Source organism: Ammospiza caudacuta, chromosome 33, assembly GCF_027887145.1.
Source record: "Ammospiza caudacuta isolate bAmmCau1 chromosome 33, bAmmCau1.pri, whole genome shotgun sequence".
NCBI classification, from domain to species: Eukaryota; Metazoa; Chordata; class Aves; order Passeriformes; family Passerellidae; genus Ammospiza; species Ammospiza caudacuta.
The window spans coordinates 1,388,521-1,456,894 of NC_080625.1; the positions used below are offsets into that span (position 1 = coordinate 1,388,521).

General features: G+C 52.8%; 6 protein-coding genes across 6 annotated transcripts in view; all 6 read left to right on the forward strand.

Annotated features, from left to right (window-relative positions):
• WDR46 (WD repeat domain 46) overlaps positions 1–8,348 on the forward strand; it is a 27,077-nt gene extending 18,729 nt beyond the window's left edge. Inside the window, exons 12-15 of the mRNA XM_058822606.1 lie at positions 891–985; positions 2,040–2,135; positions 5,834–5,935; positions 7,929–8,348. Of these exons, the coding sequence (XP_058678589.1) occupies positions 891–985; positions 2,040–2,135; positions 5,834–5,935; positions 7,929–8,348 (713 nt within the window). The remainder of the gene's footprint in view (positions 1–890; positions 986–2,039; positions 2,136–5,833; positions 5,936–7,928) is intronic.
• A 4,108-nt stretch (positions 8,349–12,456) lies between these two features.
• PFDN6 (prefoldin subunit 6) lies at positions 12,457–18,099 on the forward strand. The gene is made up of 5 exons (XM_058822530.1): positions 12,457–12,707; positions 13,268–13,313; positions 14,755–14,826; positions 16,414–16,538; positions 17,876–18,099. Exons 1-5 carry the CDS (start codon positions 12,457–12,459, stop codon positions 17,973–17,975), a joined length of 594 nt encoding a protein of 197 aa, XP_058678513.1. The 3' UTR covers positions 17,976–18,099.
• A 1,166-nt stretch (positions 18,100–19,265) lies between these two features.
• LOC131570253 (tapasin-like) lies at positions 19,266–31,563 on the forward strand. Its single transcript, XM_058822616.1, has 7 exons — positions 19,266–19,318; positions 21,059–21,244; positions 24,035–24,259; positions 25,171–25,424; positions 27,174–27,303; positions 28,052–28,426; positions 30,491–31,563. Exons 1-7 carry the CDS (start codon positions 19,291–19,293, stop codon positions 30,589–30,591), a joined length of 1,299 nt encoding a protein of 432 aa, XP_058678599.1. The 5' UTR covers positions 19,266–19,290; the 3' UTR covers positions 30,592–31,563.
• A 584-nt stretch (positions 31,564–32,147) lies between these two features.
• On the forward strand, positions 32,148–36,200 carry LOC131570250 (uncharacterized). Its single transcript, XM_058822613.1, has 3 exons — positions 32,148–33,102; positions 34,151–35,104; positions 35,317–36,200. Exons 1-3 carry the CDS (start codon positions 32,812–32,814, stop codon positions 35,539–35,541), a joined length of 1,470 nt encoding a protein of 489 aa, XP_058678596.1. The 5' UTR covers positions 32,148–32,811; the 3' UTR covers positions 35,542–36,200.
• A 10,454-nt stretch (positions 36,201–46,654) lies between these two features.
• LOC131570245 (uncharacterized) lies at positions 46,655–49,922 on the forward strand. The gene is made up of 3 exons (XM_058822607.1): positions 46,655–47,088; positions 47,458–48,429; positions 48,622–49,922. Exons 1-3 carry the CDS (start codon positions 47,074–47,076, stop codon positions 49,483–49,485), a joined length of 1,851 nt encoding a protein of 616 aa, XP_058678590.1. The 5' UTR covers positions 46,655–47,073; the 3' UTR covers positions 49,486–49,922.
• A 6,270-nt stretch (positions 49,923–56,192) lies between these two features.
• LOC131570234 (uncharacterized) lies at positions 56,193–60,568 on the forward strand. Its single transcript, XM_058822592.1, has 4 exons — positions 56,193–56,521; positions 56,757–57,764; positions 58,004–59,005; positions 59,198–60,568. The coding sequence occupies exons 1-4, from the start codon at positions 56,507–56,509 to the stop codon at positions 60,071–60,073; spliced, it is 2,901 nt and encodes a 966-aa protein (XP_058678575.1). The 5' UTR covers positions 56,193–56,506; the 3' UTR covers positions 60,074–60,568.
• Positions 60,569–68,374: the final 7,806 nt, after the last annotated feature.

A 68,374-nucleotide genomic window follows, 5' to 3' on the forward strand; every position in this document is an offset into this window, starting at 1 on the left:
TTTTTGGGGGTTTCGGGTGGGATATTGGGGCTGGGCACGGGTCAGGATTTACCAGCGTGCTTGTGCCAGGTTTGGGAGAAAATCTGGGGATTTTGGGAAAATTTGGGAATTTCGGGAAAAATTCTGGGAATTTTGGGGCGTTTTGGGTGGTTTTTCATGGATTTTTGGGGTGTTTTTAATGGATTTTCTCTGGATTTTTAATGGATTTTTGGGGGCTTTCGGGTGGGATTTGGGGGCTGGGCACGGATCAGGATTCACCAGTGTGCTCGTGCCAGGTGGGGTTTGGGGCAAAATTTGGGGATTTTGGGAAAATTGGGAATTTTGGGGAAAAATTCTGGGAATTGTGGGGCATTTTGGGTGGTTTTTGTGGAATTTTTGGTGGTTTTTTGTGGTTTTTTAATGGATTTTTGGGGGTTTCGGGTGGGATCTGGGGGCTGGGCACGGATCGGGGTTCAGCAGCGTGCTCATGCCAGGTTTGGGGTGAAATTCAGGGATTTTGGGAAAATTGGGAATTTTGGGGAAAAATTCTGGGAATTTTGGGGCGTTGTGGGTGGTTTTTTATGGATTTTTGGGGGTTTAAATGGATTTTTGGGGTCAGGCAGGGGCTGGGGTTCAGCACCATTCTGGTGCCAGGTTTGGGGTGAAATTCAGGGAAATTCGGGAAAATTTGGGAAAAAATTGGGAATTTTGGCATAATTTGGAGAAAATTTGGGGCATTTTGGGTGGATTTTTGGGGTTTTTTAATGGATTTTTGGGGGTTTCGGGTGGGATTTGGGGGCCAGGCACGGGTCGGGGTTCACCAGTGTCCTGGTGCCAGGTGGGGTTTGGGGTGAAATTCGGGGATTTTGGGCAAATTTGGGTGAAACTCTGGGAATTTGGGAAAATTTCAGGCTCTGGGGAGCCGAATTTGGACGCGCTGGAGCAGAACCCGTTCCGCAGCCGCCGCCAGCGCCAGGAGTGGGAGGTGAAGGCGCTGCTGGAAAAGGTAAAATCCCCAAAATTCACCCCAAAATTCCCCAAATTCACCCCAAAATTCACCCCAAAAATCCACCCCAAAATTCCCCCCAAAATTCCCCAAATTCAGCCCAAAATCTGAGAGTTTGGGGAGTGGGAGGTGAAGGCGCTGCTGGAAAAGGTAAAAATCCCCAAAATTCACCCCAAAATTCCCCAAATTCACCCCAAAATTCCCCAAATTCACCCCAAAATCTGAGTTTGGGGGGTGGGAGGTAAAAAATCCCCAAAATTCCCCAAATTCATCCCAAATTCCCAGAGCTGGGGAGTGGGAGGTGAAGGCTCTGCTGGAAAAGGTAAAAAATCCCCAAAATTCCCCAAATTCACCCCAAAATGCCCCAAATTCATCCCAAAATCTGAGAGCTGGGGGGTGGGAGGTGAAGGCGCTGCTGGAAAAGGTAAAAAATCCCAAATTCCACAAAATTCACCCCAAAATTCCCAAATTCAACCCAAAATCGGAGAGCTGGGGAGTGGGAGGTAAAAAACCCCAAAATTCCCCAAATTCACCCCAAAATCTGCGAGTTTGGGGAGGGGGAGGTGAAGGCGCTGCTGGAAAAGGTAAAAAACCCAAATTCCACAAAAATTCACTCCAGAATTCCCCAAATTCACCGCAAAATTCCCAAATTTACCCCAAAATTCCCAAATTCACCCCAAAAACTGCAAGTTTGGGGGGTGGGAGATAAAAAAATCCCCAAAATTCCCCAAATTCACCCCAAAATCTGCGAGTTTGGGGAGGGGGAGGTGAAGGCGCTGCTGGAAAAGGTAAAAAATCCCCAAAATCCCCCAAATCCCCATTGCTTTTCCCAAATCCCCATTTATTTCCCCAAACCCCTTTTTCCCCCCAAATCCCTGCTCCTTTCCCCCACAATTCCCATTTTCCCCCTAAATTCCCATTCTTTCCCAAAATCCCCATTTCTTTCCCCCACAATTCCCATTTTTCTTCCCCAAATCCTTGGATTTTCCCCCCTAATTCCCATTTTTCCCCCCAAATTTCCATTTTTGCCCAAAGTTTGGTTTTTTCCCCCCAGATCCCGGCGGAGCTGCTGACCCCGGAGCCGGCGCTGCTGTCGCGCGTGGACACGGCCGGGCTGGAGCAGAAGCACCAGGAGAGGGTGCAGCGCCTGGTGAGCCCCAAATCCACCCCAAAATTACCCTAAAATCACCCCAAAATCAGCCCCAAAGCCACCCTAAAATCACCCCCAAAATTACCCCAAAATCAGCCCAAAATCACCCCCAAATCCACCCCCAAATCACCCCAAAAACAGCCCCAAATCACCCCGAAATCCACCCTAAAATCAGCCCAAAATCAGCCCCAAATCCACCCTAAAATCAGCCCAAATTTCACCCCAAAATCCACCCCAAAAACAGCCCCAAATCACCCCCAAATCCACCCTAAAATCACCCGCAAAATTACCCCAAAATCAGCCCAAAATCACCCCCAAATCCACCCTAAAATCAGCCCAAAATTACCCCAAAATCAGCCCAAAATCACCCCCAAATCCACCCTAAAATCAGCCCAAATTTCACCCCAAAATCCACCCCAAAATCACCCCAAAACCAGCCCCAAATCACCCCCAAATCCACCCTAAAATCAGCCCAAATTTCACCCCAAAATCCACACCTTGCACCCCAAAATGTACCCCAAAATTACCCCAAAATCAGTCCCAAATTCACCCCAAAATCCCACTTTGCACCCCAAAATCCACCCCAAAATCATCCCAAAACCAGCCCCAAATCACCCCCATATCCACCCTAAAATCAGCTCAAAATCAGCCCAAATTTCACCCCAAAATCCACACATTGCACCCCAAAATCCACCCCAAAATCACCCCCAAATCCACCCTAAAATCAGCCCAAAATCACCCCCAAATCCACCCCAAAATCACCCCCAAATCCACCCCAAAATCAGCCCAAATTTCACCCCAAAATCCACCCCAAATCCACCCTAAAATCAGCCCAAAGTTAGCCCAAATTTTACCCCAAAATTTCCTCCCAAAATTTCCTCCCAGTTTTCCCCATTTCTCTCCCCAAATTCCCCCATTTTCGCTCTATTTTCCCCCAAATTTCCCACCCCCAAAATCCCCATTTTTCCCCATTTCTCCTCTATTTTTCCCAAAATCTCCCTCAAAATCCCCATTTTCCCCGTTTCCCACCCCCAAAATCAACATTTCCCCCATTTCCCCCCAAATTGCCCCCCCAAAAATCCCATTTTCCCCCTTTTCCCAATTTTTCCCCAATTCTTCCCCATTTCCCACCCCCAAAATCCCCATTTATTTCCCTAAAATCTCCATTTTCCCCCCAAAATCCCCATTTTTCCCCATTTTCCCCCCATATTCCACCCCCAAATTCTCCTTTTTTCTCCATTTCCCCCCATTTTTCCCCATTATTTCCCGAATTTTCCCCATTTTTCTCCCCAAAATCCCCAATTTTTCCCAATTTTCCCCATTATTTTCCCGTTTCCTAGGGCTTTGACCCCAATTCCAAACCCAATTTCCCCCCTTATTTCCCAATTTTCCCATTATTTTCCCATTTCCCAGGGTTTTGACCCCAATTCCAAACCCAATTTCCCTCCAATTTCCACCATTATTCCCCCATTTTTCCCCATTTTCCCCATTTTTACCCCCAAAATCCCCAATTTGCCCCAAATTTCCCCATTTTCCCCCATTATTTCCCCATTTTTTCCCATTTCCCAGAGTTTTGACCCCAATTCCAAACCCAATTCCCCCCCATTTTTCCCCATTATTTCCCAAATTTCCCCCATTTTTCCCCAATTTTTCCCAATTTTCCCCATTTTTACCGTTTCCAGGGCTTTGACTCCAATTCCAAACCCAATTTCGCCCATTATTTCCCCATTTTTCCCCCATTTTTCTCCAAATTTTCCCCAAATTTTCCCCCATTATTTTCTCCATTATTTTCCCCTTTCCCAGGGTTTTGACCCCAATTCCAAAGCCAATTTCCCCCATTATTTCCCCAATTTTCCCAATTTTTCTCCCCAAAATCCCCAAATTTTCCCCATTTTCCCCCCAAATCCCCAAATTTTCCCCAATTTTCCCCATTTTTCTCCCCAAAATCCCCAATTTTCCTCATTTTCCCGGGTTTTGACCCCAATTCCAAACCAAATTCCCCCCCATTATTCCCCCATTATTTCCCCGTTTTCCCCCCATTATTTCCCCTTTTTTCCCCATTTGCTCCCCAAAATCCCATTTTTCCTCATTATTTTCCCCGTTTCCTCCCACTTTTCCCCATTATTTACCCATTTCCCCCAAATTTTTCCCATTTCCCCCATTATTTCCCCCATTTTTCCCCATTATTCCCCCATTATTTCCCCAATTTCCCCCATTATTTCCCCATTTTTGCCCCCAAAATCCCCATTTTTTCCCAATTTCCCCCATTTTTTCCCCATTTTTCCCAATTTCCCCATTTTTTCCCATTTCCCAGGGTTTTGACCCCAATTCCAAACCAAATTTTCCCCATTACTTCCCCATTATTTCCCCATTATTTCCCTATTTTTCCCCAAATTTTTCCATTTTTCCCCATTATTTTTCCCCTTTCCCAGGGTTTTGACCCCAATTCCAAACCAAATTTCTCCCCAATTTGCCCCATTATTTCCCCATTATTTTCCCAATTTTCCCCATTTTTCTCCCCAAAATCCCCAAATTTTCCCCATTTTTCCCATTTTTCCCCCCAAAATCCCCAATTTTTCCCAATTTTTCCCCATTATTTCCCCCCAAAATCCCAATTTTCCCCAATTTCCCCATTATTTTCCCGTTTCACAGGGTTTTGACCCCAATTCCAAACCCATTTTCCCCCAATTTCCCCCATTATTTCCCCATTATTCCCCCATTATTTCCCCATTTTTCCCCTTTTTTTTCCCATTTCCCAGGGCTTTGACCTCAGTTCCAAACCCAATTTCCCCCCATTTTTCCCCATTATTTCCCCATTTTCCCCAATTTCCCCATTATTTTCCCATTTCCCAGGGTTTTGACCCCAATTCCAAACCAAATTCGCCCCCATTTTCCCCCATTATTTCCCCATTATTTCCCCATTTTCCCCCATTATTTCCCCATTATTTCCCCATTTTCCCCCCATTATTTCCCCTTTTTTTCCCCATTTTCTCCCCAAAATCCCATTTTTCCCCATTATTTCCCCATTATTTTCCCGTTTCCTCCCATTTTCCCCATTATTTCCCCATTTCCCCCATTATTTCCCCATTTTTCCCCATTTTTCCCCCATTTTCCCCCCAATTTTCCCCATTTTTCTCCCTAAAATCCCCAATTTTCCCCAATTTTCTCCAGTTTTTCCCATTTTTTCCCGTTTCCCAGGGTTTTGACCCCAATTCCAAACCCAATTTCCCCCATTATTGCCCCATTATTCCCCCATTATTTCCCCATTTTTTCCCTTTTTTTTTCCCATTTCCCAGGGCTTTGACCTCAGTTCCAAACCCAATTTCCCCCCATTTTTCCCCATTATTTCCCCATTTTCCCCAATTTTCCCCATTATTTTCCCATTTCCCAGGGTTTTGACCCCAATTCCAAACCAAATTCGCCCCCATTATTTCCCCATTATTTCCCCATTTCCCCCATTATTTCCCCATTTTTCCCCCATTTTTCCCCCCAATTTTCCCCAGTTTTTCCCCTTTTTTCCCGTTTCCCAGGGTTTTGACCCCAATTCCAAACCCAATTTCCCCCATTATTGCCCCATTATTCCCCCATTATTTCCCCATTTTTCCCCCCAATTTTCCCCATTTTTCTTCCTAAAATCCCCAATTTTCCTCATTTTCCCCATTTTTCCCCATTATTTTCCCCATTTTCCCGTTTCCCAGGGTTTTGACCCCACTTCCAAGCCCAAGTTCCGTCCCCGGAGGCGCCACCGGGGTCGGGCCCCGGAGCTGCGGCGGCGGCAGCGGCAGCACGAGGAGACCAGGGTGGGTCTGGGCTGAAATCCGCGGATTTTGGGCAAAATTTGGGGGAATTTTAGTGGGGTTTGGTTGGGATTTTCATTGGGAGCTTTGGGGATTTTTTCGGAATTTTTTAGATTTTTTTTGGGGAATTTTTATTGGAATTTTTTTGGGATTTAATGGGATTTTGTTGGATTTTTTTGGGGATTTTTCATTGATTTTTTGGGGGGATTTTTCATTGATTTTTTGGTGATTTTTTTGTCATTGGATATTTTTGGAGATTTTTTGGTGTTTTTATTGGATTTTTTGATGTTTTTATTGGATTTATTTGGGATTTTTTGGGATTTTAATTGGATTTTTTGGGATTTTTGTTGGAATCTTTTGGGATTTTTTGGGGGATTTTTTGGGATTTTCATTGGATTTTTTGGAGATTTTTGGGGATTTTTGTTGGATTTTTTTTTGAGATTTTTATAGGATTTCTTTGGGATTTTTGGGGATTTTCATTGGATTTTTTTGAGATTTTTTTGGGATTTTTATTGGATTTTTTGGGAATTTTCATTGGAATTTTGGGGGGATTTTTTTGGGACTTTTATTGGACTTTTAGGCATTTTTTGAGATTTTCATTGGATTTATTTGGGATTTTTTGGGATTTTCATTGGATTTTTGGGGCATTTTTATTGGATTTTTCTGGGGTTTTTTGTGATTTGTATTGGAATTTTTTTTGATTTTTTGGAGATTTTTGGGGATTTTTATTTGAATTTTTGGGGGATTTTTGGGGATTTGTCTTGGAATTTTTTTGTGGTTTTTTTGGATTTTTTGGGGATTGTTTGGGATTTTTTTGGAATTTTTGGGGGGTTTTTTGGGATTTTTATTGGGATTTTTGGGGATTTTCATTGGATTTTTTTTGAGATTTAATGGGATTTTTGTTGGATTTTTGGGGATGTTTTTGGAGATTTTTTTTGGATTTTTATTGGAATTTTGGGGGATTTTTATTGGAATTTTTGGAGATTGTTCTGGATTTTCATTGGATTTTTTTTTTTGAGATTTTTTTGGGATTTTTATTGGATTTATTTGGGATTTTTTGGGATTTTTATTGGGATTTTTGGGATTTTTTTAAACAATTTTTGGATTTTTATTGGAATTTTTTGGGGGTTCTTATTGGAATTTTGGGGATTTTTAAAAAGAATTTTGGGGATTTTTACTGGATTTTTAGGGGTATTTTAATTGGGATTTTTGGGATTTTTTTAAAGAATGTTTTGGGATTTTTTGGGGATTTTTTAAAAGAATTTTTTGGATTTTTATTGGAATTTCTTGGGGGATATTTTTTGGGTTTTATTTTCAAGAATTTTTTGGGATTTTTATTAGAATTTTTTTATTTTTTGGGATTTTCAGTGGATTTTTTTGGGATTTTCAGTGGATATTTTTTGGATTTTTATTGGAATTTTTGGGGGATTTTTGGGAGGAATTTTCAAGATTTTGGGGGAATTTTTTGAAAACATTTTTGGGGGGAATTTTGGGATTTTTATGGGAATATTTTGAGAGATTTTTATTAGAATATTTGAGGATTTTTTGGGGATTTTTTGAGTATTCTTCTGAGAATTTTGGGGAGTTTTGGGAATTTTTTGGGGAGTTTTGGGAATTTTTGGGGTTCATTTAGGAACATTATTCAGAATTTTTTGGGAAATTTCTAAGATGTTTTTCAGAATTTTTTCAGAATTTTTGGGGAATTTTTATGGGTTTTTTTTTAATTTTGGGGGATTTTTTGCAGTATTTCTTGGGAAGTTTTTGGGAAGTTTCTTACAGGGATTTTGGGGGAATTTTGTTGGGAATTTTATGGGAAGTTTGGGGAGATTTTTTTTTTTACTTTCAGAAATTTCTTGGGGACATTTTTGGGAGTTTTTTTTTCTTTACTTTTTGGGGATTTTTTTTGAGATTTTTTGGGGAATTTTGGGGTGTGGTTTTTGGGAAATTCCGGGGATTTTTGGGAGGAGTCCCAAATTTTGCATTTTTCCCTCCCCAGGCCCGGATCCGGCAGAGTTTGGAGCAGAAGGAGAAAAACCAGGAAGAACCCCCCAAAAAAAAGAGGAAAAAAGAGGGGAAAACCCCCCAAAAATCTGGGAACAAACTGGGAGAAAACCTCCAAAAATCTGCAAACAAAAAGGGAGAAAACCCCCCAAAAAAGGGGAAAAAATTGGGAGAAAAGCTCCAAAAAGTGGGAGAAAAAACCCCAAAAAATCAGGAAAAAGGGGAAGGAAACGCCCAAAAAATTGAGAAAAAATTGGGGAAAAAAACCCCAAAAATTGGGCAAAAAAATGGGGAAAAAACCAAAATCAAGAGGAAGAGGCAGAAGGGAGGTCCTGGATCAAAATTGGGGGGAAAAGCCCCAAAATTGGGGGGATCCCCCCCAAACAGGGGGGCCCTGGAGCGGTTCCGGAAATAAATTTGGGGGGCGGCGACTTTGGGGTGGCTGCACTCGGATTTGTCCCCAAGTTTGGGGTCCCCAGTGTCCCCTCTCCCCCAGTTTTGGGGTCCCAGCCCCATTTTTGGGGGTCCCCCAAAGTGTCCCCATCTCAAATTTTGGGGTCCCTTCCCCAGTTTTGGGGTCCCATCTCAATTTTTGGGGTCCCCAGATGTCCCCCGCCTCCATTTTGGGGTCTCATCCCAATTTTTGGGGGTCCCCAAGGTGTCCCATCCCCAGTTTTGGGGTCCCCATCCCAATTTTGGGGTCCCAAAGTGTCCCCATCCCGATTTTGGGGTGCAATCCCAATTTTGGGGGTCCCCATCCCCATTTTGGGGTACCAAAATGTCCCCATCCCGATTTTGGGGGTCCCCAAATGTTCCCATCCCAGTTTTGGGGTCCTCTCCCCAATTTTGGGGGTCCCCAATGTCCCCTCCCCCCATTTTTGGGTCCCCAAAATGTCCCCATCACAATTTTGAGGTCCCCAAAGTGTCCCCATTCCATTTTTGGGGTCCCCATCCCAATTTTGGGGTGTCCCCAAAATGTCCCCATCCCAATTTTGGGGTCCCTAAAGTGTCCCAAATTTTGGGGTCCCCAGAATGTCCCCATCCCGATTTTGGGGTCCCCAAAGTGTCCCCATCCCGATTTTGGGGTGTCCCCAGTGTCCCCTCCCCCAGACGAGGTCCCCTCGGTGTCACCGGCGCTGGGACTTTATTGGGGGGGACAGCGGTGTCACACCCGTGTCACGTCCAGGTGACATCCCTGTGACACTTGTGTGCTTGTGTCACACCCAGGTGACAGCGGTGTCACACCCAGTGTCACTGTGCCAGGTCCGGGTGACATCCCTGTCACATCAATGTCCTTGCGTCACACCCAGGTGACATCAGTGTCACTGTGCCAGGTGCAGGTGACATCGGTGATCACACCCGTGTCACACCCGTGTCCTTGTGTCACATCTGGGTGACATCCAGGTGACATCAGTGTCACCGCGCCAGGTGCAGGTGACATCCCTGTCACACCTGTGTCCTTGTGTCACATCCAGGTGACATCCCTGTCACACCTGTGTCACTGTGCCAGGTCCAGGTGACATCCCTGTCACATTTGTGTCCTTGTGTCACACCCAGGTGACATCGGTATCACACCTGTGTCACACCCGTGTCCTTGTGTCACATCCAGGTGACATCCAGGTGACGTTGGTGTCACTGTGCCAGCTCCAGGTGACATCCCGGTGACATCGGTGTCCCCGAGCCAGTTCCATGTCCCTGTGTCACATCCAGGTGACACCCGGCTGCGTCACCGTCCCAGCTCCGTGTCCGTGTGTCACACCCGGGTGACACCCAGGTGACATTGGTGTCACACCTCTGCTCCTTGTGTCACACCTGTGTCGAGCCAGCTCCATGTCACACCCAGGTGACAGCCAGGTCACTGTGCCAGCTCCGTGTCCGTGTCACATCCAGGTGACATCCGGCTGTGTCACTGTCCCAGCTCCGTGTCTGTGTGACAGCCGTGTCCGTGTGTCACACCCGGGTGACACCCAGGTGACAGCTGTGTCACCGTGCCAGCTCTGTGTCACATCCAGGTGACAGCTGTGTCCTCGAGCCAGACCCGTGTCACTTTGTCACACCCAGGTGACATCGGAGTCCCCGAGCCGGCTCCGTGTCCCTGTGTCACATCCAGGTGACATCCGGCTGTGTCACCGTCCCAGCTCCGTGTCTGGGTGACGCTTCCAGGTGACATCCGGGTGACACGCCTGTCACCGTGCCAGCTCTGTGTCACACCCAGGTGACACCGGTGTCACTGTGCCAGGTCCGGTGACAGCCCATGACGTCACCAACCCATGACATCACTCCCAATCCGTGACGTCACCCCCAGACACTGTCCCCATTGGGGGGGGAGGTTCCCCAAAGCCATGACATCACTCCCCATGATGTCACGATATGATGTCACTCCCGTTCCATGACATCACCCCACATCACTGTCCCCATTGGGGGAATTCCCCAAAGCTGTGATGTCACCGCTCTGTGATGTCACCACTCTGTGACGTCACCTGCAGCCCCCTGTCCCCATTGGGGGGAGGGTTCTCACACCTGTGACGTCACTCCCTTGTGACATCACACCCCCGTGATGTCACCCCCAGCCACTGTCTCCATTTGGGGGGAGGTCCCCAAAACCTCTGACGTCACACCCCCATGACGTCACCCTCAACAGCTCTGCCCCCCCGCAGGAGGGGGGAGGGGTGTGTTCCCCTCTCATGACATCACTTCCCATGACGTCACCCCCAACCCCAGTCTCCATGGGGGGAGAGGGGAGGAGGACAGGGATTCCCCCGTCCCATGACGTCACTCCCCATGACGTCACCCCCAACACACCCTCCAGGGAAAGGAGAGGGACGGGGATTCCCGTCCTCCCATGACGTCACTCCCAACCATTCTGCCTCCACAGGTGTGTGTGGGGGGTTTCCCCTATCATGACGTCACTCCCCATGACGTCACCGCCCAACTACAACGCCCCCACAGGGGAGAAGGGGGGGGGTTTCCCCCGTTATGACGTCACTTACTATGACGCCACCACCACCTCCAACGCTGAATGGGGGGATTCCCCCTTCCCATGACGTCACCTCCAACACACCTTCCCGCGAAGGCAGAAGGAGCGGGATTCCCCCGTCCCACGACGTCACTCGGGATCCCCGCCGCCCCCTCCCCACAGCGCCTCCCCCAGGGCCATCAGGCGGCACCGCAGCACCCCCAGCAGGGCCCAGAGCCCCCCGCACTCCCCGGGGAGGCGCCCCCAGACCCCGCGCAGCTCCCGGGGCCGCACGCGGTGCGCGCTCAGCAGCGCCCGGGCCAGGCAGCAGCGCTCGGGCGGGAACCGCAGCGAGCCCCCGAACCGCGCCGAGTGCCGCGCCCACACCCCCGCCCGCCGCGCCGCCACCCCCACCCACACATCCTCCGGCAACCCCACCGGCACCGCCCCGAAACCCGCCCGCAGCACCGCGCCCGCCGCCCGCCGCGACAGCACGTAGGCCGTGCCGCTGCAGTAGGGCGGGTATCGCGACAGCGGGTACAGCGCCTCCGCGACATAGTGCCGGCTGCGCGGGTCGCGGTTCGGCGCCACCCGCCAGTGCACGCGGCCCAGGTAGAGCCGCGCGGGCGCGTCGCGCCACGACGCCAGGAATGTCGCGACAGCGGGCACGTTGATAAAGACGTCGTCGTCGGCTTTGAGCAGGAAGGGCGCGGCCGCGCAGCAGGCGCGGGCCCAGCGCAGCAGCAGCAGCGTCTTGCGGGTCAGGTTGGCGTAGCTGTCGGCGAAGTCGCCCTGCAGGATGTCGCCGTGCTGTCGCGACTCGGCCAGCAGCTCCCGCTGCTCGCGGGGGTCTCGGGGGGTCCCCAGCACGAACACGGTGCGGGCGGGGGGCGCCGCCGAGCCCGCCCAGGGCCCGCCCCAGGTGTCGCGCACGGCGAGGCGGCGCTGCAGGTGCGGGGGCGCGCTGGGCACGAGGATCAGCAGGAACGGGGCCGGGGGCGCGCACGGAGGCGGCGACAGCAGCACCTGGGGGGGGCGCGGGGACCCCAAAAGGGGAGGGGGGAGATCGGCGGAGCCCCCCGAGAGCAGCGCCAGGCAGGCGGGCGGCGGCGGGGGAACCCCGGTTACGGCACCGGGACCCCCAATGGCACCACCGGGACCCCCAATTCCAACCCCGGGATCCCCAATGACACCCCCAGGACCCCCACTGGCACCACCGGGACCCCCAGTTCCCCCCCAGGGACCCCCACTCGCGATCTTCGAGCTCCCATTGAGGAGCCCCGAGCCCCATTTCCCGCCGCCCGCGCCCTCATTCGGGACGCCCGCGCCCTCCCCATTCACAAACCCCGCGCCCCCGTTCGCAAGCCCCGCCCCGTTCCCACGCCCCCCAATCACAAACCCCGCCCCGTTCCCACGCTCCCCATTCACAAACCCCGCCCATTTCCCACGCCCCCCATTCACGAACCCACCGCCCCAATTCCCATCCCCCTCGCCCCCCACGCCCATCCCCCACTCGTCCCCGTCCCCCCCCTCCCCCCAGCCCCCCCGCCCCTCCCCCCAGGCCGCCATGGCCGCCGCCAGCAGCTCCTCGGCCCGGCCGCTGCCCAGCAGCGCCAGCACCGCCACCCCCAGCGCCGCCAGCGCCGCCTTCGCCGCCCTCCGCCGCCATCGCCGCCGCCTCGGGCCCATCCCGGAGCCCTCCCCGCCTCTCTCTCACCTCCGGCGGCCCCAAAAACCCCAAAATCCCCCCCGGGGGAAGAGGGGAGCAGCGCGGGCCGCGGCCGGGGCGCCGCGAGGGGGCGTGGCCAGCGCTGAGGGGTGATGTCCATATACGGGGAAATGGGCGTGGCTTAGCGGCAGGGGCGTGGTTTCCGGGTGTGTGGCGCATGCGCAGAGCGGAGGTAGGCGTGGCCTGAAGCGTTGGAGCCGCGCGGAGCGGAGGGTGAAAATTGGGGGCGGGGGGGAGGGGAAATTTGGGGGATTTGGGGACATTTTGAGGCATTTTGGGGCGATTCGAAGGTTCGGGGTCTGGCAGGGAAATTCGGGAGGGTCCTGGAAAGGTTTGGAGCGGGCAGGAGGAGATTTGGGGGTTCTGGAGGGAATTTGAGAGTCCTGAGGGTAATTTGGGGGTCCTGGGGGGAATTTGGGGGTCCCGAGGGCATTTTTGGGGTCCCAAGAGGATTTTGGGGGGTTCTGGGGGGGTTTGGAGGGACGTGGGTTGGGTTTTGGGGGGGAGGATTTTTGGATGTTTTTGGGGCGATCCCTGAGGGCTCAGGGGGGAATTTGGGGGTTTCGGGGGGAGTGACCCCAAAATTCCCAAAATTCTCCCCAAAAAAAAGCGCCCCCCCCCCCCCCCCCCCATGGCGGAGCCGCTGCAGAAGAAGCTCCAGGGGGAGCTGGAGAAATATCAGCAGTTACAGAAAGGTGAGACCCCAAAAAATCCCAAAAATCTCCCCAAAAATCCCCCCTGGAACCCCCCAAAATCCCCTCTGGGACCCCCAAAAACCCCTGGGACCCCCAAAATCTCCCCAAAATTCCTCAAAACAGTCCCTGGGACCCCCCAAATCCTCTCAGAACTCCCCAAAACTCTTCTGGAGCTTCTCAAATGTCCCCAAAATCTCTGTGGGACCCCCAAAATCTCCTAAAAAACCTCCTGGGAGCCCCAAAAATTCTCAAGCACACCCCAAAACCCCCTGGGACCCCCTGAACCTCCCCAAAAACCACCTGGGACCCCCCAAAAATCCTTCAAATCCCCCCAAATCCCCCTGGGACCCCCAAAACCTCTCCTAGGACCCCCAAAAATCCTCCAAACCCCCTAAAATCCCCCCAAAAATCTCCTGGGACCCCCAAACTCTCCCCAAAAACCTCCTGGGACCCTCAAAAATCCTCCAGACCCCCCAAAATTCCCCCAAAAATCTCCTGGGACCCCCCAAAAATCCTTCAGATGCCCCAGATCCCCCTGGGACCCCCAAAATCTCCCCTAAACCTCTCCTAGGACCCCCAAAAATCCTCCAAACCCCCTAAGATCCCCCCCAAAATCTCCTGGGACCCCCAAAGCCTCCCCAAAAATCTCCTGGGACCCCCAAAAATCCTCCAGACCCCCCAAAGTTCCCCCCAAAATCTCCTGGGATCCCCCAAAAACCCTTTGGAACCCCCAAAACCCCCTGGGACCCCCAAACCCTCCCCAAAAATCTCCTGGGACCCCCAACAATCCTCGAGACCTCCCAAAATTCCCCCTCAAAATCTTCCTGGGACCCCCAAATCTCCCCAGAATCTTCTCAAAAATCCCTGGAACCCCCAAAACCTCCACAAAAACCTCCTGGGACCCCCAAAATCCCCGCAAGACCCCCCAAAAATCCTCCAAATGCCCCCAAAATCCCCCCTCAAAATGTCCAGGGACCCCCAAAAATCTCCTGGGACCCCCAAAAATCTCCAGGAACCCCCAAAAATCCTCCAAACCCCCCCCAAAATCCCCCCTCAAAATCTCCTGGGCCCCCCAAAAATCCTCCAGACCCCCCAAAATCCTCCAGATCCCCCAAAATCTTCTGTGACCCCCAAAAATCCTCCAAAACCCCCAAAATCTCCCCTCAAATCCCCTTTGGACCCCCAAAATCCCTGCAAGACCCCCCAAAAATCCTCCAAGTCCCCCAAAATCCCCCCTCAAAATCTCCAGGGACCCCCAGAAATCTCCAGGAACCCCCAAAAATCCTCCAAACCAGGGACCCCCAGACCCTCCCCAGAAACCCCTCCAGACCCTCCAAACCCCTCTGGGTCCCCCCGTTATTTTTTGGGGGGGGTCCCAGGGCCGTGTTGGGGTTTTGGGGTCCCCCTGAGCCGCGGTTTTGGGGTCCCCCCCCGTCCCCAGAGCTGGGCCGGGCGGGTGGCGGCGCGGCAGAAACTGGAGACGCAGCTGACGGAGAACAACATCGTGCAGGAGGTGCGTGGGGGGCGCCAATCACCCCAAAAATCACCTGGAAATGACCCAAAACTGACCCAGAAATAACCCAAAAATAACCCCAAAAATCACCTGAAAATGACCCAAAACTGACCCAGAAAATGCCCCAAAAATCACCTGAAAATGACCCAAAACTGACCCAGAAAATGCCCCAAAAATCACCCTAAAATGACCTATAACTGCCCCAGAAATAACCCAAAAATAACCCCAAAAATAACCTGAAAATGATCTAAAACTGCCCCCAAAATAACCCAAAAATAACCCCAAAAATCACCTGAAAATGACCTAAAACTGCCGCAGAAAATGCCCCAAAAATGCCCCTGAAAATGCCCCAAAAATAACCTAAAAATAATCTAAAACTGCCCCAGAAAATGTCCCAAAAATAAACCCAAAACTGCCCTGAAAATAATCCAAAACTGCCCCAAAAATAACCCAAAAATGCCCCAGAAAATGCCCCAATACTGCCCTGAAAATGCTCTAAAACTGCCCCAAAAATAACCTCAAAAATAACCTAAAATAACCAAAAACTGCCCCAGAAAATGCCCCAAAAATGCCCCAAAAATAAACCCAAAACTGCCCTGAAAATAATGCAAAAATGCCCCAAAAATAACCTAAAAATGTTCTAAAACTGCCCCAGAAACTGCCCCACAAATAAGCCCAAAACTGCCCTAAAAATAACCAAAAACTGCCCCAAAAATAACCCAAAACTGCCCCAAAATTGAGTCAGAAATCTCCCAAAAATAACCTGAAAATAAGCCCAAACTGCCCTGTAAATAATCCAAAACTGCCCCCAAAATAACCCCAAAACTGCCCCAGAAAATGCCCCAATATTAACCTAAAACTGCCCCAGATAATTCCCCAAAAATAAGCCAAAAATAACTCAAAACTGCCCTGAAAATGCCTCAAAAATTACCTAAAAATAATCTAAGACTGCCCCAGAAAATGCCCCAAAAATGCCCCAAAAATAAGCCCACAACTTCCTTGAAAACGATCCCAAACTGCCCTGAAAATAACCCAAAATTGAGGCAAAACTTCCCCAAAAATTCCCCAGGACTGTGCCAAAAACTGCCCTAAAATACCCCAAAACTGCCCCAAAAATAACCCAAAAACTGCCCCAAAAATAACCTAAAAATAACCCAAAACTACCCCCAAAATGCCCCAAAAATAACCCAAAACTGCCTTGAAAATAACCCAAAATCTGCCCTGAAAATAACCCCAAAATCCCCATTTTTTCTCCCAAAAAATCCCCATTTCCACCTCATTTTGCCCCCCCAAAATCCCCATTTTTTCCCCAAAATTCTCACTTTTACCTGCCCAAAAATCCCATTTTTCCCCTGAAAAAAAATCCCATTTTTTTGCCCGAATTCCCCATTTTTTTTCCCGCCCAAAAACCCCCAATTTTTTTCTCCCCTTTTCCCAAAATTTGGATTTTTCTCCAAAAAAAATCCCATTTTCCCCCCCAAAAATCCCAATTTTTTTTGCCTGAATTTCCCATTTTTTCCCACCCAAAACCCCCAATTTTTTTTCTCCCCTTTTCCCAAACTTTGGATTTTTCTCCCCAATTTCCAGGAGCTGAATTTGCTGGACGACTCCACCACCATTTTTAAACTTTTGGGCCCCGTTTTGGTCAAGCAGGACCTGGAGGAGGCCAAAAACACCGTGGGGAAACGGCTGGAGTACATCAGCGGGGAAATGTGGGTGCGGTTTGGGGGGAAAAACGGGGATTTTGGGCAAAAAGGGGGAAAAATGGGAAAAAAATTGGGAAAAATGGGAAAAATGAAAAAAAGAAGGGAAAAAGTGGGAGAAAATTGAGAAAAATAGGAGAAAAAATCAAGGGAAAAATGGGAAAAAAGGCTGGAGTACATCAGCGGGGAAATGTGGGTTCGGTTTGGGGGGAAAAACGGGGATTTTGGGCAAAAATGGGAAAAATAGGAAAAAAATGGGAAAAAAAATGGGAAAAAGTGGGAGAAAATTGAGAAAAATGGGAGGAAAAGTCAAGGGAAAAATGGGGAAAATGGCTGGAGCACATCAGTGGGGAAATGTGGGTCTGGTTTGGGGGGAAAAACGGGGATTTTGGGCAAAAAGGGGAAAAAAGGGAAAAATGGGAAAAAATGGGGAGAAAATGGGAAAAAAAATGGGAAAAAGTGGGAGAAAATTGAGATAAATGGGAGGAAAAATCAAGGGAAAAATGAGGAAAATGGCTGGAGTGCATTAGTGGGGAGATGTGAGTTTGGTTTGGGGTGAAAAATGGAGATTTGGGGCAAAAATGGGGAAAAAATGGGAAAAAATGGGAAAAATTTGGGAGGAAATGGAGAAAAATGCAGAAAAATGGAGAAAAATGGGAGGAAAAATCAAGAGAAAAATGGGGAAAATGGCTGGAGCACATCAGTGGGGAAATGTGAGTTTGGTTTGGGGTGAAAAATGGGGATTTTGGGCAAAAAGGGGGAAAAAGGGAAAAAATGGGAAAAATGGGAAAAAATTGGGAAAAAATGGAGAAGATGGGAAAAAATGGGGGGAAAATGGGGAAAAAGGCTAGAGTAAATCAGTGGGGAGATGTGGATCTGGTTTGGGGTGAAAAATGGGGATTTGGGGCAAAAATGGGGAAAAATTGGGAAATGGGAGGAAATTGAGAAAAATGGGGGAAAATGGAGAAAAATGGGAGGAAAAATGGGGGAAAATGAGGGAAAAATGGGGAAAATGAGGGAAAAATGGGAAAAAAGGCTGGAGTAAATCAGTGGAGGGATGTGAGCCTGGTTTGGGGTGAAAAACGGGGATTTTGGGTAAAAATGTGGGGAAAATTGAGAAAAATAGGGGGGGGAAATGGGGAAAAAAAAAACGGAAAATGGGGAAAATTCCAATTTTTCCCCAAAAATCCCTATTTTCTTTCCTAAAATCACCGTTATTCCTCCCCAAAATCCATATTTCCTTCACAAAATCCCCATTTCTCCCCCCAAAATCCCCATTTCTCCCCCCAAATTCCCATTTTTTGCCCAAAATCCCCGTTTTTCACCCCGTTTTTCGCCCCATTTAGGAAGCGCTACGAGCAGCAGATGCAGGAGCTGGAGCGGCGCTCGGAGCAGCAGCGCGAGCTCCTGGGCCGCCTCCAGCAGGAGCTCCAGGCCAAGCCCTGACACCCCCAAAATTTTGGGGACCCCCCCCAAAAATATTTTGGGACCACCCCAAAAATCCTGAACCCCCCCAGTCCTAAAAATCCCATTAAATTCCCAAAAAAAAAACCCAAAATTCAGGTTTTTGTTTTATATTGAGGTTCAACTCTCAATTTTTTGGGGGAATTTTGAGGGGTCCTGAGCACCACAAAAATTTTGGGGACCCCCCCCCGGGATTCTGGGACCCCTCCTGGCACCCCCAGACCCCAAAAACCCCCCTGGATTTGGGTCCGAAACCCCCAAAATGGGGAATTTCGCGGGCTGGGGGCGTGGCCAAGGTCATGGGGGCGGGGCCAAGCGCCTTAAATGGAAATTTGGGGCGTGGCCAAATCACCTGCATGGAAATTTGTAGTGTGGGGGCGTGGTCAGAACCCTATGGGCGTGGCCAGAGCCTCCGAGGGGGAAATTTGAGGTTTCTTTGAGGGATTGGCCCAAAATTTTTGGGGTTCTTGAGGAGAATTTTGGGGCGATTTTGGGGGTTTTGGAGTGGGTTTGGGATGGGGGCGTGCCCAGAATTTCGTGGGCGCGGTCAGCGCCCCTGAGGGGGAAATTTGGGGGGATTTTTGAAGGTTTGAACCCAAATTTTTGGGGTGTCTGAGGGGAGTTTTGGGGTTTGGGGCGCGGCCGAAGCCCCTGCGGGGGATTTGGGGCGGTTTTGGGGCATTTTGGGTCGATTTGGGGTAGGGGCGTGGCCAGAGCTCTGTGGGCGTGGTCAGCGCCCCTGAGGGGGAAATTTGGGGGGAAATTTGAGGGTTTGACCCCAAAATTTTGGGGTGTCTGAGGGGAATTTTGGGGTTTGGGGCGCGGCCAGAGCAGCTGAGGGGAATTCTGGGGCGATTTGGGGGGATTTTGGGTCGATTTGGGGTGGGGGCGTGGCCAGAGCTCTGTGGGCGTGGTCAGTGCACCTGAGGGGGAAATTTGGGGGGGATTTTTGAGGGTTTGACCCCGAAGTTTTGGGGTGTCTGAGGGGAATTTTGGGGTTTGGGGCGCGGCCGAAGCCCCTGAGAGGAATTTTGGGGCGGTTTTGGGTCATTTTGGGTCGATTTGAGGTGGGGGCGTAACCAGAACCCTGTGGGCGTGGTCAGCGCCCCTGAGGGGGAAATTTGGGGGGGATTTTTGAAGGTTTGAGCCCGAATTTTTGGGGTTCTTGAGGGGAATTTTGGGGTCTGGAGCGTGGCCGAAGCCGCTGAGGGGCATTTTGGGGCGGTTTTGGGGGATTTTGGGGTTTTGGGGCGGGTTTTTGGGGCAGTGGGCGTGGCCCGAAGCGAAAGCGAAAGCGATGGCGGGAGCGTGGCTGCTGCTGGCGGGTGAGGAGGGGTCGAAAAACCCCAAAATCGGGACCCCAAAATTTCCCCCCAAACCCCAAATCCCGGCGGATCCCAACCCCGGAACACTCCCTGACCCCCAAATCCTGGGAAATGCCCCCAAAAAATCCCAGAAACCCCAAAAATGGGGACGCCCTAAAACGCGGAAACCCCAAAAATCGGGACACCCCAAATCGCGGAAACCCCAAAAATTGGGACATGACCCCAGATTCCCGACCCAAAATTACCCCAAATTTCGGTTTCCTCCCTAAAACCGCCCCAAATTCCCCCGGGAGCCCCAAATTCCCCCTCCGGCACCCCCAAATCTTTTCAACCCTAACCCTAACCCAAATCCTGTCCAGGACCCCTCTGCGACCCCCCAAAACCCCCCCAAACCTCCCCAGGACCCCCCAAATCTCCCCAAAATCCCCCAAACCCCCCCAGGACTCCCCAGATCCTCCCCACATCACCCCAAATCTCCCAAAATCCCCTCAGGACACCCCAAATCCCCCCAAAACCTCCCCAGGAGCACCCAAACCCCCCCAAATGCCCCCAAACACTCCCCAAAATCCTCCCGAAATCCCCCCAAAATCTCCCCAAAACCCCCAGGACCCCCCAAATGCCCCCCTTAAAAATGTCCCTACACCCCCCAGGGCCCCCCAAGATCATCCCAAATAACCCCAAATCCCCCAAATTCCCCCAAATCCCCCCCCAAATCTCCCAAAATCCCCCAAAATCCCCTCAGGACCCCCCAAACCTCCCCAGGACCACCCAAAATCACCCCAAATCCACCCAAAACCTCCCCAGGACCACCCAAACCCCCCGAAATCTCCCCAAAACCCCCAGGACCCCCCAAATCCCCCCCTTAAAATGTCCCTAAACTCCTCAGGGCCCCCCAAAATCCCCCCCAGATAACCCCCAAATCCCCCAAATTCCCCCAAATCCTCCCTAGACCACCCACCCCCCCAAAACATCCCCAAATCCCCCCAAAACCCCCCAGGACCCCTCAAATCCCCCCAAAACCCCCCCAGGACCCCTCAAATCCCCCCAAAACCTCCCCAAAACCACCCAGGACCCCCCCAAATCCCCCCAAAATCACCCCAAATCTCCCAAAATCCCGTCAGGATCCCCTAAATCCCCCCCTTAAAATGTCCCTAAACCCCCCAGGGCCCCCCAAGATCACCCCAAATCCCCCCAAACCCCCCCAGGATCCCCCAAATCCCCCCAAAATCTTCCCAAACCCCTCAGGACCCCCCGAACTTTCCCCCAAAATCCCTCCGGGACCCCCAAAATCTCCCCAAGTCTCCCCCAAACCCCTCCAGGACCCCCCCAAAATCCCTTCAGGACCCCCCAAATCCCCCCTAAATCTCCCCAAATTTCCCCCCAAGACCCCCCCAAAATTCCTCCAGGACCCTCGAAATCCACCCTAAATCCCCCCAAACCCCCCAGGACCCCCCAAACTTCCCCCAAAAATCCCCAGATCCTCTCTTGATCTCCCCAAAATCCCCCCGGGACCCCCAAAATCTGCCCAAGTCTCGCCCAAGACCCCCCCACATCCCTCCAGGACCCCCCAAATCCCCCCTAAATCTCCCCAAAACCCCCCCCAAGACCCCCCAAAATTCCTCCAGGACCCCCCAAATCCCCCCTAAATCCCCCCAGGACCCCCCAAAATTCCTCCAGGACCCCCCAAATCCCCCCTAAATCTCCCCAAACCCCCTTTTTTCTGCCCCCCCCCCCCCCCAGGTGTGTTCCATATTTGGGGAGGGGTCGCGGTTTTTGGGGAGCCGCCCCCCGCCCTGCGCTGCCCCCTGCTGGACCGGCGCGGCGCCCCCTCCCCCCGCGGGGCCCTGCTCCGCCTTTTGGGGGGTCCCGGGGCCCCCCCGCACCCCGAGACCCCCCGAGACCCCCAGAACACCTTCGACGTCATCGGTGAGAGACCCCCGACCCAATTCGGGGGGGTTTTGGGGCAATTTCTGGGGGTTTCTGGGGGAGTTTTGGGGGGTCTTGGGGGGGATTTGGGGCATTTTTGGGGGCAATTTTGGGGGGTCCCGGGGCCCTCCCGAGCCCCGAGACCCCCCGGGACCCCCAGAACACCTTCGACGTCATCGGTGAGAGACCCCCGACCCAATTCGGGGGGATTTTGGGGCGATTTCTGGGGGTTTCTGGGGGAGTTTTGGGGGGTCTTGGGAGGGATTTGGGGCATTTTTGGGGGTTTTGGGGGCAATTTTGGGGGTCCTGGGGTCCCCCCGCACCCCGAGACCTCCCGGGACCCCCAGAACACCTTCAATGTCATCGGTGAGAGACCCCCGACCCAATTTTGGGGGTTTTGGGGGGGTTTTGGGGCCATTTCTGGGGGTTTCTGGGGGAGTTTTGGCGGCGATTTTTGGGGGGATTTGAGGGGAATTTTGGGGAGTTTTTTGGGGGTTTTGGGGGGTCCTGGGGCCCTCCCGAACCCCGAGACCCCCCGGGACCCCCAGAACACCTTCGACGTCATCGGTGAGAGACCCCCGACCCAATTGGGGGGGATTTTGGGGGGGTTTTGGGGACGATTTTGGGGGGTTTTGGGGAGTTTTTTGGGGGGGTCCTGGGAGGGTTTTGGGGAGCGATTTTTGGAGGTTTTGGGGGCGATTTTTGGGGAGACCTGGGAGGGTTTTGGGGGCAATTTTGGGGGTCCTGGGGTCCCCCCGCACCCCGAGACCCCCCGGGACCCCCAGAACACCTTCGACGTCATCAGTGAGAGACCCCCGACCCAATTTGGGGGGGGTTTTGGGGGGATTTTGGGGCGATTTTTGGGGGGGGTTCTGGGGGGGATTTGGGGGCGTTTTGGGGGAAATTTTGGGGTTTCTTTGGAAGGGTCTGAGGGGGTTTTGGGGGTGGTTTTTGGGGATTCTTTGGGGGTTTCTAGGGGGCGATTTTGGGGGTTTTGGGGCATTTTGGGGGGATTGGGGGCGATTTTTGGGGGTTTTGGGGTGATTTCTTGGGGGTTTTGGGGGAAATTTTGGGGTTTTTTTGGAGGGATCTGAGGGGGTTTGGGGTGGTTTTTGGGAATTTTTGGGCGTTTCTGGGGGGGTTGTGGGCGGTTTTGGGGGGGATTTTGGGGTGATTTCTTTGGGATTTTGGGGGAAATTTTGGGGGTTTTTTGGAGGGTCTGAGGGGGTTTTGGGGGTGGTTTTTGGGGATTTTGGGGGGTTTCTGGGAGGGTTTGGGGGGCGATTTTTGGGGGGCGATTTTTGGGGGTTTTGGGGCCTTCTGAGGGGTGTTAGGGGCGATTTTTGGGAGGGTTTTGGGGGTTATTTCTTGGGAGTTTGGGGGCGATTTTGGGGCAATTTTTTGGGGGGATCTGGGTGGGTTTTGGGGGCGATTTTTGGGGGTTTGGGGACGATTTTTGGGGCTTTTGGGGGAGTTTCAGCGTGACTTTTGAGGGGTTTTGGGGGCAGTTGTTGGGGATTTTGGGGGGTGATTTGTGGGGGGTTTTTGGGGGGAATTTGGGGGGATTTTGGGGGCGGTTGGGTGCGGTTTTTGAGGGGGTTTGGAGGTGATTTTTGGGGGGCAATTTTTCGGGTTTTTTGGGGCGTTCTGGGGGGATTTTGGGGCGGTTTTGAGGGCAATTTTTGGGGGGTTCTTGGGGGCGATTTTTGGGGGTGTTCTGGGGTGGTTTTGGGGTATTTTTGGGGGATTTCCTGGTGGGTATTTTGGGCAGTTTGAGGTATTTTTGGGATGTTTTCAGGGGGCATTTTGGGGTATTTTGGGGGGGTGTTTGGGGTATTATTGGGCTGTTTTGGGGGGAGTTCCTGGGGGGTGTTTGGAGCAGTTTTGGGGGATTTTTGGGGGCATTTTTCGGGGGGTGTTGGGGGCAGTTTTGGGGCGGCTTTGGGGTATTTTTGGGGGGTGTTTGGGGCAGTTTTGGGGCTTTTTGGGGGAGGGTTTGGGGGATATTTGGGGCAGTTTTGGGGGATTATTGGGGTATGTTTGGAGGAGTTTTGGGGGATTTTTGGGGGAATTCCTGGGGGGTGTTTGGGGCAGTTTTGGGGGAATTTTGGGGGGTGTTTGGGGCGGTTTTGGGGGATTTCCCGGGGGATGTTGGGGGCAGTTTTGGGGTATTTCTGGGATATTTTTTGGGGGGATTTTGGGGTATTTTTGGGGGGTGTTTGGGGCAGTTTTGGGGGATTTTTGGCAGCTGTTTGGGGCAGTTTTGGGGTATTTTGGGGGGGATTTTGGGGCAGTTTTAGGGTATTTTTGGGGGGATTTTGGGGGGGGATTTTGGGGTATTTTTGGGGGCATCCCTATATCTCACCCCCTCTGTTTCCCTCCCCCAGATGCTCTGGGGGTGCTGCCGGATTTCTGGGGGGTATTTGGGGCGGTTTTGGGGGATTTTTGGGAATTTCCTGTATCTCACCCTCTCCCTTTCCCCCCCCAGACGCTCTGGGGGTGCTGCAGGGTTTCTGGGGGGTGTTTGGGGCAGTTTTGGGGGGATTTTGGGGTATTTTTGGGGGAGTTCCTGTATCTCACCCCCTCTTTTTCCCCCCCAGACGCTCTGGGGGTGCTGCCGGATTTCTGGGGGGTATTTGGGGCGGTTTTGGGCGATTTTGGGGGGATTTTTGGGGGGGTGTTTGGGGCAGTTTTGGGGGGATTTTGGGGCAGTTTTTGGGTATTTTTGGGGGAATTTTGGGGTATTTTTGGGGCAGTCCCTGTATCTCACCCCCTCTTTTTCCCCCCCAGACGCCCTGGGGGTGCTGCAGGGTTTCTGGGGTCCCTCTTTGGCGCCGCCCCGGTGCGAGCTGAGCCCCACGGAGCCGCTGCTGCCGCCGCCCCCGGGGCCGTCCCCGCGCTGCCACCCGGGGCTGGGGACGCGCTGGTGGCTGCTGGCCCTGGGGACACCGCGCAGCGAGGGGACGGTGCTGCTGCACCAGGTGACAGCGGCGGGGGACACGGCCAGGGTCAACGGTGAGAGGGGAGGGGACACCTGTGTCATTGTCACCTGCGTGTGTCACCTGTGTGTCATTGTCACCTGTGTGTGTCATTGTGTCATTGTGTCATGGTCACCTGTGCATGTCATTGTCACCTGTGTGTGTCACCTGTGTGTCATTGTCACCTGTGTGTGTCATTGTCACCTGGGGACACCGCGCAGCGAGGGGACGGTGCTGCTGCACCAGGTGACAGCGGAGGGGGACGCGGCCAGGGTCAACGGTGAGAGGGGGGACACCTGTGTCATTGTCACCTGTGTGTGTCACATGCGTGTCATTGTCACCTGTGTGTGTCGTCATTGTGTCATTGTCACCTGTGTGTGTCATTGTCACCTGTGTATGTCACCTGTGTGTCATTGTCACCTGTGTATGTCACCTGTGTGTCATTGTCACCTGTGTGTGTCATTGTCACCTGGGGACACGGGGCAGGGAGGGGACGGTGCTGCTGCAGGAGGTGACAGCAGGTGACATGGCCAGGGTCAACGGTGAGGGGAGAGGGGACACCTGGGACATTGTCACCTGTGTCGATGTCACCTGTGTCATTGTCACTTGTGTGTGTCATTGTCGCCGGTGTGTCATTGTCATTGTCACCTGTGTGTCACCTGTGTCTTCGTCACTTGTGTGTCACTGTCACCTGTGTGTTATTGTCACTTGTGTGTCACTTCTGTGTGTCATTGTCACCTGTGTGCGTCACTGTCACCGGTGTGTGTCATTGTCACTTGTGTGTCCTTGTCACCTGTGTCATTGTAGCCTGTGTGTCACTGTCACCTGTGTGTGTCGCTGTTACCTGTGCCATTGTCACCTGTGCCATTGTCACCTGTGTGTCACCTGTGTCATTGTCACCAGCGTGCCACTGTCACCGGTGTCACCCGCGTGTCCCTGTCCCCGCAGCCTCCCTGGCCATCTCCACGCTGACGCCGACGCTGCGGGGGCTCCTGGGGACCCCCCAGACCCTGCACTGCTCCTTCACGCCCCCCGCCCCGGGCGTGCCCTTCACCCTCGAGTGGCTGCGGCACCGCGACGGCGCCACCCGGCGCCTGCTGGCCTTCGACTCGGCCGCCAACCGCGTCACCGAGGCCGCGCCGGGGGTGCTGCTGCTGCTGGGGGGACACGGGGACGCCGCCGGGACACCCCCGGGGACACAGGTGAGGGGACACAGGTGAGGGGAGGGACGGCGGTTCCAAGTGGGGACACGCGGAGGTGCCGTTGGTCCTCCCGGCCGCTAGGGGGCGCTGTGGGCATGGAACAGCCGGCTCCCAGTCCATTCCCGGTCCCTCCCATTCCCCTCCCAGTCCATTCCAGTCCATTTCCAGTCCCTTCCAGTCCATTCCAGTTCATTCCCGGTCCCTCCCAGTCCCTCCCAGTCCATTCCAGTCCACAGAACCCGGCTGCTGTTCCACGTGGGGACATCGGGAGATGCCACTGATGGAAGGGGGGTTGGGTCCTCCTGGCCGCTAGGGGGCGCTGTGGGTATGGAACAGCCGGTTCCCAGGCCCTCCCAATCCATTCCAGTCCATTCTCAATCCCTTCCCAGTCCATTCCAGTCCACAGAACCCGGCTGCAGTTCTGTGTGGGGACACCGGGAGGCGCCGTTAGTCCTCCTGGCCGCTAGGGGGCTCTGTGGGTATGGAACCCCTGGTTCCCAGTCCCTCCCAGTCCATTCCAGTTCATTCCCAGTCCTTCCCAGTCCCTCCCAGTCCATTCCCAGTCCCCGGAACCCGGCTGCGGTTCCACGTGGGGACACCGGGAGATGCCACTGATGGAAGGGTGTTGGGTCCTCCTGGCCACTAGGGGGCGCTGTGGGTATGGAACAGCCGGTTCCCAGGCCCTCCCAATCCATTCCAGTCCATTCCCAATCCCTTCCCAGTCCCCTCCCAGTCCATTCCAGTCCATTCCCAGTCCCTCCCAGTCCATTCCAGTCCACAGAACCCGGCTGCAGTTCTGTGTGGGGACACCGGGAGGCGCCGTTAGTCCTCCTGGCCGCTAGGGGGCTCTGTGGGTATGGAACCCCTGGTTCCCAGTCCCTCCCAGTCCATTCCAGTTCATTCCCAGTCCCTCCCAGTGGCTCCCAGTCCATTCCCAGTCCCCGGAACCCAGCTGCGGTTCCACGTGGGGACACCGGGAGGCGCCGCTGAAGGAGGGGGGTTGGGTCCTTCCGGCCTCCAGGGGGTGCTGTGGGTATGGAACAGCCGGTTCCCAGGCCCTCCCAGTCCATTCCCAGTCTGTCCCAGTCCATTCCAGTCCACAGAACCCGGCTGCAGTTCTGTCTGGGGACACCGGGAGGTGCCGTTGGTCCTCCCGGCCTCTAGGGGGTGCTGTGGGTATGGAACCCCTGGTTCCCAGTCCCTCCCAGTCCATTCCAGTCCACAGAACCCAGCTGCAGTTCCATGTGAGGACACCGGGAGGCGCCACTGAGGGAAGGGGTTGGGTCCTCCTGGCTGCTAGGGGGCGCTGTGGGTATGGAACAGCCGGTTCCCAGGCCCTCCCAGTCCATTCCAGTCCATTCCCAATCCCTTCCCAGTCCCCTCCCAGTCCATCCCAGTCCCTCTCAGTCCATTCCCAGTCCATGCCAGTCCATCCCAGCTGCTCCCAGTCCATTTCCAGTCCATGCCAGTCCATGCCAGTCCATCCCAGTCCCCTCCCAGTCCATTCCCAGTCCATTCCCAGTCCATGCCAGTCCCTCCCAGTCCATTCCCAGTCCATGCCAGTCCATCCCAGTCCATCCCAGTCCATTCCCAGTCCATGCCAGTCCATCCCAGTCCATTCCCAGTCCATCCCAGTCCCCTCCCAGTCCATCCCAGTCCCCTCCCAGTCCATTCCCAGTCCATCCCAGTCCCTCCCAGTTCCATCCCAGTCCATCCCAGTCCATCCCAGTCCCTCTCTGTTCCTCCCAGCCGCCAGGGGGTGCTGTGCAGGTCTCTCTGCAGCTGCCGCCGCTCTCGGTGTCCGATGACAGCTCCTTTGTCTGCTCCGTGGCCACGCCCCTCGGGCAGCTGCAGCAGGTGCTGCGCGTGAACGTGATTGGTCAGTGCTGGGAGGGGTGGGCGGGGCTTGGGCGGGGCTCCCAGTATGTCCCAGTATGTCCCAGTGCCCCTCTCTGTGTCCAGTTCCTCCCAGTCCCTCCCAGTATATCCCAGTGCTCCCAGTACCTCAAGCTGCTGGTTGAACTGGGCCTTGAGCTTGAAGTAGAGTCAGCTCCCAGTGCTCCCAGTTCCCTCCCAGTCCATCCCAGTCCCTCCCAGTGTCCCTAACTGGGTGTTTCCATGTCCCCATCCCTTCCCAGTCCCTCCCAGTTCCCTCCCAGTCCATTCCCTGTCCCTCCCAGTGTCCCTAACTGGGTGTCCCCAGCCCCTCCCAGTGTCCCTAACTGTCCGTCCGTCTGTCCCCAGCCCCTCCCCAGGTGTCCCTGGTCCCCTCCGTGCTGTCCCCGGGTGTCCCAGTCCATTCCCAGTCTGTCCCAGTCCCTCCTAATCCCCTCCCAGTATCCCTAACTGGGTGTCCCCAGTCCCTCCCAGTGTCCCTGACTGTCTGTCCCCATGTCCCCAGCCCCTCCCCAGGTGTCCCTGGTCCCCTCCATGCTGTCCCCGGGTGTCCCAGCCCAGCTCTCAGTCCCTCCCAGTAGCTCCCAGTCCATCCCAGTCCCTCCCAGCCCCTCCCAGTGTCGCTGACTGTCTGTCCCCGTGTCCCCAGCCCCTCCCAGTGTCCCTAACTGTCTGTCCCCGTGTCCCCAATCCCTCCCAGTGTCCCTAACTGTCCGTCCGTCTGTCCCCAGCCCCTCCCCAGGTGTCCCTGGTCCCCTCCGTGCTGTCCCCGGGTGTCCCAGCCCGGCTCCGCTGCGACGCCGTCGGGTTTTTCCCGCTGGACGTTGGGATCCGCTGGGAGCGCCAGGCCCGGGGGGACCCGCGGCCACGCCCGGTGACACCCGAGGGTGCCACCACCGCCGCCACCCTTGGGGACGGTGCCAGCAGCCCTGGGGACAGCGGCGCGGGGCTGAGCTGGAGCTCGGGGCACCGGCGCGCGGCCGACGGCACCTTCAGCCGGAGCGCGGGGCTGAGCGTGGCCGCGGGGACAGCGGGGGACAGCTACAGCTGCCTGGTGACACACGCGGCCTGGCATGTGCCACTCAGGGTCACCGTGCGGGTGGCAGGTGAGGGGACACCTGGGGACATCAGGAGTGGGATTTGGGTCATTGGGGACATTCAGGGACAGCTGCAGCTGCCTGGTGACACACGCGGCGTGGGATGTGCCACTCAGGGTCACCGTGCGGGTGGCAGGTGAGGGGACAGGGTTTGGGACACACCTGGAATGGGGTTTGGGGACACTGGGGACAGTTACAGCTGCCTGGTGACACACGTGGCGTGGGACACGCCACTGAGGGTCACCGTGCACGTGGCAGGTGAGGGGACACCTGGGGACACACCTGGGGACATCAGGGACAGGGTTTGGGGGCACCTGAGGACACCAGGATTGGAGCTGGGGACACCTGGGGACATTGAGGATGGGCTTGGGGACACCTGGGATGGGCTTTGGGACATCAGGAGCAAGGCTGGGGACACTTAGGGACATTGGGGACGGGGTTTGGGTCATTTGCGATGGAGTTGGGGACATCAGGGACAGGGTTTGGGGACACCAGGGACACCAGGACTGGAGATGGGGACACCTGGGGACACACCTGGGATGGGGTTTGGGTCACTGGGGACAGGACTTGGGGACACTCAGGGACGGCTCCAGCTGCCTGGTGACACACACATGGCATAGGACGTGCCACTCAGGGTCACCGTGCAGGTGGCAGGTGAGGGGACACCTGGGGACACACCTGGGGACACCAAGGACAGGGTTTGAGGACATCTGGGGACATTGGGAATGGGATCTGGGGACACCTGGGGACACTGGGCAGAGCGTTGGGGACACTTGGGATGTTGTTGGGGACACAGGAGCAAGGCTGGGGACACCAGGAACAGGGTTGAGGACACCTGGGGACACTGAGGGTGGGCTTGAGGACATCAGGAGCAAGGCTGGGGACATCAGGGATGGGTCTGGGGACACTGGGGACACCAGGGACAGGGTTTGGAGGGTCTTGGGACACCAGGATTGGAGTTGGGGACACCTGGGGACATCAGGGACAGGGTTTGGAGACACCTGGGGACATGGGGGACAGAGTCACTGTGGAGGTGGCAGGTGAGGGGACACCTGGGGACAGGGTTTGGGTCATTGGGGATGGGGTTTGGGGACACCTGGGATGGGCTTGGGGACATCAGGAGCAAGGCTGGGGACATCAGGGACAGGGTTTGGGGACATCAGGGACAGTGTTTGGGTCACTGGGGACACCTGGGGACATCAGGGACAGTGTTTGGGTCACTGGGGACACCTGGGCACATCAGGGACAGCGTTTGGAGGATCTTGAGATACCAGGATTGGAGTTGGGGACATTGGGGACAGAGTTTGGGGACACCTGGGGACATCAAGGATGGGATTTGAGTCACTGGGGACACACCTGGGATGGGGTTTGGGACACTGGGGACAGCTCCAGCTGCCTGGTGACACACGTGGCCTGGGACACACCACTGAGGGTCACCGTGCGGGTGGCAGGTGAGGGGACACCTGGGGACATCAGGGACAAAGTTAAGGACACCAGGGACAGGGTTTGGAGGGCCTTGGGACACCAGGATTGGAGTTGGGGACATTGGGGACATCCGGAGCAGGGCTGGGGACAGCTGGGGACGTCAGGGACGGGGTTGGGGACACCTGGGATGGGATTGGGGACAGCTGGGATGGGACTGGGGACATCATGGACAGGGTTTGGGACACCTGGGGACATTGAGGATGGAGCTGGGGACACCTGGGATGGAGCTGGGGACATCAGGAGCAAAGCTGGGGACATTGGGGACACCAGGAGCAGGGTTTGGAGGGTCTTGGGACACCAGGATTGGAGTTGGGGACATCAAGGACAGGGTTGGGGACATCTGGAGTGGGGTTGGGGACATCAGGAACGGGCTTGGGGACATCAGGAATGGGGTTGGGGACATGTGGGATGGAATTGGGGACATTGGGGACAAGGCTAGGGACATCAGGGACGGGGTTGGGGACATCAAGGACAGGGTTGGGGACATCAGGAACGGGGTTGGTGACACCAGGACAGGGTTGGTGCCACCAGGACGGGCTCGGTGCCACCCGGGGGTGTCGCTGACGTGTCCCCACTGTCCCCCCGCAGGTGACACCGGGCCCAGCGTGGAGGACATGGCGGGGATGGCCTTGGTGGCCTTTGTCATCGGGGGGCTCTGCCAGCGCCTGTGGCCCTCAGCGGGGAGGTGACACCCGTGGCGCCGATGTCACCAAGTGTCCCCAAATGTCATCAAATGTACCCAAATGTCCCCTTCATCTCCGTGTCCCTGTGTCCCCAATGTCTTAAATGTCCCCAATGTCCAAAATGTCCCCAAATGTCCCCAAACCTCCCCAATGTCACCAAAGTCCAAAATGTCCCCAAACTTCTCCAATGTCCCAAATCCCCCAAATGTCCCCAATGCCACCAAAGTCTAAAATGTCCCCAAATATCCCCAATTCCCAAATGTCCTCAAATGTTCCCAGTGTCCCCAAAATGTCCGCCATCCCCCAAATATCCTAAATGTCCCCAATGTCACCAAAATCCCCAACGTCCCCAAGTGTCCCCCAATGTCCCCAAATATTCCCAATGGCCTAAATGTCCCCCAAATGTCCCAAATCCCCAAACCTCTCCAATGTCCCCAAATGTCCCCGTATGTCCCCAATGTCCCCAAACCTCCCCAATGTCCCCGTATGTCCCCAAATGTCTCCAGAATAAACGGGGGGTGACATCCCCCCCATAGTGATGTGTCCTGAGTGGGGCTGGAGCTTGGGATGGAGCTTCCCGATCCCGCTCGGGTCTTTCCGGCGCTTCCCGAAGCCGTTCGGGCCTTCCCGGCCCCTCCCGAAGCTATAATACTACATATAGTTAAAATAGTTGTATTACAGCTATAACACTAAATAGTTCAATTTATAATAATTATGTTTTAATTATATTACAGCTATAATACCAAATATTCATAATAGTTATTGTTCTGGTTTGAAAGCCAAACCAGTGAGAGACTCCAGGTCAGAAATACGGAAATTAATTAGGAAAAAAGAAAAAAATCAAAATAAATGCAATAGTACAAAAGAGCGCTGACAGAGTCAAAATTCCGCCGGAAGCGGCTGCTGACGCCGCTGCAGGACAACTTCCGCCAGTACTTCTGCCAAGCGCGGCTTCTGATTGGCCCTCGCCACGTTTGGGGCTTCTCGACACAAGTCTCGCGAGAGCAGCAGCGCCCCCATCTTTGTAGTTCCACTCCTCAGAGCGCTCCGCCTTCCCTCCAAAATCCAGCGGGGAAGGGCGGAATCCGCCTGGAAATGGAGGAATGGAGCCTAAATCCCCTGGGGCTGAGCCTAAATTCCCTGGCATTCAAGCAAAGTGGCCAAATCCATCCAGTAAAGTCCCCCAGGAGCGCTCCTCAGGCTCATCCAGCGCAAACTGCCCGTCTCTGGGGTGAAGCCGCGCCGCCATCTTGGGTGAGGGCAGTTCCGCTCGGTCCTGGATGTGGTCCCACAGCTGGGCAGAGCAACGGGGATTCCAAACTCCACTTAAATCCCCGAATCTCAGTCTAAATCCCCCCATAATTCCGCTTAAGCCGCCCCAAACTCGGCCTAAAACCCTGCAGGACACCTGGGCCCTCTAAAGAGAGCCAGGACAGCTCCCGCTCTTTCCCGGAAGCAGCGCCGCCCTCTTGGGGGAGGGCAGTTCCGCCCGCCCCTCGGAGCGCTCCGCGTTCCCTCATAAATCCGGCCAGAAACGGCGAAATCCGCCTGGAAATTGCGGGATGGAGCCTAAATCCTCTGGGATTCAACCAAAGTCCCCCAATCTACCCAGCAGCGTCCCCCAGGAGTGCTCCTTAGCCTCAACCAGCGCAAGCTGTCCGTCTCTGGCGTGAGGCTGCGCCGCCGTCTTGCGTGAGGGCAGCTCCGCTCGGTCCTCAGAGCGCTCCGCGTTCCCTCATAAATCCAGCGGGAACGGCGGAATCCGCCTGGAAATGGCGGGATGGAGCCTAAATCCCCTGGGGCTGAGCCTTAATTCCCTGGCATGCAACCAAAGCGCCCGAATCCATCCAGTAAGGTCTCCCAGGAGCGCTCCCCAAGCTCAACCAGCGCAAACTGCCCGTCTCTGGCGTGAGGCTGCGCCGCCATCTTGCGTGAGGGCAGCTCTGTCCGCTCCTCAGAGCGCTCCGCATTTCCTCATAAATCCAGCGGGAACGGCGGAATCCGCCTGGAAATGCCGGGACTGAGCCTAAATCCACTGGGGATGGATCCTAATTCCTCTGCGATTGAGCCAAAGCGCCCCGATTCTGGAGCTTTTATGCATAAGGGCGGTACTGGAAAGAGCGGACGCCCAGCCCCTTTCCGGCCCTTCCTGAGGCGGCTCCGCAATTTGCTTGGCACCGCCACGGGGACCGGTTCTGGGCCGGGAACGGCAAAATCCGCCAGGAAATGTTGGAACTGAGCCTAAACCCCCTGGGGATGGACCCTAAATCCCCTGGGATGGAGTCAAAGCGCCCAAATCCCGCAGCTTTTATGTATAAGGGCGGTAGCGGAAAGAGCGGGCGCCCGGCCCCTTCCCGGCCGTTTCTGAGGCGGCTCCGCCTTTTCTCGGCGCCGTTCCCGGACCTGTTTCTGTGCTGGAACCGCCGCTGGTCCCGGGGCTCCTTCGCCACCAGAGCGTCCCCAAAGTGTCCCCAGGGTGTCCCTGAGGTGTCCCCAGTGACCATGGAGCCCAAAGAGGTGCGACTGGAGGGGAATATGGGGGGAGACGGCGGGGGAGGGGGCCCGGGGACTGGCGCGGGGTGGCAGAGGGGACAGCAGAGGGGACAGGAGGTTGGCACAGGGGACAGGAGGGTGGCACAGGGGACAGCGGAGGGGACCAGGGAGTGACAGGAGCTATGAGAGGGTGGCAGAGGGGACAGCAGGGGGGTGGCAGAGTGTCGCAACTCAGGACATCTCTCTGGCTGCCCAGAACGGCCAAGAGCCCAGCCAGGGGGTTCAGAAACCCTGGCACAGAGCCCAGAACACCTGTGGGGTTGATTATTACCCGTGGAGAAAATTACCAGCCTTGTACGAAGACCAGCAAGCCACAGCAGTTTAAGTAGCATAATAGTGAAATTATCACAGGGGAAAAAAAAATAGATTTTTGGGGTTTCTAGAATGGGGGTTTCGGGGATAAGGTGGAGGGATTTGAGGGTGTCCAGCCTTTCTCCTTCTTCTCTGCCTCCATCTTCTGCTGTGATGTGGGCACTTTTAGATTGGTTTAGAGTAGGAGCTCACTGTCTAACATAGGTGATTGGTATTAGAAAGAAATTTTAAACATTGTCTGCATAGTTTTTACTATAAAGAGTTAATACCACCCCAGGGCCAGGCAGTGTTCCTGGAAACGTCCTGCTGCATGGACTGTGGCAAGGCAGGAAGAAAATGTTTATAGATAAGACGCAATAAACAACCTTCAGACCAGGAAATGAAGAGCTCTGACTCATTCTTCAAGCACGCAGGCTGGAAAGACCCTATTAACAATCTCGGGGTCAGAGCGACCTGGACCCTCGAGAGCAGAGGGGACAGCAGAGGGGACAGGGGGGTGGCAGAGGGGACAGCAGAGGGGGCAGGGGGTGGCAGATGCTACGAGGAAGTGGCAGGGGTGGCAGCAGGAACAAAGGAGGGACAGATGAGCAGCAGAGCCCTCCAGGGAGGGGCACAAAGGGGAACTCTCAGGTGCAGGAGGCCACCTCAGGACACCAAAAGTGCCACCAGGTCCCTGACACCTCCCCTGTCCCCTCCCCAGCTGTCCCCAGCCCTGCTGCAGCCACAGGTCAGAATTGTGTCCACCCTGGGTGAGCTGTGGGACACCCTGCCCAGGCGGGACGAGGACACGATGCTCATGTCCCCAGTGTGCCTGCACTGGGGCCTGGAGGAATTCACCAGGGAGCTCCGGGTCACTCTGTACCGCATTCATGACACCTCGTGGCGCCACAATGTCACCTCCGATGATGATGGCCCTGCCGCCTCCGTGAGCCGGGCCCTGGCCGCCTACAGGAGCACCCCATGGACCACCTGGGACGATGTGAAAATGGCAGCCGGGAAGTGGCAGAGGTCGGTGTCTGTGCTTGTGGAGAGCTGGGCCGAGCTGGCCAGGAAGGCCACCGAGCTGCACAGCACCTGCAGGGGGGTGGTCACCTGGGCCAGGGAGCTGCAGGACGAGGCTGCCCGTGATGGGACAGCTCAGGAAAACATGGTGGGGCTGGGTCAGGCCCTGGGCAGGGAGGAGGGGGCCGAGGTGGTGGCCGGGCATGAAGACCAGGTGAGGAGAGTGGCCGTGGTGGTTGTCAGCCAGAGAAGAAGGGCCACCATGGTGAGACAGCAGCTGGAGGCGGCCCTGGGGCTGCTGGAGCGCTTGGTGGCCGCGTGTGACGAAGCCACCGCGTTCCCCCGGGAGCTTCAGTGGCGGCTCAGGGACATCGAGGCGGCCCTGGAGGTGACAAATTGGGTGTCTGCCGATGTCCCTGAGAGCTTGGTGGCCAAGGTGGCCGCGGCAGAGCAGCTGTGGGTGGCCAATGCCCGCCTGGCCAAGGATCATGTGCTGGGAGCCATTGACGACATCATCGACTACTATAGCACGGGTGGTCCCACGGGCCCCAGTGCCTGCGGGGTGGCCGAGCGGTGCCAAAGAGCCATCGAGGACATCCCAAGGCTCCTTCAACCCCCGGAGTGTCCCCGGAGCATCCCCAAGATCTCCCCAGTGAGTGTGGAGCCCCAAGAGGTGCAATGGGGGGGGTGGGGGAGGACAGAGTCTACATTTTGGGGACACAGAGGCCAATGGGGCGGGGGCAGCAGGGACAAGAGGCTGACAAAGGGGCAAAGGGACAAAGGGGACCCCTTGGGGGCACAGGGGCCATTGCAGCAGGCTCTAAGTGCCACCAGCTCCCTGACACTTTGCTGTCCTCTCCCCAGGTGTCCCCTCAGCAGCTGCAGGCGCTGGTGGCCGTGGTGGCCACCCTGGGCATGGTGGCGGCCGCCGTGATGGCGCCGCACTGGGACAAGTCCCTAAACTCGCACGAGGACCTGAGGAGATTCACCCGGAGCCTCCATGCGACCCTGAACCTGGTAATGTCACCTTCTGGGGCCACCCTGGTGTCACATCCCTGGGCCACCCTGGTGTCCCCTCCCTTGTGGTAAGTTAGGGACAGGCGATCGGAAGGTTTCGCGTTGTACGGGCAGACAGAATCACTCAGCTGTTAAAGTTGGTTGGCCTCCAGCAACGCTCTGTCTGTGTCATGGGTAGAGCTGAGTTTGTGTAACCCCAGTAAAATCTTAATAAAGTGTAGAGAAAAAGAGACTAGGACTAGGATGGTTCATCACAGGTCCAGTTTATTGAAGAAAGCATCAGACACTTATACAGCAAATAATAAGCTTATGAATATTCTGTAAGCCAAGCGATCTATTGGTTAAACTATACCATCGACTCTTCCTCATTCCTTAGGGGTTATATCTCTTCTCATGTCTCTTTCACTATTAGTTATCATACTGCAGCTAGGCCCAAGGACACGCTATCTAGCAGGTGTAGGATTTGGAATTAGCCATGGTTTTGTACTTTTCCAGTCTCTAGTCAGCTAAATTCCCAACAGTACCGTGCACCATGCTGGTGTCTGTGAGCTCATGGCCCGAGCGGCCGGGGTTTGGCCGCCGTGCCATTCCCAATCCAGGTCACCACACCTCAGCGGAGGGTGCCGAAATCCAGGAAACCATCCGGAAACCGGGAATCACCTGGATGGGTGAACGGTGGCCAAAGAGCCTGGACCAGCTTTGGTAGGGAGGAGACGCTCCAGGACTAGAGAGGAGGATGGAAGGCCTCGTGAAGGTCGTATTTCAGATCCATAATCAATGTAGATTGATTGTAAACCAAGGATTTTACCCTCGCAGTGCCGAGGCTATTGCAGTTAGGATCATTGACCGGCTGTTGGACATATCCACCCAGAAATATGGGATAAGTGTACCACGGTTCTGGCTGAGGAAACAATGTCCTCACGTTCAGGGAGGTGTCTTAAATCATGGGGAAAAGTCGTGCAGGCTCTGTAAAAGACTCAGCAAGAGCAAGAGGCCTGGAAAGCTGTGTGAGAATGTTTGCTGGCCGTGCCCTGGCTGTAGTAGATAGGGTTAGGCGTTTGGAAAATTTCGCGATGTCACAGAAAGCAGCAAGATTTTTCTTTTCTTAACGCTTAGTAATAAGGGATCACTTAAGAATGTAGTTTCTCTTAACATTAGTAACTTTCTACTCTTTACTAACTAATTACAGTAAAGTAAGAATTTCTGACGTATAAAACCCGACAAGACGAGACAATAAAGGCCTTTGGATCGTCCACCATAGTGGTGCCTGCGTGCATCTTTGGCCCGAGTGACCCTGGAGAGTTTGAGTCGCCGTGCCATTTCCTCAGAACCAGGTCGCCTTGCCTTGCATCAGAAAACAACAGGCCGGGGGTTGGAGCGACCACGCAGACCTGGAGGGGGAACCAGGGCCAATCAGAGCTTAGTTACAATGCTAAATAGTTCTAGTTATAATAGTTTTGTCTGAAAACATATCCTCATAAGACAGGAGCCTCCCCCAGCAGGAGGCGGGGCAAGTCTAGGGGGAAGGAGTGGCCCAATCCTAGGAGAAAGGGACGGGGTAGGAGCCCAAGAAAAAGATTCCAGAGTCCGGAGTTATTCAGTCAGGAACTTCTGAACCTGAGTCAAACTCGAGCTGGGATGATGAGTGGTTTGATGACTCTTGACAAAGAGGAAGTGAGAGTGGGCAAGATTAGTAACCACAAGGCTCCTGCTCGTGTTAGGGGGAAGTTAAAATGGAACAAACAAACCCTGTTTATAGACTGGAGGAAGATAACAATAACATGCGCCGATGGGGCCCCATCAGCCACGCTGGCGTTCCCAGTCCGAGTGGGAGGGCAAGGTGAAAATCAGAGAACCTACTCGCCGGTGAACCCCAAGGATGTGCAAGCAATTGTTAAAGCAATTGCAGACAGAGCAATTAATTCAGCTATGGTTTCCACCCTTATCGATAGCGTTTTTGGGGGGGATGACATGCTCCCATTTGACTTTATCAAACATGCACATTAATTTTTGATGGGGCAGGGATGATTGTTTTTAAACGAAATGGGAGGATAACTGCGCAAGGCAGCTGGCCTTGGTGACTGGGGCAGACCATGCACTACACAGTTCCAGTGTACCACGGTTAATGGGCACAGACCTTGAAAACAAATGGGTTCGAATTCGCAAGTGCAAAATTAAAAGGGCACCCTGCATCACCCTTTTGGGAACGGGAATTTCATACTTCTGTATAACCCCTCCCCAGATAAAATTCCACCGAGACATCAAGACGCTCCATGACACCCAGCAGCTGGTAGGATCCCTACAATGGCTCTGCAACATCGTCCTGATCCCTCCCGAGGTCATGGACCCCCTAAACGACCTCCTGGGAGGGAAAAACCCACGGGAGCGAGAGACTCTGACACCAGAAGCGATAAGCTCGCTCCGTTTTATCAAACATCAGGTGTCGGTGAGCACGCTCGCCAGATGGGACTCAGGCGCGCTGGTTGATTTGTGTGTCCACTTTACAAAGAAAGGGGGAGTAGGAGAAGTAGTCCAAGGACCCCCCGACAAAGCCCAGCCCATGGGTGGCCTTGGGAAAACCATCACGCGCTTTTTCCCCGGGAGTTGAGTGCCTGAGCAGCCTTGCCATGAAAGGCAGGAAACTCGCCCTGAGGCGTTTGGGCGTTGAACCCGCCAGGATATTTCTGCCCTTCTATAGTAGGAGTCTGAGGAAAATATCTATATTGCATATTAAATATCTGTGTATAGGCCTTGCCCTGCTAAGCCCTGGTTGTTTTTTGTCCTTAACTGGGCTGCAGCTGTAGCTCGTGAAGATAACTGGGATGGAAGGGGCTGGGCCTGGCCAGCTGAGTTGAGCTGATAACCAGCAGAAGTCAGAGCTGTGAAGAACCGCCCCCAAGAAGTATCCCCGAGAAGGCACGAGACATTAGAAATAGGAATACAGCAGTATGGGACTTTAGAAATACAACAACAAGATTACAACGCCCTTCGGCAAGCAGCTTTGCGTGCAGGTATCAACAATATCAGAGCAGCTCGCCATAGGCCTTGCTGGATTTGGAGGAGAGATTCGCTGTGCAGCAAAACCCCCTTGGACTCAGCTGCTGGCGATCGTCGACATCGACCTCCCACCAAAGATAATCCACTGATCACAAGCAGGACCCACGGTCTTCACGGACACATCTTTATTGGAACAAGAATCCCAATATCACCCGGCAGATTGTGCCTGGGCTGGTCTGACCCTTGCTGCTGGGCCAAAGGCGGCAGCTGAGGCGTTTCACCCCAGAGACACCTTTGGCTGGCTGGATGCTGCAGCTGGGCATGGAAACAAAGCCAGGTTTGTAGAAACTCAGTTTACCTCAGGTGGGAAGGCTTCAGGCGATGGTGGAGAGGAAAAGAGAGCGGATTCTGCCGGAGGGTTGATATCCAGAGTTTATGGCATGGTCACAGAGGTGTGAATGTCAGGTAACAGCTCCAACAGAATCCCGAGCACGTGGCCTGAGGGACCTTTTAAGCTCCGGGACAGGGAGAGGGACAGGTGAGCACCAACCAGGTGGGAGGAGGATGGTCCCAGGGGACGAGGGACACCCAGACAGGCCAATGAGCCCCAGGCCTGAAGGGCACCCTTGGAACGCGACCAACCACACGATGGCCTTGCGGGAACGTTCACCCTGATGGACAGAACTCACTCAGCAAGGGGGCGAGGGGGAAGGGAGAGGGGCATTGCCACACCTGGGGAAGGGACTGGGAAGTTGGAAACAGGAAATTGCAACACGCCGCAACACAGCTTCGTAAACCTCCACCGCAGCGGTGGCATGGCAGTCAGGAGAGCGGCGGCGTTGCATCAGAACAACCGACCCAACGCTTTCGGTGCAGCAACTCGAAGCAGCCGCCGCGTAGTACAGCGTCCTGATGAGGCCTTCAGGGTGAGAGACGGAACCTTGGTTCATGATCAGAAGGCTGGATTTATTGATATATGGTATATAATACATTATTACTCTACTAATAGGAATAAAGAGAGAAGCTGCAGAGGCTTGCTAAGCTAAGAATAGAATAGAATCTAAAACCAAGAGGGTTCTCTGTCACTGTGTTCCAGAGAGCTTGCCCTGTGATTGGCCCTTAATTGTACACGTGGAACATGAGCCAAAGACAGGTGCACCCTATTGCATTCCACAGCAGCTGATAATCATTGTTTACATTCTCTTTCTGGGGCCTCAGCTTCCCAGAAGATGAACAAATCCCAAAGAAACGATTTCTATGAAAAAACGTCTGTGACAGCCGTGGTCCTAGCACGTGGGCTGTTCCCAGAAGAGCACCTCAACATCGTAACCAACTCTGTGTTTGTGGCCAAGCTCTGCCCAGCCATGTCTGGACCCGGCGTGTCAGTGTCCACAGTGGCGATGATGCTTGAAGAGGCACTTTGTTCCCGAAAAGGCGCCGTATCTGTCATCCACGTCAACAGCCACAATCTGATTAAAGGATTCTTTCAAATCGGCAACGACGAGGCAGACGCCGCCACAAGACGCTGAGAGAAGCCCGTCAGCTACAGGAATCCCTTCATATTGGAGCTAAAGCACTCGCCGAGAAATGCGGGATTTCAGCCGCTGATGCAAAGCACGTCGTCGCCTCGTGTCCTTGTTTTGCAGAGAAAAGAAGAAACCTCACAACTTTATCAAAGTTGTAAAGCTCAGTGTGTTTTATTACGGCGCCGGACACGTGAGGAGAAAACTCTCCTCAAAAGGCACGTGCACCTCTGAGAACTTCAGGTCTCCTTTTATCCCCCTCCCAAATACACACGCACACAGTTTCACGATAGGTTCATACATATTCATTTTTATGGGTTTTGTGTGACTTTTACCACCAGTACTTTTTTATCAGAAAGAATTCCGAGGTCAGGCTGACTTGCCCTTACAGCAGTCCCTGTCTCTCTCTATCATCTTCTGTCTCCTCCCCTTTATCTCTGTCCTTCCCGGAAGTAACTTCACTGAGCTTAGGCCTTGCAGCCTGGCTAAAGAACTATGGTTTCTAAGCACAGGCTCAACTCAAAAATGTACATTTCACCTAAATTAAAATGGATTTCTATCCTGGAAGATTTTCACTTTGCTTCATCCTCACTGCCAAAAATCACCATTGTGGTCCAGGGGAGTCAACCCCAGAGGCCTCAAAGCCACAGAGATATGGAGAAATCTGGCAAACAGACTTTATATTATGTCAGCTGCTAAAACCCCGAGTTTGGCTCGCAGTGACTGTGGATGCGTACAGCGGCAGGGGCCGTGCCCAAGGCCCGGGTGACAGTGGCCAGTGAGGAGGAGGAGGAGGAGGCAGCCAGTGAGGAGGAGGAGGCGGCCACCAGGAGGGAACAGCGCTCGGAGGTGACCCAGGGGCTGCTGGAGCACTTGGTGGTTGTTTCTGAAAGAGCCAGGCATTTCGTCTTTGAGATGCACCGCTGGCTCGAGGCCATCGAGGCCATCCTGAAGGGGACAAATGAGGCGTCCCCCGATGCCCCCAGGGCCTTGGTGGCCACAGGGCCCACCTGGCCACGCGTGTCACCTGCTGGGGACACTTGGGGACATCTGCAGGCTCCTCACAAAGCGCCCTGGGAACTCTTGTGGCTCTGGTGGCCCTGGTGGCCCAGGTGGCTCTGGTGGCTCTAAAGGCTCCGATGGCCACATGGTGGCCGAGCGGTGCCAAAAAGCCATTGAGGACATCCCGAGGCTGCTGTGGGGACAGTGATGTCACCACTGTGACGTCATTGAGGGCAATGACATCATTGGATACATCGCTGCTGTCACCAGTGCCCTCTCCCCTCCCCACATGGGATTTGTGACAAATCTGGGGAATTTTCTGGGAGTTTTCATTGATCCATGTTCAGAGTTTTTTGCAGACTGAGGAGTTCTTGCAGGACAATGGCCACATGCAGCCCATGCACAATCCAGCCTGCTTGTACTGATGGACAATGGACACGATCACAAACAATGGATAATGGACACGTTCAGAAATGGGGTCAGTATATCCTTGAAAGAGATACAAGAAGAAGAGTCACCAGGACTCAGCAGGTTTGTCAGCGAGCTTGGGAAAGAAAGAAAAAAGTGAGCCATGGGTGGGCCAGACGGCAACAGCGAGACGTGTGAAAAATTAGGAGATCCAATCAGCATTCTAATTTAGACCCGTGAACAGCCAGGATTAACCAATCATGTATTAGATAGAGACACATGGACAGTAGAGATTTATTATAAATATAGTCTTTTTAGGGATAATAAATTTGGCTTCGCTGGATCATGTTGGTCACGGTGTGATGTCCATGAACCTCCACACCCCCCATTTCTGGTGCAGAACGTGGGCAGGCCCAATGTCGCAGCACTAAAGGGACTCGAGGTTGGCAATTTGGCTGCTGTGCAGGGATTGGAGCCAACCCTCGAGGAGCGGAGCAGCCGGTGGAAAGTATCCTCACTGCACCGGGGAGAGGGAAAGGTTACTGGAGCTCCAATCGTAGATGACTTGAATCTCACCCTGATCAAGGTGAGCGGCCGGGGAGGAGATGGGGTCTGAGCATGAAAGGGAAGGTGGTCAGAAACTCCTCCAACACATCCTCTCTAAGAGAGAACAAAAGTATGATGCCTCCAATTTGAAGGGACTATTGCACTGGGCTTGGGACCATAATCTCATAGCAGGAGCACAGGTTGCTTTTGAGATTTTGACATGGGAAGCTGTGGGGTGGATGTTGTGGGACAGCATTGCATCTGGCGGGAGTGAGGCAAAAGAGGCGTCTAAATATTCTACTTTGTGGAAAATTATCATTGAGGTGTTGCGAGCCTCAAAGGCAGAGAGGAAAGCTGCTTCAGCCCTCGCCTCTGAGTCAGAACAGCCTCAGGCATTTCCAGTAACTTCAGTCCAGCAGCTGTTTTCTACCACCTTAGAAATTCCCTCACGCAGCCCACAGCCCCTGAGCTCAGAATCGAGCATTGCCCCGACTGCTCCTCCAGCTCAGAGCGAGAAAGAGGAAGCTGCTGCCTCTTCGGGGGGGTTGGGCTGTCAGACAAAGGTCAGTTGTACTCAGAGTGAAGAAATTGTAGATAACAGTAACTTAGAAACTGGAAGTGAAAAGGAGATTTTATTATAAATAATGCTTCTATAGAAGAGGATTTAAAATCTTCAGTGGACAATTTGCAAATATTGGTAATTCAACAAAAGGATTCAGTTGTCCCCAAAAGACACTATTCTTTTGAGAAAATTGACTTGCCAATTATAGAGAGACAGACAACCAAGAAAACGGTCACCACTCTCTCAGTTTGTTTCTGAGCCAGCATTCGAGCTGGTTAAAGGAAATCCTCCCTCTCATGCTGTAAAAAAAGTTTAATTAGAGTTGGAATGTGACCCTGACAGAGAAGCAGCTCAGAAACGAAAGTGCAAGGGAGTTATTACAGAAGCTGTTGTAGAAGGGACTTTTCTCTCAAATGATGCAGAGGCTTTTCCTGTAGTGACTAATGCTGCTGGTAGAATTTGGGAACTTTTTGACTGGAAGATTTTAGAAAGGTTAAGAGCTGCAATTTCACAATTTGGTTTAAAATCCCAGCTTGCACAGTCACTTCTGCAGTATATTTTTACATCTAAAACACATTAATTCCAGCTGATGTGTATACCCTAGAAATACTTCTAATGCCACCCCATCAGCGGGTGATGTTCCATAAAAGCCGGGAGGAAAAGTGTGCTCAGGAAGCAGCAGACCTGGAGTGCAGGGTGATCCTCTGCATGGTTTAACAGCACAACAGTTCCTTGGCCAAGGGCCCTGGGCTGCTGCCACTGCCCAGGCCGGGAGCATTGATCAAGTCTTGCAGATGAGCCAACAACCAGCACATAATGCCATCCTTGCACTTCCAGATGGGTTACGCACTAAATCTTTTACACAGATTCACCCAGGAATGAATGAGGGCTTTGATAAATTTCTAGACAGATTGCATGAAGCTACCTATGCTCATCCTGATTTGGATTCAGACAGAAAGGTAAAATTGTTCAATCTGTTTGTTTTTGACAATGCTAATGATAAAACTCAGCGGATTTTGGGAAGATTAAGGAAGGGAGCTGATGTTACAGAAAAGCTGGAACTTATGGCTAGAACTACAGAGACACAAAAAGCAGCCCAGGCAGCTGCTGCAGTACAGGATGTGGTAAAACCACTGCTTTCTAAACTGCAAAAGAGAGCCGAAGGAAAGAACATTAAGTGCTTTGGATGTGGTAAAATCAGACATGTTGGGAGTCAGCGTAACTCTGCAACTATGAAAAAAAATTGTTCTAGCTGCAAAAATGATAACCACAATACTAAAGAATGTCGGTTCCAGGGAAACGGGTCTGGGAGCGCCTTCTCTCCAGGCATCACAAAACAAGTACGGAGAGCTGCCTGGATAGCTCAGCCTCCCACGGAGGAGGAGGAGGGCTTTGCTCACTCACATCATCAACTCCGGAAGCGCCGGGGTGGACGTGGGAACCGCAGTAGACGTGACCATCACGGACTCTGCGGTGCACCTGATAGATACCAATGTAAAAGGACTCTTGGGCGATGGGCTGGGTGCTTGTCTGTTAGGGAGATCATCTGCCAGTAAAAAGAGATTGGATCTAATTCCTGGGGTTATTGATGCAGACAATCAAGGGGTTGTTAAAATTATGATTAGAACGTTTTTCCCTCCTGTATCTATTCCAAAAATTTCATGAATTGCTCAGCTTGTTCCTTTTAAGTCTTGTGTCCCCTGTACAGGCCACAAGGAACGGGGAACAGGAAGCTTTGGTTCCACAGGTAAACCAGAAGTATATTGGGCCATGGACATCACAAGAGGTAAACCAGACAAACAGGTAACCCTGACACATCCTAATGGTGATTCTATTAATAAGAAACTCAAAACTGACACTGGAGCAGATGTAACCATCATTTCAAACACAATATGACCAAAAAATTGGGCATTGGTTGATCCTGCTTTAGGCATTGCAGGGATTGGAGGGACTCAGGCAACTCAGATGAGCAGGGAAATAATTACTTTTACTTTCCCAGATGGAGTGAGTGTATCTACAAGGCCTTATGTCATGCAAACTCCTGGTACTTCACTAGGTTTGTTTAGTAAAGATCGGCTAAGCCAGTTAAAAGCTCCCATTGTTCCACAGCCTTTTTAGCAGCGGCCAAAGGAGGGCAGCCAATCCTCAAAATCAGCTGGGCCACGGATAAACCTGGGTGGATTGATCAGGGGCCGCTGTCAAAGGAAAAGCTGCCCATAATCCAACAATTAGTGCAAGAACAGCTTAGGAAGGGCACACAAAGCCATCCACAAGCCCTTGGAACACCCCAGTTTTTGCCATCTCCATAAAGAGTGGGAATGGAGGTTGCTACGTGACTTAGGTGCTGTTAATGCAGTGATGCTAAGTGTGGGTGCCTTGCAACCTGGATTTCCATCTCCTGCTATGATACCTGAGTCATGGAATCTATTGATCATTGATCTCAAAGATTGTTTTTGCACCGTTCCCTTGCATCCACATGACACGAGTCATTTTGCCTTTTCTGTTCCATCTGTCAATAAGGCAGAACCCTACAAAAAGTAAGAATAAGTTTGTTTAACCCAAAAAATTGAAAACTCCCCTATAATGAGCCAAATTTATGTCGCTTGAGTGTAGAACCTGTTTGGCAGCAATTCCCTGAGCATATCGTCTATCACTACATGGATGATACGTTATGCAATAACTGCTTTCACATACTAAACACTATTACCCCGAGAGTACCATTAGCTAAATTTTTAGGGTGTAACTCAGGAGGATATCAGAGCTCTCACCAGGATGTATCTTAGATAGAAGTAGATGAGCAAACATTGTTACTGTGGGTGAAGTTTAACCTTGCTTTTATTGCTCTAGTAAACCAAATTGTACTAGAGAGCAAGATAACAGCTACTGAATGTGGAGTAGGAATAGCAATGCCACAAATCCATCACTTTAGAGATTCTGAGTGGGAACGGGCTAAAGCAATTTGGGCAAAGCGCAGGCGTGATGGACAACAAGGGCAGCAATGGCAGCAGTCTGGCAAATATTGACAAGGTTGCTCAGTGCAGGGATTAGGGAAACGCAGGGAGTATACAATACAGAGCAGCGAGCTAACACGTGGGTTACATGGGCTAACAGAACAGGGCAAGAACCTTTCTGCTTATCACCATCTACCCCTTCGGATGCATTTCACACCTGTTTGATTGGAATTCCCTCAGACACAATGGAAGAATTTGGAAATCGGACCAGAGCTGAAATTTATGGCATCTTAAGCAAGGCCTGGTCAAATTGGTGTACTGATTAAGATGAGGTGATCACAGAAATTGGTATGAAAAATAAAAAATCCCTAGAAATCCTTTAGGAGCTCAGGCATTTACAATCGCTCAAGGTTGAAATACTACAAGTCAGGAACCACAGGAATTGGATATTTTGGGATCAGTGCCAGGAAATTATTGTTTGTTCTTTGGGGGGAAAAGTCAGGAAATCCGGGACATGACAGCACTTGGATGTCTCCTGTTTATTTGTGGTATTCAAATACCACAGCATAAAACTACAGAGAGACAGAAAGCAGCCCATGTAGCTGCTGCAGTACAGAATGCGGTAAAACCACTGCTTTCTAAACTGCAAAAGAGGGCTGAAGGAAAGAACATTAAGTGCTTTTGGTGAAGTAAACTCAGGAATGTGTTGGTAGCCCTGCAGTGGAACCAGATCTGGAGAACAATGGGTTAAGTTAAGGACGAATTCTTTGGACAATTGCCAAAATCCTTCTATAGCCCGATTAAACTTTTACAGTTTTCAAAGAGTGAACTTGGTTTCTCACACCCGGCTGTGGTTTGGGGCCCTACTGCTGCTGAGCACTGACCCCGCCCCGGGTGTCGCTGGAACCCCCAAAAACCGCAGCCACCACCAGCCCTTGTTGGGGGTTGGGTTTTTCTGTTCTTTCCTTGTTTCTCGTGGAATTTTTCCCCAATGAGTTGCTGAGAGGCGCTGATGGCTGAGTGCTTGAGAAGGCGGGAGGGGGAACTGCTCTGGTTTTTGGGAGTTTCTCTGGGAGGGGGCACAGAGATAGCGGGAGAATGGGGGGCAGGGGTTGGGGGCAGCCTCTCTCTGTCGCTCTTTGGCATCGGAGGAGGGTGGCCAGGCTCTCCCTGCAGAGAGAATTCACTGGCACCGCTGGAGCTCAGCCCTGAGGGACCGATCACCGTCTGCTCGTGTGCCTTGGGAATCCTCAAATTCGGGTGCTCTGGGAATCCTGACCTTCCTGTCCCCAATGTCCCCACAGTGTCCCCAACAGGATCCTGGTGTGTCCCCAGGGTCCCCAACAGGACATCAGGGGACACTTGAGCCTTGTTGGGGACCCTGAGGGGACATTGGGGTCCCGTTGGGGACATCGGGGGGTGACACTGGCGCCCTGCCCTGGTTCCACAGTGGGGGGAGGAGGGGCGGTGTCGTCACCTCTTCCTGTTTTCTCCGTCTCACTGCGTTCCGTTCCTGCGTGTCCCCAGCTGCCACCCGGGCGTGTTTGTCACCCGGAGTGTCCCCGGAGTGTCCCCAAGGCATCCCCGCAGTGTCCGTGGAGTGTCCCCAGCTGCCATGGAGCCCCTCGAGGTGCGACAGTCCCGGAGTGGTGGGGGGGGAGGGGACAGAGGGGACACGGGAGTGACAGAGGGGACACGGGGGGGGGAGTGAAAGGAGGCAGTGGGGGACGGAGGGGACACGGGGGTGGTGGGAGGGACAGGGGGTCACGAAGGGGACAGGAGGGCATAGGAGGAAGGGGGGAGGTGACAGAGAGTGAAGTGGGGGGAAGAACAGGAGGTGGCGGGGGGTGGCAGAGGGGTCAGGGAGGGTGACAAAGGGACAGAGAGGGCAGCAAAGGGACAAGAAGGGGACAAAGCGGAGCCCAGGAGGGCACAGGGGCCGCTGCAGGAGGCCGTCAGTGCCACCAGGTCCCTGACACCTCCCCTGTCCCCTCCCCAGCTGTCCCCGGCCCTGCTGCAGCCACAGGTCAGGGTGGTGTCCACCCTGGCTGAGCTGTGGGACACCCTGCCCAGGCGGGACGAGGACACGATGCTCATGTCCCCAGTGTGCCTGCACTGGGGCCTGGAGGAATTCACCAGGGAGCTCCGGGTCACCCTGCACCGCATTGATGACACCTGGAGGTGCCACAATGTCACCTCCGATGATGATGATCCTCCCACCTCCCTGAGCCGGGCCCTGGCCGCCTACAGGAGCACCCCAGGGACCACCTGGGATCGAGTGACAATGGCAGCCAGCAAGTATAAGAGGTCGGTGTCTGTGCTTGTGGAGAGCTGGGCCGAGCTGGCCAGGAAGGCCACCGAGCTGCACAGCACCTGCAGGGGGGTGGTCACCTGGGCCAGGGAGCTGCAGGACGAGGCTGCCCGTGATGGGACAGCTCAGGAAAACATCGTGGGGATGGGTCAGGCCCTGGGCAGGGAGGAGGGGGCCGAGGTGGTGGCCGGGCATGAAGCCCAGGTGAGGAGAGAGGCCAGGGTGGCTGCCAGTGAGGCAGCAAGGGCCACCATGGAGAGACAGCAGCTGGAGGCGGCCCTGGGGCTACTGGAGTGCTTGGTGGCCGCGTGTGACGAAGCCACCGCGTTCCCCCGGGAGCTGCAGTGGCGGCTCAGGGACATCGAGACCACCCTGAAAGTGACAAATTGGGTGTCCACCGATGTCCCTGAAGATTTGGTGGCCAAGGTGGCCGAGGCCGAGCAGCTGTGGGTGGCCAACGCTCTCCTGGCCAAGGATCACCTGCTGGGAGCCATTGACGACGTGATCGACAACTATAGCACGGGTGGTCCCACGGGCCCCAGTGCCTGCGGAGTGGCTGAGTGGTGCCAAAGAGCCATCGAGGACATCCCAAGGCTCCTTCAACCCCCGGAGTGTCCCCGGAGCATCCCCAAGATCTTCTCAGTCATGGAGCCCCGAGAGGTGCAACGGGGGGGGTGGGTGATGACAGAGTCTACACTGGGGGGACACAGGGGCCAGTGAGGTGGGGGCAGCAGGGACAAGAGGCTGACAAAGGGGCAAAGGGACAAAGGGGACCCCTTGGGGGCACACGGGCCATCGCAGCAGGCTCTAAGTGCCACCAGGTCCCTGACACCTGCCCTGTCCTCTCCCCAGGTGCCCCCTCAGCAGCTGCAGGCACTGGTGGCCGTGGTGGCCACCCTGGGCAAGGTGGTGGCCACCCTGCCTTGGCCACACAGGGACAAGGGCCTACATGAGTCACCAAGCTCCCTGCATGAGGACCTGAGGAGATTCACCCGGAGCCTCCGTTCAATCCTGGACCATGGTGGTGTCACCTCCCTGGGCCACTCCGCTGTCCCCTCCGTGAGAAGGGCCCTGGCCACTCTCTGGGCCACCCCAGGGACCACCCAGGCCAATGTGAGAACCACGGCCAAGGCATGGCGGGAGTTGGTGGCCAAGCTCGTGGACAGTTGGGACTGGCTGGCCAGGGAGGCCACCAAGCTCCGTGAGAAGGTGGTCATGGAGCAGCTGCTGATGGTGGCCTTGGACAAAGAGGAGGTGACCTTGGAAATGGCCACGCACAATGGCCAGGTGGTGGCAGCCAACGTTGAGGCCATGGCAGAGGCTATGGTGGCCACCAGGAGGGGACGTTGGGCAGAGGTGGCCCTGGGGCTGCTGTATCGCTTGGTGGCCGCCTGTGACAAGGCCACCTTGTTCTACTGGAACGTGGAGTGGCAGCTCAGGGACATCGAGACCATCCTGAAGGGGACAAACGAGGCATCCCCTGATGTCCTCCAGGCCTTGATGGCCAAAGTGGCCAAGTTTGAGTGTCTGTGGGAGGCCAGCACCCGCCTTGTCAAGGATCACCTGCTGGGGACACTTGGGGACATTGACAACATCCTCTTGAGTCCCTGTGGTGGCTGCGGTGCGCCTGGTGGCCCTGGCAGCCGCACGGTGGCTGAGCGGTGCCAAAAAGCCATCGAGGACATCCCAAGGCTGCTGCAGGAAAGTTTCACGTAGGGGCAGTGACATCATCGGAGAAATCGCTGCCGTCACCTGTGCCCTCCCCATGCAGTGTTTGAGATAAATCTGGGGAATTTTCAATTATACTGTCCCAAATCCTGCAGGGAATGACGTCGCTGGAGACACTCTGGGACACTCAGGGACACTCAGGGACACTCAGGGACACTCAGGGAGAGGGGACAGGGGTGAATGAGTCCCCTCAAGAGCTTCCAGCTTTCCACTGTGCCTGCAGCAGAGCCGGGTGGTAAATGACAATTTAATAATTCCTTTTTGCACTTTTGTATTGCCTTTTGCACATGGTTGTTGATCACCAGCAATTTGATATTGTATTTGATACTGATATTGATTATCGGTGACACCTTGTAGCTGCTGGTTGGTGCAATATAATCTAGCAGTTCATGTGTCCCCCGTACAGCCTATACATGAATAAATAAATTAATAAATAAATAATATCCTTTATATAAATCAGCCTGGTCTGATCTGAACTCTGTGTCAGGCACATCACTGACCCCATCGAGAGACGAGTGCTCAATAAATCCATCCCAACGTTCCCTGAGGGGAGCACAGCCAGGGAGCTGCTTCAAGGCGCTGGCACTGAGATATTTCCCATGGGTCCCCTGGTGGGAGGGAAACACACCCGAGCAGAGGGAAAAATTAAAATTATATCAAAGCCTCATGGAATGTGGGTTAAAACATGGGGTCTCTAAAGCTGTAAATTGGTCAAAGCTTCACCAAGTGACGCAAAATGATGATGAGTAGCCCAGTCATTTTTAAAACAGGTGAAGAAAATCTGCCATCAAATCTACTGATCCAGATCCTGAGTCAGCTGATGGCAAAGCACATCTGGTTTTGTTTTGTGTGGGTCAGGCTTCGAATGATATAAGAAGAAAAGACAAAGGGAGTTCAAGACATGGATAAACTGCTGGAGGTCGCCTGGAAGGTGTTTTGAGACAGGGCCCAACTGAAAGAGTTAATCCCAGCCTAGCAAGAAGGAATCTCGGGAAAAGTCACCCAAGAAAGCTTCCCCTGTGGAGAAGGCTCAGAGAGCATCCTGTAAGAAATGGGGGCATTGTAAAAAGGACTGTCCAGTGCTGAAAGAAAAATCATCAGTCCCTGTCGTAGCAGCGGTGCCCAGCGGGGAATAATGAGCATTGACTCCATGATTGCAGCAGGCTGATCAATCCCTTTGTTGTACCATCCTTTACTACTAAGAAAAACCCATGGCCCTTGCCAGACAGTCACAACACACACGTGGATCCAATTGGCCAATCAAGCCAAGCAACCATTGCCAGTGGCCTGTTGTTCTGGTTTGAAAGCAAAACCAGTGAGAGACTCCAAGCCAGAAATACCATTTATTAATAAAAGGTAAAAAAACCCAAACTACATGAAATAGAAAAGAAAAAGGTACATAAATGTATAATGTACATAATAACGTATATAATATATATATAGATGTATAGATATATAGATATAGATATATATAAAATACAGAATGAGACTTTAAACACAGTTCTAACTTGAATTTAGGTCTCCTTGTGGTACACAAGGTGTTTCCCCATCCTTCTGCATTGCCCACCCAGTGGAACCAGGTCCTTGAGCAAAAACCTTGGTGCCTCACGTTTGGTGCCTAAACTATGTTCTGGTTTGAAAGCAAAAGCAGTGAGACACTTCAAGTCAGAAAAAAAAATATTAGGTAAAGGGAAAAAAACCCCAAAAGACATGCAATAATACATAGTAAAGCCATGGAAACAGTCAGAATACAACCTGACACCCTGCTAGTTAGGGTGGTGGCAGCAGCCCAGATGAAACGGTCTTGTTGAAGTGGTGATCCCATAGAAAAGATCTGGCAGCTCTTGTCCTCTGGAAACCAGTGGGTAAGGGCTGCCTGTTCTGTCCCAAAGCCCAGATTGTATCCAGGTGGAGATGCTGAGCTCCTCCCCCCTGGGCGGAGCATCTCCCAATGGGCTGATATCGTTCTGAGTCATGATTGGTCCTTGATTGCCCATCCAACAGAAATGGCTCCCGGAGGGAGTTATCTCTGCATCATGATTTCAGTTAGTCAACCCTCACTAAAATAGTGAGCCTTTCCAACTGTCTCTAAAAAATTATTGAATAGAAGAGATGGACAATTTTAGTTTCATTTTGGGAAACATTGCTGCTGTTTTGATAATTATTGTTTTCCTTTCCTCCCTGCTTCACTTGCTCCCCTGCTCTGATTTTCTCTGAAAAGCAATATTGTGTTTACCTAGTAACAGTGGCAGATAAGTTGTCCTCAGCTGTCAAACAGGAAACTACAATTTGTGTGTGACCTGGAAGGATTTCACGGTAACGTCTTTATTGGTTTCGGATTGGAAGGCTGGGGAAGCTGGGAGCAATGTGTGAGATTTTAAACGGGAGCTGCTGCTCAGTGCATTGAATTGATGGGTTCATGTAGGGATAGAATATCAGTAAATAAAGGTAATATAGAAAGTAATCTTACCCCCTAATGAGTTGCAGCTGAGCCAATTATTAGAGATTAGCAGCAGGCCTGACTTTAAGAGGCCACACCTGTAGCCAATAAGGAGAGTGTTATAAAAGGGTGGATTGGTTGGCTGAGGGAACTGCAGTCAGTTGGCTGCTGCGAGGACAAGGAAGAGTCAGTGCCTGGAGGAGCTGCCTACAGGAAACATCAAGCAGGTACAAAACCCAGGCAATATGGAACCCTTGCAGTGTAATGACAATAGAACCTTTGCGCTATAATGACAACCACTGGTGACCCCAACGTGATTCTGGAGAAGGATTCGGGATGAAAATATGACCCCGCGGATTCGGGAGAAAAAGGACTTCAATACTGAATTATATTACCCCGTGGATTCGGGACTAAACGATATGACCCCATAGACTGGGGAAACGGGACTCAACTGTATGAGCCTGCGGATTCAGGAAAAAGGACTCCACTATATGACCTCATGGATTCGGAAATGGAAAAAGGACTTGAGTATCAACCAATGTGATCCTGTGGTGATTCAGGAAAAAAGACTTAAACATTAAGCAACGTGATCCCATGGTGATCTGGGTAGAGAAAGCAACTGTCAGAACTGGAAAAAAAATAGTTTCACTATTCAGTACAACATGTTTATTGATCAGTAAAATATATCAATTGCAGCTATTAATGTTTGTTAAATAAGAGTATAAAAGATTTTGAGGATAAGTACTTTGTAAATTGAGAAAAGCTGCAAAACTGAACCAACACTTGGAAACATATATATTTGTATTATAATATGTTGTCTCAACATTTGTATAACTATTAGTTCTGAATGAAATATATGAATGTGTCATAATGTTAATTTATTTGCACGTCCTTCTAGAAATGCTGCAATTCCATAATTAAAAGAAAAAGGGGAATTGTAGGGGGATAGAATATAAGTAAATAAAGGTAATACAGAAAGTAATCTCATCCCCTAAAGAGTTGCAGCTGAGCCAATCCTTAAGAATTAGAAGTAGGCCTGATGTTAACAGGTCGCAGCTGTGGGCAAAAAGAAGAGTGTTATAAAAGAGTGGATTGGTTGGCTGAGGGAACTGGAGTCAGTGGCTGCTGCGAGGACAAGGAAGAGTCAGTGCCTGGAGGAGCTGCCTACAAGAGACATCAAGGAGGTACGAAACTCTAGCGATATGGAACCTTGGCAATGTATTGACAATAGAACTCTTGCACTATAATGACAACAGGTTGATTAACAGGAGATCAGGAAAAACCATAAACCAATGTCCCTCCTGGTGCCAGCAAGCTCTTGGTGGTGGGGACAGAATGCATTTTATATTGGAACCTAGGACAGGGCCATTAGTTAAACTAATTCTCTGTGGCTAATGGTAATTAATTATTGATTACCTGCTGTTCATGGGCCATTATTCTTAATTATCTGCTGTTAATGGGCCATACAGTATCACTGCATGGCTGATGGGATGACATCATCCCATTGGGAGATGCTCCGCCCAGGGGGAGGAGCCAAGCATTCCTACCTGGATGGAATCTGAGGTTGGAACACCACAGCACCCTTTGCCACTGCAATGCCCAGAGGAGCAGCTTTCTTCTTACTTTTTTTAAATTTTTTTAAAACTTATTTAAAAATTTTTGTCCTCTTTTTTCATTATAGTTATTTTGATTATTGACTTGATTTTCATTATTTTTATTCTTCTTTGTATCTTATTTTTATTTTGTTTTTATATTCTATTTCTTTTCAACTTTTATAATTTTATTTTTATTTTAAATTTTATCTTATTTATATTTTATTTCTATCTTTAGACTATTTATTATTTTAATTTTGGATTTTATTTTAATCTTACTTTTGGTTTTCTCTTTTTAATTTTTATTATTTCATTTTTAATATTTTATAATTTATTTACTTTTATTCTTCATTTTATTTTTAACTTATGATTGTTATTATTTATGATTTATGACTTTATTTTTATTTATGACTTTATTTTTATTCTTATTGCTATGTTTATCTTATTTTATTTCTATGTTTCTATAATTTTAATTATTTTATTTTATTTCCCAAATAAAGAACCGTTATTCCTACTCCCATATCATTGCCTGAGAGCCTTTTAATTTCAAATTTATAACAATTGAGAGAGAGGGGGTTCACATTTCCCATTTCAGGGGTCTCCTGCCTTTCTCAGCACACACCTCTCTGTTCAAACCAAAACATACCAAAAGACCCCAAAATTCCACCAAAGTACCATAACACACCACAAAATTACACCAAATCACCCCAAAAATTGCACCAAAATACGCTGAAATCCCATTGGACCCTCAAAGTACCCCAAAATCCCATCAGGAACCCCAAAATTGCACCAAAACACCACAAAATTACACCAAAATACCCCAAAATCCTGTCAGGGATCCCCAAAATCCCCTATATCCGTTAATGGACTCCAGATTCACACAAAATTGCCCCAAATCCAGTCAGGGACCCACAAAATCCACTCAGGGGCCCCCCAACATCCCCTCGGGATGCCCCAAACCCAGTCAGGAACCCCCAAGATACCTCTGAACCCCCTCAGGACCACCAAAATCCCTCAGGACGCCCCAAAATCCCCACCAGAAACTTCCTCAGAACGCTGCCAAGTCCCCTCACCACCCCCAAATCCCCTCAGGACCCCCAGGTCTCCCTCAGTGTCCCCCCCAAAACTACTCAGGACCCTCAAAAATCTCCTCAGAATCCATGCAGATTCCCTCATGACGCCCCCAAATCCCCTCAGGACCTGCCAATCCCCTCACAACCCCCCAAAATTTCCCCCTTAGGCCCCTCAAGAAACCCCCAAACCCCATCAGGACCCTCAATTCTCCCTCAGAACCTGCCAAAATCCACCCAAAACCCCTTCATGACCCACCCAGTTCTCCCTCAGGATCCCCCAAATCCCCTCAGGATCCTCAATTCTCCCTCACGACCCCCCAAACCCCGTCAGGACCCCCCAATCCCCTCAGGATCCTCAATTCTCTCTCTCACCCCCCAAAATCCCCTCACAACCCTTCCAATCCCCTGATGACTCCACATGCCCCCTCAGGACCCCCTGTCCCTCACAACCACCCAAGGTCCCCTCAGAACCCCCATTTCTCACTCAGGATCCCCCAAGTCCCCTCAGGATTCCCCAAAACCTCTCATGACCCCTCATCCCCTCAGGACGCCCCAAACCCCCTCAGTTTCCCCTCAGTATCCCCAAAGTCCCTGACATCCCCTCAGCCCCCTCACAAACCCCCTCCAAGCCCCCACAGTACTTCCCAGAGCCCCTCAGGACCCCCAGTTCTCTTTCAGGACCCCAATTCTCCCTCATGACACCCCCAAACCCCCTCAGGACTGCCCAAATCACATCAGATCCTCTCAAATCTCCTCAGGACGCCCAATTCTCCCTCAGGACCCCCCAACACCCCCCGCAATTCCCTCACAACCCCTCCAACCCCCTCCTCAAGCCCCCCGCTCCCCGCTCCCGGTGCTGACCGCTGTCGCCGTCGCCCATCCCGCGCTGCCGAGGCGGGTCTCGGGGCTCCCTCGGCGCCCCCAAATCCCCGCCCCGACCCCCGCGGCCTCGGCCCCGCTCCGCCGCCGCTGGGCCCCACCGGGACCACAATGCCCACAATGCACCGCGGTTCGGCCGGAAGCGGCCGCCGCCGCGGGGAAACTTCAACCAATATTTCACCCAAGCGCGGCTTCTGATTGGTCCGTGCTGCACGACAGAGCGACTGTGCCGCCATCTTTGTTAAGGGCAATTCTGTGCCCCCCCCCCCCCCCCCCCCCCCCCCCCCGAGCGCTCCGCCTTCCCTCATAAATCCAGCCGGGAACGGCGGAATCCGCCTGGAAATGGCAGGATGGAGCCTGACTCACTGGCATTAAACTACAGCGCCCAAATCCACCCAGCACCGTCCCTCAGGAGCTCTCCCCAGGCTCAACAAGCGCAAACTGCCCATCTCTGGCGCGAAGCCGCGCCGCCATCTAGGGTGAGGGCAGATCCGCCCGGTCCTGGATGTGGGCAGAGCAACGGGGATTCAAATTCCACTTAAATCCCCCAAATTCCGCCTAAATCCTCCCATAATTCCGCTTAAACCGCCCCAAACTCGGCCTAAAACCCTGCAGGACCCCTGGGGCCTCAGAAGAGAGCCAGGACAGCTCCCGCTCTTTCCCTGAAGCAGCGCCGCCGTCTTGTTGAGGGCAGTTCCGCCCGCCCCTCGGAGCGCTCCGCGTTCCCTTATAAATCCCGCCAGGAACGGCAGAATCCTCCTGAAAATGGCGGGACGGAGCCTAATTCAACTGGGGACTGATCCTAAATCCCCTGAGACTGAGTCAAAGCGCCCAAATCCTGGAGTTTCCATGGATAAGGGCGGTACGGGAGTGGGCGGGCGCACCGCTGCTTTCCTGCCCTTCCTGAACCTGCTCCGCCATTTTCCTGGGGCCGTTCTCGGGGTCGGTTCTGGGCCTGACCCGGAGCCCGTCCCGGGTCGCCACCGGAGCGTCTCCAAGGTGTCTCCAAGGTGTCAGCAGTGAGCATGGAGCCTGAAGAGGTGCGATGGGAGGGGGGAGAGGGGACACGGAGGGGACACAGGGGACAGTGGGCGTTGGTGGGGACACGGAGGGGACGGTGGGAGGTGGCAGAGGGGACGAGGGGCTGGCAGAGGGACAGAGGGGAAAGCAGAGCCCTCCAGGGAGGGGCATAAAGGACCCCTCGGAGGCAGGGGGGCACCTCAGGAAGCCGTAAGTGCCACCAGATCCCTGACATCTTCGCTGTCCCCTCCCTAGCTGTCCCCGGCCCTGCTGCAGCCACAGGTCACTGTGGTGGCCATTCTGGGTGAGCTGCTGGACACCCTCTCCAGGGAGAACGACACGGCGCTCATGTCCTCAGTGAACCTGTACTGGGACTTGGAGTTCTTCACCAGGGAGCTCCGGGTCACCCTGTGCCGCACTGATGCCACCTGGTGGCACCAAACTATCGGCCCCGATGGTGATGACTCACTCACATTCCTGAGCCAGTCCCTGGCTATCTATAAGAAAACCGAATGGATCACTGGGTTCTTGTTTGGATTGGCGGCCTTGTTATGGCGCAGGTCGGTGTCTGGGCTTGTGAACAGCTGGGACCGGCTGGCCAGAACAGCCACCAAGCTCCGCAACACCTGGAGGGACGGGGCCATTTTGGCGGCCGACAGGGCTGCCACTGCCACCGCCTGGGCCAGGGCACGGCAGGACTGGGCTGCCCGTTATGGGACAGGTCAGGAAAACATGGTGGAGCTGGATCAGGCCCTGGGCAGGGAGGAGGGGGCCAAGGTATTGGCCGGGCATGAAGCCCAGGTGAGGGAACAGGCCAGGATGGCTGCCAGCGAGGCAACAAAGGCCACCATGGAGAGACAGTGGGTGGAGAAGGCCCTGGGGCTGCTGGAGCGCTTGGTGGCCACATGTGATGAAGCTGCCTTGTTCCCGCGGAAGCTGCATCGCCTGCTCTGGGACACCATGACCACCCTGAGGGGGACAAGTGAGGCATCCCCCAAAGTCCCTGAGTACTTGGTGGCCAAAGTGGCCATGGCCGAGCAGCTGTGGGAGGCCAGCGCCCGCCTGGGCAAGGATCACCTGCTGGGGGCAGTTGATGACATCATTGAGGTCTCTTTTGGTGGTGATGATCTCACCATCCGCAGTGCCTGTGCGGTGGCTGAGCGGTGCCAAAGAGCCATTGAGGACATCCCAACGCTTCTTCAACCCTTAGAGTGTCCGCACAGATACCCCAGGATGTCCAAAGTGAGCTGGGAGCCCCAAAAGGTGTGATATGGGGGGGGGGCGGGGGAGGGAGGGGGGCAGAGAGGACACTGGAGAGGGGAGGGGGCACGGGGTGAATGGGGGGGACATGGCGGGGGACGGGACACAGGTGCTGGCAGGGGGTGGCAGCAAGAACAAGAGGCTGACAGAGGGGACAAATAGGACCCTTTCAGGGCAGAGGGCCACCCCAGGAGGCTGTAAGTGCCACCAGGTCCCTGACACCTCCTCTGTCCCTTCCCCAGCTGTCCCCGGCCCTGCTGCAGCTGCCGGTCACCGTGGTCGCCACCCTGGGTGAGCTGCTGGCCGCCCTGCCCACGCGGGATGAGATGCTCCTGCTTGAGTCCTTAGGATGCCTGTACTGGGACTTGGAGGATTTCACCAAGGAGCTCCAGTACACCCTGTATCGCACTGAGGACACCTGGAGGCACCAGGATGTCACCTCTGGTTATGAAGACACTGTCACCTCCCTGAGCCAAGCCCTGGCCGCCTACAAGAGCACCCCAGGGACCCCCAAGGACGATGTGACAATGGCAGCCATCATGTGGCAGGAGTCGGTGTCCGAGCTGCTGGACAGGTGGGCCCGGCTGGCCGGGAAAGCCACCGAGCTCCGCAACACCTGCAGGGATTTGGCCACTCAGGCGGCCGACAGGGCGGCCACCGCCCGGGCCAAGCACCTGCAGGACGAGGCTGCCCGTTATGGGATAGCTCAGGAAGACATTGTGGAGCTGGGTCAGGCCCAGGGTGGGGAGGAGGGGGCCGAGGTGGTGGCCAGGCATGGAGCCCAGGTGAGGAGAGAGGCCAGGGTGGCTGCCAGCGAGGCAACAAGGGCCACCAAGGTGAGTCAACGGCTGGAGGTGGCCCTGGGGCTGCTGGAGCGCTTGGTGGCCGCATGTGACAAAGTGACCGTGTTCCCCCGGGAGCTGCAGCACCTTCTCTGGTTCACCAAGGACATTCTGGAGTTCGCAAATAAGGCATTCCCCTTTGTCCCCAAGAGCTTGATGATCAAGGTGGTCATGGCCGAGCAGCTGTGGGAGGCCAACGCCCGCCTGGCCAAGGATCACCTGGTGGGGACACTTGACAACATCATCGAATTCTATTTCGATGGTGATCCCACAAGCCTCAGTGCCTGTGGGGTGGCCGAGCGGTGCCAAAAAGCCATTGAGGACATCCCAAGGCTCCTTCGACCTCTGGAGCGTCCCCAGGGTGTCCCCAAGGTGTCCCCAGTGAGCATGGAGCCCCAAGAGGTGCGACGGGGGGTATTGGGGGGGGGGGAACTGACAGACACTACACTGGGAGGACATGGGGGCTGGAGGGGGGTGGCAGTGGGGACGAGAGACTGATAAAGGGGCAAAGGGGACCCCTCAGGGGCACAGGGGTCACTGCAGAAGGCCGTAAGTGCCACCAGGTCCCTGACACCTCCCCTTTCCCCTCCTCAGGTGTCCTTTCCACAGCTGCAGGTGCTGGTGGAGGTGGTGGCCACCCTGGACGAGGTGGTGGCCACCCAGGGTGAGGTGGTCGCCACCGTGACTGGGCCACACAGGGGCAAGTTCTTGCACAAGTCCCAAGACTCCCTGCATGAGGACCTGAAGAACTTCACCAGGAGCCTCCGTGCCATCCTGAAACACGGTGGTGTCACCTCCCTGGGCCACGCTGTTGTCCCCTCCCTGGGCCGGGCCCTGGCCACCCTCAGGACAGCCCCGGGAATCACCTGGGCCGAGGTGAGAGCTGCAGCCGAGGCTTGGCGGGAGTTGGTGGCCAGGCTTGTTGACAGCTGGGATTGGCTGGCCAGGGAGGCCACCAAGCTCCGTGAGAAGGTGGTCACGGAACAGGAGCTGCTGATGGCCCTGGACAGGGATGAGGTGGCCTGGGCATTGGCCACATACGATGGCCAGGTGGCGGCAGCCACAAAGAAGGCCATGGGAGAGGCTGTGGCGGCCACCAGGAGGGGACATTGGGCAGTGGTGACCGTAGGGCTGCTGCAGCACTTGGTAGCCATGTGTGACAAAGCCACCTTGTTCTACTGGAACATGGAGTGGCAGCTCAGGGACATCGAGGCCACCCTGAAAGGGACAAACAAGGTGTCCCCTGATGTCTTCCAGGCCTTGGTGGCCAAAGTGGCCAAGTTTGAGTGGCTGTGGGATGCCAGCACCCGCCTGGCCAAGGATCACCTGCTGGGGACACTTGAGCACATCAACAGCATCCTCTTGAGTCCCTGTGGTGGCTGCAGTGACCCTGGCAGCCGCACGGTGGCTGAGCGGTGCCAAAAAGCCATCGAGGACATCCCAAGGCTGCTGCAGGGAAGTTTCACATAGGGGCAGTGACATCATCGGAGAAATCGCTGCCGTCACCTGTGCCCTCCTCGTGCATAATTTGAGACAGATTTGGGGAATTTTCAGGGAATTTTCAATGATACTGTCCTAAATCTTGCTGGGAATGACGTCACTGGGGACACTCTGGGACAGTCAGGCAAACTCAGGGGCACACTCAGGTGACGCTCAGAGAAACTCTGGGGACACTCAGGGATACTGGGGACACTCAGAGGTCCTCAGGGACACTGAGGACACTTAGGGACACTCAGGGACAGAGGACCAGAGTGAATGAGTCCCCTGAAGAGCTTCCAGGTTTGCACTGTGCCTGCAGCAGATCCGGGTTGTAAATGACAATTTAATAATTGCATTTTGCACTTTTGTATCGCGTTTTGCACATTGTATTGATCACCAGCAATTTGATATGGTATTTGATACTGATATTGATTATCGGTGACACCTTGTAGCTGCTGCTTGGTGCAATATAATCTATCAGTTCATGTGTGCACTGTATAGCTTATAAATAAATAAATTAATTATTAATATCGTCTCTATAAATCAGCCTGGTCTTATCTGAACTCTGTGTCAGACACATCACTGACCCCACTGAGAGATGAGTGGTCAATAAATCCATCCCAACGTTCCTTGAGGGGAGCACAGCCAGGGAGCTGCTTCAAGGCGCTGTCACTGAGATATTTCCCATGGAAAACCCTGTGTGGGATGCAAATACACCCGAGCAGATGGCAAAATTCAAATGATATCAAAGCCTCGTGGGTTAAAACATGGGGTCTCTAAAGCTGTAAATTGGTCAAAGCTTCATCAAGTGAGGCAAAATGATGATGAATCATACATACTAAAGCCATGGAAACAGTCAGAATACAACCTGACACCCTGCTAGTTAGGGTGGTGGCAGCAGCTCAGATGAAATGGTCTTGTTGAAGTGGTGATCCCATAGAAAAGATCTGGTAGCTCTTGTCCTGTGGAAACCAGTGGGTAAGGGCTGCCTGTTCTGTCCCAAAGCCCAGATGATATCCAGGTGGGGATGCTGAGCTCCTCCCCCCTGGGCGGAGCATCTCCCAATGGGCTGACATCGTTCGGAGTCATGATTGGTCCTTGATTGCCCATCAAACAGAAATGGCTGCTGGAGGGAGTTATCTCTGAGTCATGGGGCATGGCATGATGGGCCCGTTAATATGAGATAAGGAAAAAACAATGCACTGTCACCCTAATTTTTTAAGTTTTTCTGAGCCTTCTGAAGTTTACATTCTTGTAAGGAACTTTCTCGCATGCTTTACATAAATAACTGATTGTTTTGCATTCTTTTATGGAGGAGGAGAAATTGGATGGGGTGTTGGTTTGTCCAGTGTCATTGGAGAGGTGTCACTTTCACACTCCAATCCACTGTCACTTGGAAATCTCTAAATGTTGGAGTCAGAAATTAAAAGTGCTCTTTTTTACCTTGGGAGAGCGGCATGTCCCCATTGTGTTATTTCATGTGTTATAGCGACCTCTGGTGACTGCCGTGTGTGGAACAGCCACGGGTGAGGTCATATCGTTTTACTCCCCCTCCCTGTTTTGGCGTGGTGACTGTGAGCCCTTTGGCACTTTGCCTGCAGCTCTTGAGATAAAGGCAAATCCTGTGGGTTTCATGGAGGATTCTCTGGTTTTGGACATCTGGAAGGGTCTCAGGGAGAGGAAACAGTTTTCTGTTTCCTGGAGTGATTTTGAAAGATTATTTCTGTGTTCCAGAGAGCAAGAGCTTTTCTCCAACCCTGCAGAGGCATTCTCTGGGGAATTGTGGACTCTTGTGGGAGGCCAAGCACTTTAGATGATTGTAGGATAGAAGTGGGATCACTGCTGGTGCAGTGGAAAAAGTTTGACGCGATTTGGTGGAGGTCTGGGTTTTGTAGCTCTTGGAGTTCCCAGGGGGACCCTTCTGTCTCAGATGTGGATGAGGGGGTGTAAGAGCCTAAATGAGGGATGTGGGACCCCAGGGAGCTCTTCAAAATGCAGTTTAGTACATCCAAGGTGTTACAGCAGTCCAGGGTAGTGGGTGACAGAGCCTGTACCTGCAGGTGTGCACTACAGCTGCAGGCAGGCCTGGAGACCCGCATTCCTCATTCAGGCTCTGACTAATGGTGCCCCACGTTGGGTGCCACCGTAAGAGACGAAATGAGGGATGTGGGACTTCAGGCGTCTCCTAAAAATGCAGTTTATTACATCCAAGACATTACAGTAGTGCAGGGTCATGGGTGACAGAGCCTGTGCCGACAGCTCTCAGCTCCCGCTGCAGGCAGGCCTGGGGACCCACATCCCTCATTCTGGCTCTTACTAATCCCTCTTACTAATGGTGCCCCACTTGGCCGCCACCGTAAGAGTCAGATTGAAAGATGCAGGACTCCAAGCAGCTCTTCAAAATGCAGTTTATTACATCCAAGTCGTTACAGCAGTCCAGGGTTATGGGTGACAGAGCCTGTGCCGACAGCTCTCAGCTCCAGCTGCAGGCAGGCCTGGAGACCCACATCCCTCATTCACGCTCTTACTAATGGTGCCCTACATTGGGCGCCACCGTAAGAGCCGAAATGAGAGATGTGGGACTCCAGGCAGTTCTTCAAAATCAGTTGATTGCATCCAAGGTGTTACAGCAGTCCAGGGTCATGGGTGAAAGAGCCTGTGACCACAGCTCTCATTCAGGCTCTTTCTAATCCCTCTTACTAATTGTGCCCCACGTTGGGCGCCACCGTAAGAGCCAGACTGAAAGATGCAGGAGTCCAGGCAGCTCTTCAAAATGCAGTTTATTACTTCCAAGGTGTTACAGCAGTCCAGGGTCATGGGTGACCAAGCCTGTGCCTACAGCTGCCAGCTCCAGCTGCAGGCAGGCCTGGAAACCCTTTGGTTTTGGTTACATTGCATTAGATACGGTTCTTTGCTGAGCATCTTAATACAGCAGAAACAATCTATATCTTAACTTTTACCTATAGCCCATCATAACTACTGTAATTACCATATTCATGTTACTGTTCTCCAATCACTAAATATTAGTACATTACTGTTCGAGCTAGAAGTTGTTTTTCAGTTTTCTTGCAGTGGAAAATTCTGGGACCTTTTTTCTGCTTGCAACATCGGCAGGCTTGTTTGGCTATGTAATCTTTCTGCTTGGTACAAACATCTTCTTATTTGGGGTGGGTTTATCCTCTGCTCTAAGCCATAAAAACCCCTTCTAACTAACACACCCTTTGCCTCCTTGGTTATCCAGTCCGACTGGCTCAGCAATTCTTTTCTTCAATATCAAAACTCGCTTCCATCTCTATTCCTTCTTCAGATTCCACATTCAAAAATCTGCCCAGCACACACATCTGTGAGACTTTCTTGTCAAACTTTCATCCTTCCCAACACAAGTGGGTTTCCCATCCCACCTTCCCATGTCTTCCCCATGGTCACACAGACAGAGCCACAGGTCAGCCCGTGGGGTGCACCCTCTCTGTCGAGCTGGGGGACGTTGGGCTCTGACTGTGGGGCCTGTGACTCGCACGGGTGCTGCATTGATCTTCCTCACCTCCTCCTTCATCTCCCTCATCTCCTCTGTGAGTTCCTTGACCACAGCAGGGACATGAGCCTGCAGGAGGCCATTGATAATACTCTCATAATTTCTGTGAAAAACACCAATCACTTGTTTTTAGAATATGAAAAGTTTAATAGTAATAAAAATGTTTTAAATTAGTAATACAATTAGAGTAATAAAAATTTGAACAATTGGGATTAGGACAATTCAAGACAATAAAAATAAAGACTTGCAGACAGTCTGGGTCCCTCTTTCTGGTCAGCACAAGCTGGAAAAAGGACACATGTTAACAGAGGATTAACCCTTAAAAACAATAGCCTGTTGCATATTCATACATCTCATACATGATGCATAAATTCCATTCAAACAAAGGATTCTGTCTGGTCAGTGCCAATTTCTTCCTCTGAATCCTGACTATATGGCTGAGCAAGGGGAGAAGAAGTTGGTTTCTTCTGATAATGGAGCAATAAATTCTCTTTCTCTGAAAGATTTCAGTGTCCCTTGGCTGGTATCTGGCGTGAGAATCTCATTCCTTTCTTTAAAAAATATCCCACATACATAGTTCTATTTAAACATTATATTTTGACTTAGAACTATATTTAACACACTACTTTAAAAAATAAATAGAGCATATATTTGAAACATAACACATAATATTCATTTTGATATTTGCAAAAGGCCAATCATAAAATATGCATTTTTCACAGCTGGCTAAAAACATTGCAATCCCCAGCCAGAAGATGTCAGGAGAGTGCCCTGTGAAAGAAAGATGGGTGTGTTTGGAAAAAGAAAGTGAAACCAATGTAGAGGATGCATTCAAAGAGAAAGAAGTGCAACTGAAAAGACAAAGGGATAGTGAGGGACAGAGAGATGGAAAGAATCTTTTTATTGATATGGAGAAAAACATTACAAAATAATTCAATTAGACCAAATGCTGGGTGAGTGGGGGGACACACTTAAGTAAAATTTGGCCATGGGACAAACTGACAGTATCAGTTTAGGTCACAAAGATATTTTTAAATGGATTATATCAAGAAAAATATGGTAGTACCCAAAAGAAGGGAAGGAGAGTGGAAGACAAAATCAACCATAACAGGGGAAGAGTGATGATCAAGAAAAGGGAAAATGTATCCTAGAGAAGTGGGACAAACACCATGTAAAAGATATCTGGCAGCAAATGACACACGCACACCAGGTGGATCCCAGAAACTCCCCATTCATATTGGTCAATAGAGAAAACTGAATGTCAATGTGTATACAGTGAAAAAGAAAAAATGTTTGAAGACTCAGGAGATCATATTGACCCATTCTGGTCAATAGAAACCTTATACAAATATTGGAAACGTATAACAAATCAAGATTCTAATTTCTGGGATTTTTCCCTTAAAAAGGAAGTGAGTTTTTTGAGTTTGGTGGTTAAACAATAAGTGTTGAGATTGGAATATTGGCATTTGGTGTGGCTACGGAGGATATGGACACGCTTCTGAGAGCACAGGGGGTTAAAAGCAGAGAACTCTCAGGGGAAGCTCTTTCAGTTCTGCTCTGTGGGAGAAGTCAGAGCTCTCCTGCTCAGCTGCGGGCTGAGCGGGGCAGGGGAAGCCGTGCGGCCGCGTGAGGGAGGTGAGAGCTTGGGACAGAGAGGGGAAGTGAAGGCTTTGGCAAGAGAGAAGGGGAGAAGAACGCTGAGAAGCAGCGGGCAGCTCTTCCCCTGCCCCGGGACAGAGACACAGAGCTCGTGCTTGTGTCTGTGTTTGTGCTCCTGTGAAATCTGGAGCAATTCCATGTCTAGTCCGGATAGTGACCGGCATTGTCCACAGCAGCATCATGCTGCAAGGGAACGTGGAAGGGAAAATGGTGAAAAAGTCACGCTAATGAAAGGGCAGAGTGATCAGAATGCCAGAGATTTGCTTCAACAGTATGGGAAACTAAGAAAAGTAGAAGTTGTATTTTCAAAGGTTGATGCAGGCAGGAAGCCTGATCAAATAGTTAGAGGGGGAAATTGTCAAAAATAGGTTAGAAAGGGTTGTATATTGTTGATAGATAGTTAAGCATGTACTGTTAGCACACGAAATTCAGGATTCCTGGGGCACACGGATTTCAGGATTCCCAGGGCACAAGAAGTTCTGGATTCTCAGGGCAAACAAATTTGAGGATTCCCAAGGCACACGAGCAGACGGTGATCGGTCCCTCAGGGCTGAGCTCCAGCGGTGCCAGTGAATTCTCTCTGCAGGGAGAGCCTGGCCGCCCTCCTCCGATGCCAAAGAGCGACAGAGAGAGGCTGCCCCCAACCCTGGCCCCCATTCTCCCGCTATCTCTGTGCCCCCCTCCCAGAGAAACTCCCAAAAACCAGAGGAGTTTCCCCTCCCCGCCTTCTCAAGCACTCAGCCATCAGCGCCTCTCAGCAACTCCATGGGAGAAAATGCACAAGAAACAAGGAAAGAACAGAAAAACCCAACCCCCAACAAGGGCTGGTGGTGGCTGCGGTTTTTGGGGGTTCCAGCGACACCCGGGTTGGGGTCAGTGCTCAGCAGTGGGGGGGCCCCCAAACCACAGCCAGGTGTGAGAAACAAAGTTCAGTCTTTGAAAACTGTAAATGTTTAATAACGGCAATAACTTGGCCAAAGAACTCACCCCTAACTTAACCCATCGTTCTCCAGATCTGGTTCCTCTGCAGGGCTACAAACACATTCCTGAGTTCAGACATTATTCAAACATTCCCGGGAGGTTTGGATGTTCCAGGAGCTCTTGTTTGGTTTGAGCCTCTGACTTGTCTGCAGGACATTCTGTCAATTAGGCCAATATATTTGATTTCTTCTCCTGGTTCCATTCTGTTGTTTCAGGATCAATTAATGAATTCTTCTCAGGTTTGTGACACTGTTATCATCACCTGGAGAGGCCGAGCCCTGGTGTGAGAAACAAGGGAATTGTTTTACACCTGAGTCATTTACACAAAAGCATTTGAATATTGCATAGTCCCTATTTTAACATTTATTATTTGTCTATTTAATATTTGTCTATTTTTAATATCTTAAGGCTTTTGATATATTGATTATTACTTTTATTTATTATTTCTTATTTTTAGATGTAAAAATATACTGCAGAAGTGGCTGCACAAGTTGGGATTTTAAACCAAATTGTGAAATTGCAGCTCTTAACCTTTCTAAAATCTTCCAGTCGAAAGGTTCCCACACTGTACCAGCAGCATTAGTCACTACAGGAAAAGCCTCTACATCATTTGAGAGCAAAGTCCCTTCTACAACAGCTTCTGTAATAACTCCCTTCCACTTTCGTTTCTGAGGTGCTTCTCTTTCAGGGTCACATTCCAACTCTAATTAAACTTTTTTTACAGCGTGAGAGGGAGGGTTTTGTTTAACCATCTCGAATGCTGGCTCAGAGACAAACTGAGAGGGTGGTCACCACTTTCCTGGTTGTCTGTCTGAACCTGCTATCATTGGCAAGTCCATTTTCTCAAAAGGATAGTGTCTTTTGGGGACAACTGAAACCTTTTGTTGATTTAACGATTTTTGCAAGTTGTCCACTAAAGATTTTAAATCCTCTTCGGTAGAAGCATTATTTTTAATAACATCTCCTTTTCACTTCCAGCATGTTTAGTTTCTAAATTACTGTTATATACAAATTTTTCACTCTGAGTACAACTGAACTTTGTCTGACAGCCCAACACCCCCGAAGAGGCAGCAGCTTCCTCTTTCTCGCTCTGAGCTGGAGGAGCAGTCGGGGCAATGCTCGATTCTGAGCTGAGGGGCTGTGGGCTGCGTGAGGGAATATCTAAGGTGGTAGAAAACAGCTGCTGGACTGAAGTTGCTGGAAATGCCTGAGGCTGTTCTGACTCAGAGGCAAGGGCTGCACAAGCCGCAGCAGCAGCTTTCCTCTCTGCCTTTGAGCTTGCAACACCTCAATGATAATTTTCCACAAAGTAGAATATTTAGACGCCTCTTTTGCCTCACTCCCGTCAGATGCAATGCTATCCCACAACATCCACCCCACAGCTTCTCATGCTGAAATCTCAAAAGCAACCTGTGCTCCTGCTATGAGATTATGGTCCCAAGCCCAGTGCAATAGTCCCTTCAAAGTGGAGGCATCATACTTTAGTTCTCTCTTAGAGAGGATGTGTTGGAGGAGTTTCTGAACACCTTCCCTTTCATGCTCAGACCCCATCTCCTCCCCAGCCGCTCGCCTTGATCAGGGTGAGATTGAAGTTGTCTACAATTGGAGCTCCCGTAACCTTTTCCTCTCCCTGGGGCACTGAGGGAGGGGATGTCCCCTGGGAGGGGACATTGTGGTGGCCCAGGGAGGTGACACCACGGTGGTTCAGGGCGTTATGGAGGCTCCAGGCAAAGCTCCTCAGGGACTCTGGGGACACTCTGGGGACATGCGCTGCTGCTCGTCCCTCTGCGGCCTGGTCACGGTGGCTGCCATCTTGCCCAGGGTGGCCACCAGAACCCTGAGCACCTGAGAAGGGGACCACTGAGCAGGGGACAGGGGAGGTGTCAGGAACCTGGTGGCACTTACAGCCTCCATCGGTGGCCCCTGTTCCCTCCCAGTGTCCCCTTTGTCCCCTCCCTGGAGGGGTCTGCTGTCCCCTCTGTCCCTTTGCAACCCCATTGTCCCGTCTGCCACCACTTGCCACCCTCCTGCTGCCCCCTCTGCCAGCCATCCTCGGTCCCCTCCACCCCTCTGTCACCTCCCCCCTTCCTGCCACACCCTCCCGTCTCCTCTGTCACCCC

Bases quoted from the DNA above. Each gene is read 5' to 3' on its own strand.
- PFDN6 (XM_058822530.1), top strand. From the start codon at position 12,457: ATGGCCGCCGCCAGCAGCTCCTCGGCCCGGCCGCTGCCCAGCAGCGCC. The intron at 14,827-16,413 runs GTGCGTGGGGGG...CCCAATTTCCAG, and splicing joins AGAACAACATCGTGCAGGAG to GAGCTGAATTTGCTGGACGA. The intron at 16,539-17,875 runs GTGGGTGCGGTT...CGCCCCATTTAG, and splicing joins GAGTACATCAGCGGGGAAAT to GAAGCGCTACGAGCAGCAGA.
- LOC131570245 (XM_058822607.1), top strand. The intron at 48,430-48,621 runs GTGCAACGGGGG...TCCTCTCCCCAG, and splicing joins CAGTCATGGAGCCCCGAGAG to GTGCCCCCTCAGCAGCTGCA.
- LOC131570234 (XM_058822592.1), top strand. The intron at 57,765-58,003 runs GTGTGATATGGG...TCCCTTCCCCAG, and splicing joins TGAGCTGGGAGCCCCAAAAG to CTGTCCCCGGCCCTGCTGCA. The intron at 59,006-59,197 runs GTGCGACGGGGG...TCCCCTCCTCAG, and splicing joins TGAGCATGGAGCCCCAAGAG to GTGTCCTTTCCACAGCTGCA.
- LOC131570253 (XM_058822616.1), top strand. From the start codon at position 19,291: ATGGCGGGAGCGTGGCTGCTGCTGGCGG. The intron at 21,245-24,034 runs GTGAGAGACCCC...TTTCCCCCCCAG, and splicing joins GAACACCTTCGACGTCATCG to ACGCCCTGGGGGTGCTGCAG. The intron at 28,427-30,490 runs GTGAGGGGACAC...GTCCCCCCGCAG, and splicing joins GGTCACCGTGCGGGTGGCAG to GTGACACCGGGCCCAGCGTG.
- LOC131570250 (XM_058822613.1), top strand. From the start codon at position 32,812: ATGTTGGAACTGAGCCTAAACCCCCTGGGGATGGACCCTAAATCCCCT. The intron at 33,103-34,150 runs GTGCGACTGGAG...TCCCCTCCCCAG, and splicing joins TGACCATGGAGCCCAAAGAG to CTGTCCCCAGCCCTGCTGCA. The intron at 35,105-35,316 runs GTGAGTGTGGAG...TCCTCTCCCCAG, and splicing joins GCATCCCCAAGATCTCCCCA to GTGTCCCCTCAGCAGCTGCA.